This window comes from Festucalex cinctus, chromosome 15 (genome assembly GCF_051991245.1).
Source record: "Festucalex cinctus isolate MCC-2025b chromosome 15, RoL_Fcin_1.0, whole genome shotgun sequence".
Classification (NCBI taxonomy): Eukaryota; Metazoa; Chordata; class Actinopteri; order Syngnathiformes; family Syngnathidae; genus Festucalex; species Festucalex cinctus.
In genome coordinates this window covers 24383216-24444163 of record NC_135425.1, presented here as the reverse complement: position 1 = coordinate 24444163, position 60948 = coordinate 24383216, and the positions used below count along the sequence as shown (strand labels likewise).

At 39.5% G+C, this 60948-nt stretch overlaps 4 protein-coding genes across 7 annotated transcripts in view; all 4 read right to left on the bottom strand.

The window, feature by feature from the left end:
- Positions 1 to 2747: 2747 nt before the first annotated feature.
- LOC144002487 (secretory carrier-associated membrane protein 1-like) lies at positions 2748 to 13763 on the bottom strand. 2 transcript variants are annotated; one of them, XM_077497776.1, is made up of 9 exons: positions 13368 to 13763; positions 10747 to 10830; positions 9952 to 10053; positions 9761 to 9872; positions 8529 to 8657; positions 7476 to 7635; positions 7302 to 7403; positions 4568 to 4685; positions 2748 to 4475 (listed from the first exon to the last, which is right to left on the bottom strand). In XM_077497776.1, exons 1-9 carry the CDS (start codon positions 13422 to 13424, stop codon positions 4326 to 4328), a joined length of 1014 nt encoding a protein of 337 aa, XP_077353902.1. In that variant the 5' UTR covers positions 13425 to 13763; the 3' UTR covers positions 2748 to 4325. The 2 variants fall into 2 exon arrangements, with proteins under 2 accessions (XP_077353902.1, XP_077353903.1); XM_077497777.1 differs by lacking the exon at positions 13368 to 13763 and adding an exon at positions 11317 to 11428.
- An 802-nt stretch (positions 13764 to 14565) lies between these two features.
- On the bottom strand, positions 14566 to 25483 carry prkaa1 (protein kinase, AMP-activated, alpha 1 catalytic subunit). The gene is made up of 9 exons (XM_077497607.1): positions 24666 to 25483; positions 23287 to 23428; positions 22622 to 22715; positions 21932 to 22076; positions 20972 to 21059; positions 20635 to 20859; positions 18940 to 19468; positions 17604 to 17730; positions 14566 to 17480 (listed from the first exon to the last, which is right to left on the bottom strand). Exons 1-9 carry the CDS (start codon positions 24760 to 24762, stop codon positions 17182 to 17184), a joined length of 1746 nt encoding a protein of 581 aa, XP_077353733.1. The 5' UTR covers positions 24763 to 25483; the 3' UTR covers positions 14566 to 17181.
- Positions 25484 to 25703: 220 nt separating this feature from the next.
- aif1l (allograft inflammatory factor 1-like) lies at positions 25704 to 38479 on the bottom strand. 3 transcript variants are annotated; one of them, XM_077496744.1, is made up of 8 exons: positions 38237 to 38479; positions 37759 to 38108; positions 35679 to 35866; positions 35491 to 35552; positions 32549 to 32615; positions 29597 to 29638; positions 29323 to 29488; positions 25704 to 27368 (listed from the first exon to the last, which is right to left on the bottom strand). In XM_077496744.1, exons 3-8 carry the CDS (start codon positions 35701 to 35703, stop codon positions 27278 to 27280), a joined length of 453 nt encoding a protein of 150 aa, XP_077352870.1. In that variant the 5' UTR covers positions 35704 to 35866; positions 37759 to 38108; positions 38237 to 38479; the 3' UTR covers positions 25704 to 27277. The 3 variants fall into 3 exon arrangements, with proteins under 3 accessions (XP_077352870.1, XP_077352871.1, XP_077352869.1); XM_077496745.1 differs by having other exon boundaries at positions 37759 to 37844; positions 38373 to 38474; XM_077496743.1 differs by having other exon boundaries at positions 37759 to 38479.
- A 5037-nt stretch (positions 38480 to 43516) lies between these two features.
- lamc3 (laminin, gamma 3) overlaps positions 43517 to 60948 on the bottom strand; it is a 91569-nt gene continuing 74137 nt past the window's right edge. The window contains exons 14-29 of the mRNA XM_077496737.1: positions 59235 to 59423; positions 58916 to 59161; positions 58693 to 58846; positions 58468 to 58610; positions 56433 to 56611; positions 53936 to 54113; positions 52261 to 52517; positions 49264 to 49340; positions 48956 to 49090; positions 47539 to 47704; positions 47305 to 47451; positions 47128 to 47230; positions 45655 to 45857; positions 45444 to 45584; positions 45277 to 45376; positions 43517 to 44290 (exon numbers count right to left, since the gene is read on the bottom strand). Of these exons, the coding sequence (XP_077352863.1) occupies positions 44028 to 44290; positions 45277 to 45376; positions 45444 to 45584; positions 45655 to 45857; positions 47128 to 47230; positions 47305 to 47451; positions 47539 to 47704; positions 48956 to 49090; positions 49264 to 49340; positions 52261 to 52517; positions 53936 to 54113; positions 56433 to 56611; positions 58468 to 58610; positions 58693 to 58846; positions 58916 to 59161; positions 59235 to 59423 (2681 nt within the window). The 3' untranslated portion in view covers positions 43517 to 44027. The remainder of the gene's footprint in view (positions 44291 to 45276; positions 45377 to 45443; positions 45585 to 45654; positions 45858 to 47127; positions 47231 to 47304; positions 47452 to 47538; positions 47705 to 48955; positions 49091 to 49263; positions 49341 to 52260; positions 52518 to 53935; positions 54114 to 56432; positions 56612 to 58467; positions 58611 to 58692; positions 58847 to 58915; positions 59162 to 59234; positions 59424 to 60948) is intronic.

Here is a 60948-nt window from a genome sequence, read left to right as displayed (position 1 = left end):
TTAAAAAAACGACCATGTATAGTAAGGCGTTTTTTATTTTGTTAAAAAAACGACCATGTATAGTAAGGCGTTTTTTATGTGATTAAAAAAACGAGCATGTATAGTAAGGCGTTTTTTATTTGATTAAAAAAACGACCATGTATAGTAAGGCGTTTTTTATTTTGTTAAAAAAAAACGACCATGTATAGTAAGGCGTTTTTTATTTGATTAAAAAATCGACCATGTATTGTAAGGCCTTTTTTATTTTGTTAAAAAAACGAGCATGTATAGTAAGGCGTTTTTTATTTTGTTAAAAAAAACGAGCATGTATAGTAAGGCGTTTTTTATTTTGTTAAAAAAACGACCATGTATAGTAAGGCGTTTTTTATGTGATTAAAAAAACGACCATGTATAGTAAGGCGTTTTTTATTTTGTTAAAAAAAAACGACCATGTATAGTAAGGCGTTTTTTATTTGATTAAAAAATCGACCATGTATTGTAAGGCCTTTTTTATTTTGTTAAAAAAACGACCATGTATAGTAAGGCGTTTTTTTTTTTGTTAAAAAAACGACCATGTATAGTAAGGCGTTTTTTATTTTGTTAAAAAAACGACCATGTATAGTAAGGCGTTTTTTATTTGATTAAAAAAACGAGCATGTATAGTAAGGCGTTTTTTATGTGATTAAAAAAACGAGCATGTATAGTAAGGCGTTTTTTATTTGATTAAAAAAACGACCATGTATAGTAAGGCGTTTTTTATTTTGTTAAAAAAACGACCATGTATAGTAAGGCGTTTTTTATTTGATTAAAAAAACGAGCATGTATAGTAAGGCGTTTTTTATGTGATTAAAAAAACGAGCATGTATAGTAAGGCGTTTTTTATTTGATTAAAAAAACGACCATGTATAGTAAGGCGTTTTTTATTTTGTTAAAAAAAAACGACCATGTATAGTAAGGCGTTTTTTATTTGATTAAAAAATCGACCATGTATTGTAAGGCCTTTTTTATTTTGTTAAAAAAACGAGCATGTATAGTAAGGCGTTTTTTATTTTGTTAAAAAAACGACCATGTATAGTAAGGCGTTTTTTATTTTGTTAAAAAAACGACCATGTATAGTAAGGCGTTTTTTATTTTGTTAAAAAAACGACCATGTATAGTGAGGCGTTTTTTATTTGATTAAAAAAACGACCATGTATAGTAAGGCGTTTTTTATGTGATTAAAAAAACGACCATGTATAGTAAGGCGTTTTTTATTTTGTTAAAAAAAAACGACCATGTATAGTAAGGCGTTTTTTATTTGATTAAAAAATCGACCATGTATTGTAAGGCCTTTTTTATTTTGTTAAAAAAACGAGCATGTATAGTAAGGCGTTTTTTATTTTGTTAAAAAAAACGACCATGTATAGTAAGGCGTTTTTTATGTGATTAAAAAAACGACCATGTATAGTAAGGCGTTTTTTATTTTGTTAAAAAAACGACCATGTATAGTAAGGCGTTTTTTATTTTGTTAAAAAAAAACGACCATGTATAGTAAGGCGTTTTTTATTTGATTAAAAAATCGACCATGTATTGTAAGGCCTTTTTTATTTTGTTAAAAAAACGAGCATGTATAGTAAGGCGTTTTTTATTTTGTTAAAAAAAACGACCATGTATAGTAAGGCGTTTTTTATGTGATTAAAAAAACGACCATGTATAGTAAGGCGTTTTTTATGTGATTAAAAAAACGAGCATGTATAGTAAGGCGTTTTTTATTTTGTTAAAAAAACGACCATGTATAGTAAGGCGTTTTTTATTTGATTAAAAAAACGACCATGTATAGTAAGGTGTTTTTTATTTGATTAAAAAAACGACCATGTATAGTAAGGCGTTTTTTATTTTGTTAAAAAAACGACCATGTATAGTGAGGCGTTTTTTATTTGATTAAAAAAACGACCATGTATAGTAAGGCGTTTTTTATTTGATTAAAAAAACGACCATGTATAGTAAGGCATTTTTTATTTTGTTAAAAAAACGACCATGTATAGTAAGGCGTTTTTTATTTTGTTAAAAAAACGACCATGTATATTTAGGCGTTTTTTATGTGATTAAAAAAACGACCATGTATAGTAAGGCGTTTTTTATGTGATTAAAAAAACGAGCATGTATAGTAAGGCGTTTTTTATTTTGTTAAAAAAACGACCATGTATAGTAAGGCGTTTTTTATTTGATTAAAAAAACGAGCATGTATAGTAAGGCGTTTTTTATTTGATTAAAAAAACGACCATGTATAGTAAGGCGTTTTTTTTTTTGTTAAAAAAACGACCATGTATAGTAAGGCGTTTTTTATTTGATTAAAAAAACGAGCATGTATAGTAAGGCGTTTTTTATTTGATTAAAAAAACGACCATGTATTGTAAGGCCTTTTTTATTTTGTTAAAAAAACGAGCATGTATAGTAAGGCGTTTTTTATGTGATTAAAAAAACGACCATGTATAGTAAGGCGTTTTTTTTTTGTTAAAAAAACGACCATGTATAGTAAGGCGTTTTTTTTTTTGTTAAAAAAACGACCATGTATAGTAAGGCGGGTTTTTTTTGTTAAAAAAACGACCATGTATAGTAAGGCGTTTTTTATTTGATTAAAAAAACGACCATGTATCGTAAGGCTTTTTTTATTTGATTAAAAAAACGACCATGTATACTAAGGCGTTTTTTTTTGTGTTAAAAAAACGACGGCTTGCACCAAATTAGGTACACTTTCAACAGTTTCACCGAGTAGAAAAACCACAAGATTCTTTCAAAGAATTTTATTTCACCTGGAAACAATAAATATACAAACGTCACCATTTTGTCACCATGCAAACCCAAAGTCCGAACCGGCACGATAATCTTCACAAGCCGGTAAATTTTTCTCAATCATAACCTCATTTTGATTGTCAGTGTTACGACCATTTTTTTTTTTTTAAGTGTTTCAGAAAGACAACTTGAAATGAACAAAATTTAAAACAAACACACAAAAAAAATGAAACTGAAAATTTTCAGACCTAATGGCTTTTTCGTGATTGTGTATAAGGCAAGTGCGATCACGTTAAAAAAAAAAAAAGAAAAGAAAAAAAAATCCTTCACAATTATAGCACTTGGATTGCTTGAATTCCTTGTCATGTTAACGTCTGTCACTGTAGTAAGTCATGTCAATAATAATAATAATAATAATAATAGTAATAATAATGAGTGGCTGTACGTCATCCTGAGTGAAGGTGAGGTAAACGTGCAAGCTGGCGTGGAAACGCTAATGAGGAAATACAGGACCAAAAAAACAAAAAAACAAAAATAATAAAAAAAAACTTAAAACTATTCTGTAACTAAATGTAGTTCTTGAAATTGTTGTTAGTCAAAGTGTGGATGATCTATTTTAAAATCGTACGATTTTGGTTTCTTTTGAAATGAAAGCAGACGTGATGGTGTTAAGATGCAAATGGGATGTAATTCACAGGCATGCCACTGGAGGGAGCAGTAGAGTAGCGCTTCACTTTGCATTCATAGCATTATTAAGATGAGAGCGATTTGTCAATTGAAAAGTCTTTAGGGTCACACTGACAAGAAAACAAAAACAAAACAAAACACGATTCTACTAACTTGAGTACTTTCAAAGAACTTACAGACTTCATCCTAAGACTGCATCTTTTTTTTTTTTATCTTGAAAAAAACTTCTTTTTTTTTTTAGATAAAAAATGATTTTCAAGGACTCTTCAATTTATATTTCTTTAAAAAATCCTAATCATAATATGTGCCTTTTTTTTAAATTGTAAAAATAATTTGTCATATTTACTTGTAATTATTTTTAATGCCAACATTTTGTAAAACTAGGTATTTCCCCTTAAGTTTTTTTTGTAATTTTGTATTTAAAAAAAAAAATTCAAATGTGTTCTTGTAATTTTTACATTTTTTTCTTTAACATGCTTTTTCTCCCCTAAAAATTCTAACTTTTTTTCTCAGTATTCTTGTAGCGATGTCTTTTTTTATGTCTTTATTCTTGCAACAAGACTTTATTTTTTATTTTTTATAACATTATCATAAAATTACAGTATGCCCTTTTTTTTCTTTGACTTTGTTTACATCCATTTTTTTTTTTTAAATATGAACCTCTTTTTCCCAGAAAAAAATACTAATTTATTTTTGTAATATTATTCCTTTTTTACGATCCTAAAATGTATTTGTCTGTAAAACCCAACTTCATTTTTGGCATGATGATGTTTTTCTTTCCAGTGTGGCCCTCATCCTCTCCTAAATGTATAAAACTAAAACGCTGGCAAAACCAAAGCGCGGCCGGCGACGACGAGCACGCCCGTTCGATTCCATTCCGCCGCTCCTCAGATGCGCTCCTTGAACTGTCCCTGCGCCGCCCTGGAGGTGGCGCTGGCGGCGGCCGCCTGCACCGTCTTGTTGGACATGACGCCGGTGGCCAACTCCTGCTGGGCCTTCTGGAAGCTGGCGCCGGTGGTGCGGTACATGCTGTGCACCTGACCAAGCAAAAAAACAAAAACAAACAAAAAAGAAAAAAAAAAAAGATGGCTTGTGCACGTTCAAACGCGGCGAGCGTCTCCCAACCGACCTTCTTGAACATGACGAGCGACATGACGGCCAGCGCGGTGAACAGCGCCGCCACCAGGACCATCAACACGCCGGTGGCCACGTTGGTGTTGAGGCACATCAGGGCGGAGATCCAACCGCTGAGGACGGAAAAAAACGACTTCTTCAGTCGTCATCTTTTATTTCGTTATCTTTTCAAACGCGTCTTTTATTCTTTGGCTTTTGACGCAGCATGAGACTTAACATTGTTTTTGGTGTTTTGTGTGATGAATCTGACGTTTATTCTATTTATTTATCTAAAGTTTTTTTTATTTATTGACTCACCTACTTCTGATTAATTACTGATGTAAACTATGTACTTGTATACAAAAAAAATACTTGAATACTCACTTAATATTAGGGGTGGGACAAAAAACCGATTCGACCGAACCATCGGTCGTCAAGGGGAGCTAAACGACCGTATCGGTAGCAGACTTGTCAACCGATACAAAATCCGCCGGGAATCCTTAGATACATCGCTTGTAAAGCTGTGGACCGGATATCGCGTGGCTGTGAATCGGTTTCGAGTGAGGCTTTATGGTTTTCATAACAATAGCAAGAGTTCTGCGCCGTGCTCTACTTGTTTTGTTTACATTTCAGTAGCATCACTATTCAAGCTACTTCCCTGTTTACAGAGAGCTAGCAAAGTAGCGCTCAGAGACGCTTCATTCCCCGGATGTTGTAAACATAATGCAAAGACGTTACGCACCTTGGGGAGGAGCCTACCGTCAACGCCGTGCTCGCGACACGGCGCGCGCGCGCACAACGAGTGACAACATGCAACAGTGGAGACAGTTAGCAGAAGCTAACCCATGGCTATCGAGTCCTCTCGGCGCACTTGTATGTCCCGGGCCGGCGTTGGTACTGCGCGCGAGCCAAAAAGAATAACTCCCGTGACGATCCAATGCATGGATTCAAACGACACAGGTATGTCCCACAGCCAACACACCAGCTAAGCTAAAAGCACACTGCAAGTATCTCATTTCTCAGTTTGTGGCTCCCTGTCAATGTCTACAACTAGCATGATCAGCAGATAGGAGAACTGAGACGTGCCCGTGATTACGTCATCAAACGCAAAATGAACGACAGCCCAAAAAAACAAAACATAAACAGTAGTGATTCTGTGGTCATCATCTTGTCTCAGATTAAAAAAAACAAAAAGATGTCATACATTAACCAAAAATGAATGTGATGGCAAAGAAAAACAAAAATTGTTAATAAAAAGGGAAATGCACTTTTGGAAATATTTTTGTTTAAGTGGTTAAAATGTGTTTGATAGATTTATTGTTCCATAAGGTGGCTTCCTATTTCTTTTGGCTGGACGGTAGGTTTATTTCATGTCTTAAATTTATGTTTCTGAAATACTTAACAATGTGCACATATTCTGTTTAATTGTGTTGGTGTCTTTTTAAAGGTTAAATATTTATATTTCAAATTGAATTATCAGCCTTTTTTTTTTTTTTTCCTGATCCTTATTTTGAATAAAAAAAATAAAAAACAATTATAACTCTCAATAACGACTAATAAATATTTAACCTGATACATTTTTCAGTCATATCGCCCAGCCCTTTGTTGCGGTCCATTTAAATAATTGATTCAATATATAAAAATATAGAAGACATTTTTGTTTTTTTTGGTTTTTTTTTAAACACATTTGTAGATACTGTAAAAATTTGTGGTGTTTTAAGATTAATGTTTACAAGCAACAAATGTCACTATAAGTTTTGAATATTGAAATGAATCGTATCGAATCGAAAATCGTATCGTTCCCAAACTTAATCGAACCGCATCGAACCGTTCTGTTCTGAAAGATAATCGTTTTTCAATCGAATCGCAACCTGTGTATCGAGATACATATCGAATCGGCCTCATGTCAGAGATTCCCACCCCTACTTAATATCACTTTATATTTTCTTTGTTTTTCTTCTCTTATTCTTTACTGCACGGCCAATTTCTGTTTCATGTACAGCAATTTTGTATACATCAATGCTTGTTTTTAAAGCACTCTATAAATAAAGTTGAAAGTAATGAGCTTTATATGACTTTTTATACTGTACATACAAATGCAGCTATCAATCATAAAAAAGAAAACTCATCGAGGAGTGTGACAATATATCACGATAAATCGTGACACTTTTGTCTCCCGATAGATCATCGATGCGCCTACGCAAGTATCGCGACATTTAGCAGTTTCTATACCGCCAAGCGAACGGCTCGATTGTTCATTGATTATTGAGCAATTACTTGGCGGGCCACTAGGGGGAGCGCCTCATAAGAATGGCGGGGAAATGGACGGAAGTCTTCAGGCAAAGAAGACTCATGAGCTTAGTTTTTTTATTTATTTATTTTTTTATTACATATATATATATATATATATATATATATTATTTTTTGCATTTATTATTATATTTATATTTTAATATACATTATATATATATATTTATATATTATGTTTTATATTATATTTATATTATTTTTATTACATTAATGATTTTTTAAAAATTATTTCTTATTGATATTTGGCCTAAGAAGGTTTTTATTTACACAACTATAGAGTGTACCATGCAGTTATTAGGGGTAAGGTTTTTTAAAATAAAAAAAAAAATAAAAAATCATAATCACATTGGTAATCATGCAGTTGGGTTGGCCTGAGAGTGTTTTTATTTACTAAAGTGCAGACTTTGTATATTGGGGGTAAGGCGTCGAGTGTTCCTTACCAAGCTCCCCATCCCGGGATGCCGACGCTCTGCAGCACGTACACGCCCAGCTGGCACACGTACACGAAGAAGAACAGGAAGAAGCGGAACGAGCTGTCGCTCCTGCGAAATGACGATGATGACGATGATGATGACGACGACGACGAAGGGGAGGCGGCGCGGCCGCCAACTCACTTGAAGGCCCCGTAGACGGGCCGGTACCAGCAGACGAAGGAGCACGGCGTGAAGAGCAGGAACCACAGGACGGCCAGACCGAAGTCGGCGCCGCGGGACGGGTCCACGCCGAACCACGCCACCGAGCCCACCAGGTTGGCCAGCAGCGTCCCCGTGTGGACTGGAGGTGAAGTGCACACATTACGCGAGTTATTTTAAGAAAAATCACCACCAGTTGGACGGGAAATATTTGATTTTGCAAACACTTTTCAAGCTAGCAAATATAGCTAGCCTAAAAAAAAAAAAAAAAAAAAAAAGTGGTTTTATTATAATGTGTCATATTTTAAAGGGATACTTGACTCATTGAGCCATTTTCAGCAATAAAAAAGTACTATTTTTGTCTATAATTATTGTGGTAACTTCATTATTTTTCATGTGCAATTAATACCTTTAAAAAGTCATTTTTTCTACTTGCTGTCGACTGATGATGACATCACCTGTGCTGAGGAAGCAGATAACGACCAGTCGTGGTTCACCTGTTTTCTGGGTTTGGTCAGCAAACTGAGCCATGATTGGTCGTTATCTACTTCCTCAGCACAGGTGATGTCATCATTAGTCGCCAGCAAGTAGAAAAATGACTTTAGATGTATTAATTGTACATGAAAAAAATGATGAAATTATAACCAAAATATAAACGTTTTGCTGCTGAAAATGTCTCAATGAGTCGAGTATCCCTTTAATCCATCTGAGGCAATCTTGACATGTTAGGCAACTTTTATTTGAATCCATAAAGCTATAAATATCTAATGGTTTGATTGATGAAAGCAGGCCTGTAATTTGTTGGTACGTAATTACAAGTATTCATCATGATGTCACTTCTACTATTTTAGTAGCTGGGGAAAAAAAAAAAAAATCAATGAGGTCACTTTGTCACTTTGCTCGTTAGCACATGACACGGGCTTCGCTCTTCGGCCTCCGCGCGTGTGGTTTGAAGAGCGTCGTCACGCGACGGCGTCATGTGACCGCACCACGTGACCGAGCGAGCGAGCGAGTCAAAGAAGGGCGAAAACGCACACATCCACAAGTAGTACATGATCTTGACCGTCTTCTGGTACTCCACGGGGATGTCCACCGTGATGTCGTGGTAGAAGCACGGCCCCACCGGGAACTTCTCCGGCAGCGGGGGCCAGTTGTTTCTCCGGCCTGGTTGGGGGGGGGGGGGGGGGGGGGAAGATCAAGAGGGGGAAAAGGAGATGCGACAGAGAGAGATTAAACGCATGCATGTTGCTTGTTGAAGGTTTTCCACAAGAAAATTCTTCATTCTTAAAATTAAAAAAAAAAAGATTTTGTATTTAATTTATGCATTACATATTTTAGTGAAAAATGTTTTTCTAATAAAACCTAGGACCTATAAATTATTTTTTGTTTTGTTTTTTTAGAAAATGCTGACTTTTTTTCTCTAAAAAAAATAACAGAGCAATAATAATGCAATAGAACAGGGATGGGCAACTTGCAGCCAATTAATTAATTAAAAATAAATAAATATTTTGTTCAGATTTTTTTTAAGCCAAAAAAAATCTACAATAAATGTGAAATAAATCCAATTTATGAAAAAAATATTGAAAAAAAAAAAGACAAAAAAAAAATAATTAAATAAATTTGCAAATATGCTTAGTTGTAATATCACAAATCACCACGAGATGGCAGACATCTGTTAGTAGCAATTACAATGGGTCTTATGCCGCCCCAATACTTCAATGTGAGTTGGCCTAATAATTGTTGGTGAATTTGGAATGAGATGAAGGACAAATATATTAACTCAAACATATAGAAAAAAAAAATGGAGTGAGTTGATTTTTGTTCAACAGTTTCGTGCTGTCCTTTGTCATTTCCATGAACATGAAAATTACATTACATGTTTATTTTATTGAATTAATTAAATAAATATTTTGTTCAGATTTTTTAAAAGCAATAAAAAAAAAAAACTTCAATAAATGCAAAATAAATCCAAATTGTATTTAATGTTGAGTTCTTGTTCAACAGTTTTATTGTCATTTTCATGAACTTTGCACTGAAAAAAATAAAATAAAAATAAAAAATACATTACGTGGCGATTTTACTGTTTGCTTGAAAATAGAAGAGAGGATCTTTTATCCATGCATTGAAAAACGTATTATAAAAAATGACATCTATTTAAAGAATGTATTTTTTAGATATGCAAGTATTTTTTTGTCCATATTTAAAATGGCATTTTGTCATACACGTGGTCAGGAAGTATAATTGTGAAAAATTGTGAAAAGTGGCACCTCCAGAAGCGCTGAGCGAGCGCATCTCCCTCTCTCGCCGGTCCAGCTCGGCCGCCTTCCTTTCCAGCTCTTCCTGCCTCCTCAGCAGCTCGCCGGCGCCCCCTGTCGACTCCTGAGTGTCAGAGCCTGCGTCAGCTTGGCCATCTTTTAACAAGTCGTGAAAAAAAAAAAAAAGGCGGGAAGAGGCTTACCTGCGCCCGAGGCTGCGAGTAGACGGGCGGTTCCTCCGTGGGCTTCATGATGGCCGGCTGCGTCGGGACGCCCGGCGCCGCCGCGGGGGGCTTGCTCGCCATCTAGACGGGAAACGCGGCCATTTAATCGAATCGATCGATAATGTCGCTGTTCATCATCGCATTTTTTTTTTCCAAGGGATTGTTTTTAAACTCATTTGCTCCCAAAAACGTATGAATACGTTCTATTTTAAATGTTTTAAGTGTCCCAAAGACGTATTTATACGTTTATCATGTTTTTCATGCTAGAGCTTACAGAAGGCTTTGATACAGCCTCTGAACTGAAGAGAACGGTTGAAACAATGGTAGTTATTACAAAAACGGCCAGCAGATGGCAGCAGAGTATAAGAGATCAACCAGGGCCATGTTGCAACAAGCTGTTTTCCCCACAGTTTTAAACAGATTGGTGAATAATGATGGAACTTAGATATATGCTAATGCTAATTGCTGCAAAACAGAAACAGATACAAGCACTCATTTTTTTTCTGATGAAAGAAGAGACACTAATCTTTCTTTTAGTAGGTTCCATGTTTTTATAGCAATAGAACACAATATTCTGTGGGCCTTGTAAAATCAGTCAAAATCCAGTAAAACGGCCGGGAGCGACTGTGAAAATGGCTGAGAGGGAATAAGTTAAAGGCACCAGGCTAGGCTAACATTAACGTGTTTTGTTTTGTCTTCGTCGTCAACCGGCTGCGTCTTCCCGATTGTTGCCACGACGACCAGTCGGAGCGACTCGAACGGTAGAATACTCACCAGTTTGGAGTCTGTGAAGGGATTGAACTCTTCTAACCCTGTTGCCATCGCCGGCGTCTGTCTTTCTTGTGTCACGGAAGATTCCTGAAATCACACGGCAAGAATTCAATACTCACCTTTGGAATAAGCCATCCATTTTCTAGAGTGTTGTCCTCACTTTGGATCATGAGTGAGCTGGAGCATTCTCCACTTGATAGTGTATTTTTCTAAAAATGCAAACCCAACTAAAGTCTGGACAAAAAGGAAACTTCACAAGTGCAAAAGACATGAAAAGACTAACCTTAATTTTTCTTGTGAAAATAAGTCTGCTCTAAGAATGCCATGGTTGCATATTAAATGAAGCTAAACTGTAGTTGTATCAAATGGTACAAATTACTTAGTGTAAAAGTAGCAAAGTAAATGAGCCAAAGATTAGTTTTTTTTTTTTTTTTTTTTTTTTTTTAAGGAACAAATTTTACAAAATTCTTGTGAGAAAATACGATTAGACTGAAGTGAAAATCAAGTCAATGAAAAGTGACATGCAACACAACAAATGAAATGGATTACGGACCCAATCTGGCCAACAAGTACCTTGCTTGCTATCCTTAATCTCAACGCGCACCACAACGTCCTGCCCGCCTGCTAGCTTAGCATCAGCCTCGCGCGCTCCTTCGATCCACAATGAGGCGAGCGTCCCCGTTCTCCTGACCATATCCCGAGTTTTGCCCTCACACACAAACGAACGAACGAACGAACGAACGAACGAACGAACGAACGCAGATGCCACCAGACCGGCATCCTAAATAATTCACACGGAGGTCTGTCGTGAAACATTAATAATACGGCACAACATGCGGAACAGTTCTGAAATTGATTTATTTACCCTATATTGGGCTTTATGTTTCGCAAAGGAGGGAGCTCGTGGACAGACTATGTGTTCACACCTTCTGACAGGTTTCAGCTCACCTGCGACCCTAACAAGGAAAAGTGGTCAAGAAAACGGATACATTGGAAATATTCAACTTCCTTCGAGAAAATATACAACTTTTTTTGGGAAGGAATATACAACATCTTCTAGAAAATTGAAAATTATTTTGTGGAAGTATACTTTTTTTTGGAGAAAATATGTAGCTTTTTCTAGAAATACACAACTATTTAACTGTTCTTAACTAACTGTTCTTAAAATTGTTAAACATTTTCTAAAAGACTTTCAAAAATCCATTATTTCTTTTAAAACTATTTTCTTTTTTAAGAAAATAGTGATTTATTTTTCTCTAAAATTCATAAATTTTCTCAAAAATGCTCAACTTTTTATTTTATTTATTTATTGATTGATTGATTTATTTATTTATTTATTTTTTTTGGGGGGGGGGGGGTATATATACCAATGTTTTTTCAAAAATCTAACTTTCCTTTCTCAAAAACACAGTCAACAATTTTCCTAAAAGAAATATACAACTTTTTTTTCTTGAAAACATAAAACTTTTTTTATTGACAATATCCAACTATTTTGCGGAAATGTAGATCTTTTCTATTTTTTATGTTAAAAACAATATATATTTCAAAAATCTATAACCTTTCCTTAACAATTTACAACAACAAGCCCGTATGTATGCGACTTTTTTTTTTTTTTGGGGTGAAATATACAATTTATTTATTTTTTGTGTGGATAACTTATTTTCGCTTTTTCTCTCTGTAAAATGCTTTATTTTTTATTTTATTTTTATTTTTGGGCGGACAGTATTGACTTTATTTTTTAATGTGTACAAGAATATATAAGACATTTCTAGAAACGGGGTCCAAAAAGTCTCACCAGAGTCAAAAATTTCGAGAAGAATTGCCCCGTTTAGCAGAGAAAGTGGGCCGAGTGAGGGTCCGCCTTGCATAGCCTGCAGGTGGATGCTGTCACGTTAACATATGCTTCGTTCCGCTTGCCCTCGAGCACAAACGGAAACTCCCAAAACATGGTGGCCCTGCAGGATTCTGTGTGAATAATTCACGGCGTGCGGAAAATACACATTCGCAATGTTGTTCAATAGCAGTTCATTGACTCGCAAGTAGCATTCTGCAGGGCTGACCGATTAATCGATTAAAGAGGATTAATTCTTACATTGTAGACAAGACGGTAATTTGTTTGTGCATCTCCAGTTCTGTACTGTAGAGTTAAGCCAATATGCTGCGCCTGCTAGATTAGTAATGTTTGGTGGGGAAAAGATGCAAATTGCCTTTGCATTAGATTTTCCTCCTTAATACAAACAGAAGTTGACCTATTGATACACTTGAACGTTTAAACTGGAAGGTTGTGAATGTGAAGGCGACTGAATGTTTGGGCGAGGCAGGTGGTTGAAATGTGAATGTATTACGATACGACAGTAAACTACAGTATAAAATGTACCACAAGAAAGCATCGAAATGAAACAGGCAGTCAAAGAAATTCAATGTTTTCAGGCTTCAGTCTATCTATTTTGTTGATTTCATTTGTCCTAAAAATGTTGTCAGCATAGTGAAGATGTAATTTAACATTTAATTGTCGTTATATTACGGTTAAAACCGGATACGCGTATCAAAATGTAAATAGTTGATGTGCTAATGAGAGCGATGAAAATGTAGCTAAGCTACAGTAGCTAGCTAGCTAGCCTTACCTGAAAAGGGTTGCTAAGCTCCGGCTCCGTGAACAGGTTACTGTCGTGTTCAGACATGATTGTACCGCCTTCACGGACGCGACTCTTATTGAAATGTCAGGTTTTATGTTTTTAAAATATGAAAAATATTCGTGAAAACGTGACGAAAAGCTGGCAATCACGTCTAATGTTGCCCGTAGGTGTCTTCAGAGATTTTCCATTGAGAAGAGATGAACCCTCGCAAATGCGGAAGTAGTGAACCTTACATCAAAATTTCGAAGTTAAAGTACACTTTTACGATGTTAAATAAATTTTACAAAATAGCATGTCAAACAGTTGTTGTAAAAATACATTTGAATAGACGGTATTATACATCAAATTCATTTTATATACACGGCTCAATTTGTGTCACGTGTGCCTCAGCGCCCTCAGAGATGCTCTTTCTGGGAAGAGATAAAACCTCAGTTTTAACCAATGCGGAAGTGCAAAACTTTTTTTGTTTTTTTGCTTTATTGAACAACGTGCTCAAACAGCAATATACATACAAATCAAATTAAAAGTAGTGCAAGTTTAAACAACAACAATAACAATTATACAACAAAAAGGCAACTTAATAACAGCATACTATTATCGAGGTACAGGGCACCCAAAAAACGAAAGAGAAAAGAAAGAAAAAAGAAAAAGAAAGAGAGAGAAAAAAAACAACCCTATTTTAACGAGGCTAGAGGTCTGCAAAGACATTAAACTGAATACGCACTCAGCAAAGCTTTGGCACCTTTCATTTTCATCAACTTCAAGGATTTGACATGATTGTCTGTTAGATCTTTAAAAAATACAGAAAACAGGGGCTTCCGGAAGTGCAAAACTACTTTATTTTAAGATGAAGTGTATTTTAAAGACGTTAATTGCCATTAAAGTGCTCTTTTATTGAATCTAATGGCGTCAACTAATGATGTTGTGTTTGCCTTCGTGTTCCTGACTATATTAGATGTGTTTGTGAATGGGTGAAAGCTAGTTATTAACTTTGTGCGCTTTGTATGGTGTCATTTGCAGTTTACGAGGCATATTTGACACATTCAATATGGCGGATACGCACTGCAGCAGCCGACAAACCGGCTTACGTTGCTCTAATTTAAAATGTACTGTTTTTAAATTTTGTTCGACTTTACGAAATGACGTTAGTTACGTTTTTAAAATAAATAGTCATGCCTTGAAGATGTATGTGCAATTTAGCAGTTTATTTAGGCAGTTGTGTATACAAACGATTCCGACACTGTTCATTCAGATATACAGCACGATCAAATCACTCAAGTCGGGTCCCTTTACACAAAACAGTTGAAACAAATTCCACTCCAAACAGTCATTTCCCCAAACATTCGTCATTTCTACATACAAATAACCAAAAACACACCCAAAATTGTAAGCCCAAAGTACACCCTTCCCTCATCTCTATGATTCTATGTTCCATAAACTTTATTAAAAAAAAAGAAAAAAAAAGAGAAAAGCTTCAATTTAAGGTGTTCAGTCGGAATGAAATGTAACAAGCAACATATTTTCAAACATTTTTTTTTTTAAAGCTTTTCAGCAACCACTGATACCGCTTCATAAAAACACAATGTTTTGTGTCTTAACAGTGGAAAGAATAATACAATTAAAAAAAAAAAAAAAAAACACCGACCTGGATCACAGGTCCGCAGTAGTTTGGCAAAAATGATTAAAAACAATGCAAGTTGCATTTTTTTTCTTTCCTTCTTATGTGTGACAACACTGGGAATGAAATTGGGCCAATAATTCAAAACAGTACTGGTAAGGCGGCAGCAGGGAACCTTTGCTCCTATTTTAGTTTAAATTAAAATACATTTTTTGAAAAAAAATATCACCCAAAATATGCTTAGGAATTAAAAGCATTTGTGTGTTCAATGTTTTTGGGGCCATATCAAGCGCTTGTAAGGTTCCCCGCTGCTGCCAAATAAGGCAACCTGACAGCAAACGATCAAAGATTTCCATCACGGATGACACATTCATAAGCTCGTCCGTCTGAGAAATACTTGCATGTGATGCTTTTCTAGAAATTATTCATTGTAATGAAGTACACACATGGGGGTGAGAAATATTTGCTCGTGACATTTTTTTTTTTTTTAGTAAACTGAAGAGACAAAAAAAAAGGCAAATCTTAATCAGTACAATTCCAAATGATTAACACAAGAATAAAACAAGCAAAGCAAAACAACAATTTCCATTTTAATAGTTGACAATGAAACAGAACATGACGAAATCTCAGAGTTTTGACGAGCGAACAGCATTCAATAGTTCCACGGTTCTCCATAAACTGAAGGGGGGGGGGATGTTAATTTAAGATTGTCAAGTCAAAAATACTGCAAGATATATTTCATTTAAATTGATCATCAAGTAGGCACACGACTTCATGGCAAAACTGTCGTCAATTCCCCCCACTATGTGTTGGTTAAATTAACACGAGTTGACACACGGGAATTGAATGAATTGTGAAATCATGCTCGATTACGATTGACAAGTGATGCAGATTATAAAAAGCAGGAAAAAATAATAAAAAAATAATCCAGCAATAGATCTCAGGGACTAAACGTATTTCCACTTGGGCTGGATTTACACTGCGTAGTTGAAGTGACACCATTTGCACGTTTTTTTTTTTGTCCAGTGGAGCTTTTACTGCTATCAGACGTTTGCAACAGACTTAACGAGAGACTGGAGGAGTCACAGAAAGGCGCAAAAACATCCGTCCTTGGACATTTTCACTGATTAAACACCTATTGTGAACTTTGCTGTTCAGCTACTTGCTACATCAGAGAAAATAACGGCGTGTCCCATCCTGTTTTCGTTTTTTTAATTTTTAAGATTTGTATTGACGTATTACTGTTTACTTGCAGTTATTTGTGGAATTTGGTCCCGTCTGGATGCAAGTGAAGAACATGTTTTATTTGAAATGTACTTGGAGATATGAACTAGTGCCACTTGGACTTGTAGTGTAAATCCACCCTTAAAGAATTGATATAGCTATGTCAAAAAAAAAAAAAAAAAAGTACAGTGTTCCCCTGATATTTTCTGGGAGAGGGCCAGAGCCCTGCCATAAATAAATCCTCAAAAAAAAAAAAAAAAAAAAAAATTATAATGGCCACAAAGATGGCGTCAAAGCACTGTTTTAACGATGGCCTGCGTAGATGAAGCACTCTAAATTTCTTATGACCAACATGGCACCAAAGCACTACTTTTACACAAACCTCTGAACCCTGGTTCAACATAGGTCCCCAAAAAGATGGCGTCAAATTAAGCAACACTTTTATATTACGGGCCTAACACGGTCATTACAAACTTGGAACATAAAACTGATGATGATAGAGGAGGAGGAGGAGGAGGAGGGGCTTATCGGGGTTAGGGGGTCATTGCACTTCCTGACAGCCCCGATGAGCGCGCCGCCATTTGAGGAAACCGAAACGAGAGCGGCAGGAATGAAAGGAAAGGTGTGCAAAAAAAGTGCTGCTTCTTCCTTCTCCCGCATAGGAAAAAAAACAACAACAACAAAAAAAAGTTGATCTTATTGATTATATATTTTTTTTTTGCACTGGAAGCTGGCTGGCTCGACAGTACAGCGAATTCAGTGTAATCACTCCACAAGGTGTTAACGTATTGATCCAAAATATGCTCTCCCCTACGTCTCGGCTCATCCCCGGCGTCGTGGGCCGTCCCCAAACTGCATGCTTATTGCTTTAAAAAAAAAAAAAAGAAAAGACACTCGGAGAGCAAAACAAGGCTATATAAGCGATCGCCGCGTGTAAGTTAGCGCGTTTGGCGTGGCGAGCTATCGCGCGAGCAGTTTGATGAGGTTGGCGCACATCTCGAAGAACTCGATGGTGTGGCTGCCCGGGCGCGGCGCGGCCGGCGGGGGGGCGTCGGCGGCGCCCCCCGTCGAGTCGACGGACGAGGTGAGCGAGGACGCCAGCGAGCCCTCGGCCATCTTGGGCGGAGGGCCTGCGCCGGCGGAGGAGGCGGGCGAGTCGGCGCCGTCCGCCGCCTCGCTCTTGATGGTGGTGCGGTAGTTGCCGACCGAGCCGGAGCGCAGCGGCGTGGCCGTGCCCGATTTGGTTTCCAACATGTCGTCTGGAGGGGGGAAAAAAAAAAAAAAAAAAAAAAAAAAAAAAAGTCAAAATCTTGTGTGCCATTTTTACTTCCCGTTTTTGCAGGTGTTTGACCGACACGGACGAGGTTGAGCTTGGGACGTACCGTCGATACTTCGGAAATCGAGGAGGTAGGTTCGGCTGTCCACTTGGTAGAGTTGAAGGCTCATCTTGGTCTGCATGCCCGTCACGGGGTTTTTCCTTTTCACGCGCAAGTAATAAGGATTCACAACCTGAAAGAACAGAAACAAAACAAAAAAAAAACTCACGGGACATTGAATCAGAGAACAACGTGTTTGGCTACTTGCTGAGTTGGGTAAACGAACCCCCTCTTTGAATTGCCTCCAATTAACTTTTTGTCCTCCCTACCTAGACAAAAGACGCTGCAAACACTGATCCATTTTGCTCTGATAAATGTGCATTGTCCAAGACAAATGAAATAAATGCTGCCAGCAGGTACTAGTTAGCCCCAATGAAAACATGAGTAGCCAATGGGTCAATTCTAAAAATAGCTCTCCAGTGATGGGACACTGTAAATTAATAAGAAGAATTAAAACAGAAGAAGAATCCTGACATTTATTTATGGAAACTTAACATGGTAAACATTTCCTTCCGTGCCAAACATTCTAAAATTTGTTTAAAGATAAAACGGCGGCCATCTTGGGCGGCGGTGCTCAATAGGAAAAAAGTTCATTTTTTAGTGACCCAAAAATTTCCAGGGCTCCAGACTGTTCCAAAATGGCATTTTGACCTTACAATTTGAGAACATTTTTCAATTACCAATAATTTTACAAATTGCATTTATTTATTTTTAATTATGACTTATTCTTGAAAAATGTTGCTGCTATCGTACTCTGCTCCAAACTTCAGCCAATTTATCAGTCATGTTGTGAACATTTAAAAAAAAGTTCAGCTTTTATTGACCCAATTTTGCCCCTATAATTTGAGACAATTTTGAATCCACTCGGATTAAACTCCGAGTTTTTAGTATTAGTTTTAAATTAAAAATGACTTATATTTTGTTGCTATCGTACATCTACTGAAAATTTGAAAAAGTTCAGTTTTTATTGCCCCAAATATTTCCAGGGCTCCAGACTGCCCCCAAATGGTGGCATTTTGTCCCTAAAATTTGAGGGGGGAAAAAAAAAAAATTCATCGACTCGCACCAGTGCAATCAGTTATTTTGTAGTTTTTTTGATAATTATTATTCTTATAATGACTATTGTTATTTAATTAATTAATTAATTAGTTAATTAATAAATTATTATAATGAATAAAAAAAAATAAAATAATTTGGAGCCTTAATTTAAAAAAAGGGTCAATTAGAGCTGTAATTTTAATACCATGATATTGCGATTTTGGTTCTCAAACCGCCGCAATCTAATCACCAGCGCCCAATGCCGAGTGAAAACTGACTAGAAATGGTTGCGTATCCATCTCACCTTCCACTCATAGTCCAGCTGCTTCATGGCTCGGCACACTTCGGTCATGATGTCGTTGGGTCTGCTCTGGCTGCGGATGCCCAGGTGCCACTTGGCCCGCCGCACGCCCTGGTGCTTGGACTTCTGCGGATTGAGCTCGTCCAGCGTGTGGCGCGGCCGCGGCGGCGTCTCCGCCACCAGGAAGGGCACGCGCTCCGGGTGGGGCTTGACCACGGCGGCCGATGCCGCCGCCGCCGAGGAGGAGGAGGTGAGGTGCTGGTCGTCCAGGAAGGAGTCGGGCGGGCTGGACGCCAGGTAGAAGTCCTTGGCCTCGTTCATGATGCGGCGGTTGTCGATGATGAGGTGGTAGGCCACGGCCAGCGGGTCCTGGTGGTTGCGGCTGTAGATGCACGCCAGCACCTCCTCCTCGGTGCACTCAAACTTGTCGCACACTTCCTTCAGGGCCTCGTCGTCGATCATGTTGTTGCTGTACGACGGGTCCTCGGGGAACAAGTACTTGGGAAGGTCCTGCTTGAACCAGTCATCTTCTCTGCGTGAGGGAAACAAAAAAAAACAACCCGCAAGGCCAGTTAAGATGCTACTATCACCGACGGATGCCTTAAATCTGAGTAACCTGTTCAGGGAAAAAAATAAATGCCTCAACGTTTCACTCACCAGACCTCGTTTCACACAGCATTAAAGCGATACTTGACTCATTCAGCCATTTTCAGCAGTAAAAAGTTAATATTTTATCTATAATTCATGTGAAAATTTCAGCATTTTTCATGTAGAATTAAAACATTTAAAAAGTAATTTTTCTACTCGCTGGCAACGAATGATGACATCACCGGTGCTGAGGAAGTAGGTGACGACCAATCATGACTCAGTTTACCGACCAGACCCAGAAAACAGGTGATGTTTCCTCAGCACAGGTGACGTCATCTTCAGTCAACAGCAAGTGGAAAAATGTGTTTTCAAAACTATTACTTGCATATGAAAAAATAATGAAGTTATCAAATTCATTCTGGACAAAATATAAACTTTTTATAAATGGCTCAATGAGTCAAGTATCCCTTTAAAGGATTAACTGTACTGATATTATATTAGTAGGGCTATCACATAATCTAAAAATTTTAATTGCAACTCCCGCTTCACTTACCAAAAAGGTATTTTGTTCCAGTTTTTTTTTTTGTACCCATAATCAACTTACATAAATATTTATTTATTTATTTTTAAACCCAGGAGTGACTCCCACATTTTGTCCCTTAACACACTGCATTTTTAATGTAATGATATTTTAATATGATATATTTTTTTAATTAATTTATTTGTTTTTGTATGTACAACACTTTGGTGTCAATTTCTGTTGGCTTTTAAACATGCTAGATGAATAAAGTGGTTTGGTATAAATATATTTTATTTTTCCGTCACACTTCTTCTTTTCATACTTTGGCTCTGACTTGTACAAATTAAAATTTGATCTTGGACAGACACCCAAAATGTCTGTCCCCCAACGGTGTTGACTTTCTTTCGGTGTTTGCCAAATACTTTTGTTGCATCACTGCCAGGAGCCTGAAGGTGGCGGTAATGTACCAAAAGCAGCCACCAAAAGAAAGTACAAGAAATGGAAGCAGAATCAAAAGTAGCAGTAGTAGGAGTCACGCATTAGCAACGGCGGCCACCATCTTGAGAGAATGTTCATGACGTCCTCCTCACCTGATCTCCTTGATGGTGGCCCTCTTCATAGGGTCCACCTGCAGCATGTGCTTCAGGAGGCTGGTGACGGCCGGGTTCAGGTACGGCGGCGTGAAGAAGATGCCGTCGCAGATCTTCTTGAAGAGCGTGGGCACGTGGTCGTCGTCGAACGGCAGCGTGCCGCACAGCAGGGCGTAGAGGATCACCCCGCTGCTCCAGATGTCCACCTCGGGGCCGGCGTATAACCTGACGACAAAAAAAGAAGAAGAAGAAAAAAAAAAAAAAAAAGAATCAGATGATCCAATAATATTTCACGACGCAAGAGCGTTAAACGGTGGTGCTCGTGAACGTTCCGAACCTCCCCGAGATGACTTCAGGGGCCGCATAGTTGGGAGAGCCGCAACTCGTCCGCAGGAATTCGCCATCGGACATCATGTTTGATAAACCTGCACACAAAACAAAAGGGCTCATTAGGGGAACAATTTGGGGCCGATACGCCGATATCAGCATACAAGAAATTGAAATATGCATAAATAAATGGATTGAAGTGATTCAAATGTGAAATCTAAATCTGACATTTTTTATACTGAGTATTTATTTTAGGATTTGAATGTAATCATTTCATGACACTTTACTTTGAATTCATGACTTTATGAAAAAAAAATTGCTAAGGTGAAATGTGAGCTGCATGAACAAAACATTTATGCAACGTATATATATTTCAAAATCTATTTACGTCATTAAAAAGTCACAAATCTAAAATGTAAGATGGATTCATAGTTGCAAATATTTATTTGATTGACGACTTATGTATGCATTTCCTACATTTTTTCATTTAGCTTAAAAATACAAGTCAATTTTTATCCAAGTGTGAAACAATTTATTACATTGCTTAATTGAAATGAAATTAATGAATGTATCAAATGTACTTATTTCCTGCAATACTCCACAATTTACATATATAAAAATACAACGAATTGTATAATTCATCAAAAACTGAATTAATGAACTAAAATTATTAAAGTTATTTTATTACTGTTAATTAAAATGTGAAGTAAGATAAAAATCATGATTAAATAAAATTACAATACGCATGAAGTGATTGCAGTATTCATTAAGATGTCAAATATAAGATGAAATGAACGTTTTGAAAATATTTAACTATTTTGTTGATATTTATTCAAAGAAATGTAGCTATACATTTATGGTATGACAGTTTATTCTTCATAATGATAATTATATGTATCGATTGAACTTGTCAAAATGGGACGAGCTGCGCTGGATTTGACGACGTCAATGTTAACCAATCAGATCTCACCAAAATCGGCGATCTTGGCATTCATGTGCGCGTCGAGCAGGACATTCTCCGGCTTGAGGTCCCGGTGCACCACCATGTGCCGGTGGCAATAATCCACCGCCGAGATGATCTGCTGGAACAGTCGACGGCTCTCCTTCTCGTCCAACTGCCGGAAGGGGGAAAAAAAAAAAAAAAAAAAGTTGCAAATTGAGTGCGAGGAAGTGAGAAGCACAATGCGACGCCTTGCGTCATTTTCTGACATCTTGGGGGAGGAAAAAAAAAAAAGTGCAAGGCAGACAGCATCGGCAAGTTCTTCTCGTATGGCTGCTCAAAATTGATCTTTATAAAATACTTCAGTAATAACGTAAATATTAGACATTGTGCGCTTTCTGGTGTGTGCAACTTCGCCACTAGGGGGCAGGATGAAACAAACATAATAGATGAGTTTCACAACTAAGTGACTCAATAAGCTTCAGTAATATTGTGGACACAGAATATTGTGAGTATTTTTATAGAGTATGTTTACGTATGTTGCTTTGTCAGTTGCTTAAAGGGTAACAACCGCCACAACAGTGACGCTAATTATGCTAGCTTGGCAGTTCATAAGTTATGTGGTTTGATCAATACACTTGATGGAATTCTGAGTTGTTTTTTTTGGCCCACACGAAACGGCGACCCCAGATAAGGAAACTCCAAGAAAAAGAAGATTACCTTTCCATTCTTGAGGATGTAGTCAAAGAGCTCCCCTCCCGAGACGTACTCCATCACCATGAAGATATCCGTCGGGGTGCTGATAACCTGATACCTGTCGTGTGATTGGTTGGTTACAAACGCGTGCACACAAGGTGACACATTTTTGCACAATCGGCTATGCAAAAATGTCGACTACAAAATATGAACTCAATCATCATCCAATAGCATAAACATTTAAAGCGGTGGAATTAGTCAAATACGAGTACGCTGCAGAGCTGCGAACCAGCCGCCACATTGCTCACATAGCACCTCCATGTCATCCACGCGCAGGAATGTAAACTCCCTTTGTGTGCGTCTGAGATGCCATCTTTGCCAACAGTGGGCCAGGGAGCGCAGCATAAACAAAGCCCGACTCCGTTTCACATCAGCCAGCCACCGCTTCCCTTTCAATTTTTTCAACTGTTCCACCCAATTTGTGCGTTAATTCACGTTAAATTTAGCAACATACACCCAATTGCGAGGGGATAAACGAGTCTCAGACGGGTATCATCCCAAATGGACGACCTCTGGAAGCCACCATTAAAAAGGCCGCAAATAGCTCAGTGGATGGCAATAATGTGGCGGCAGGTGGGGGGGTGGTCGGAATTAGAGGAGGTGCATGCGGGTCATAATCTCGGACTTACAGTTTAATTATGTGAGGGTGTCTAAAAAGCTTGAGGTTCTGGATCTCCCGGCGGATCTTGCCCACCACATCTAAACTGCGGATCTTCTGCCGGTTGAGAATCTTCACGGCCACTTGGTGCTTGGTCAGCTCGTGTTGGCCCACTGCGAGAAGACGACGCAATGAAAACAATTAAATGAGCACGCGCGACGGCCGTTTTGTTTTTCAAAAACAAAACATTTTGTTCATTGTATGAGAATCGGCAGCTTTTTGTGTGTAGTCAAGAGCATTTTTAACAGACTTAAAAAGTGGACCAGTAGCAAACAAAGCTTTTGCACTCGACAGTGTTTACCAACCTTTATTGATCCATATTTGACGACACAAAAATTTTAACGCCGCGCCACCAAACAAACATGTCACAAAAAATATCAATTCTGGATTTGTGTCTAATATATTAGCAAGTAGACCACGGATTTGAAGCAAAAATAAATGTTTTTTTTTTCCACAAATAAGTGTATTTGTGCAGACTGTGTGGATATTGATTTTTTTTGTGCCTCTCCTTTCCCTTTCTCTAGCACACAGATCAGAAACGTTAGTGCTTAGGCAGTCCACAACAAATGTACTGTACCGTCAGATTGTTATTTGCATTCCGAGTGAAGCAATCTCAAAATCGTTCAGCTGATATGGTAAAACTCCTTGACCACCTCGATTTATGACCACCTGTCCAGATTGATACATCCCTAGTTTTTATTGTTTAATTAAATCTGCATTTCATTGTAATTAATTTTTATTTTTGTTTCATTTTCAAGGCACCACTGTGTCATCATGTAAAGACAATTTGCAGTACTTTACGTCTGCACCACGTAGAAACAAAGACATCAAAATAATAATGACAAGAGAATTTAATTAAACTCAGGTCACGTCACTTGTGCCCCCCTCCCCCATTACAAAACTTCAGTGCACCCCCCACTGAAAATAACTTAATAAATTTGAATACTCAGCCTGACAGTCAATTAAGTTGCCTCTAAACATCATGCCTGGCGGCGTTAAGTGAACAGCGGCATGTTTTTTTCTTTTTCTTTTATCATTAGCTCGCGATATCGTTAATTAGATGAGCTTCACTTCCCGGTGGCTACCTTGACAAGCGACTTGTGGCTCTCGCCGGCTAACCGACAACTACGCCGCCCTGAGCAGAACCAACCGGTGCTAACCAGCGGTATGCTGCGTCGACAAGTCGCCGCAAACAAGTTAGAGCAAAACAGGCCGGAGGAAGAGACAAGTGCGACGCCTTTCCCGGGTTGACAAGTTAGCTAGGCGAATTAGCCGCGATGCTAAAAAGCTTCGCCGGCCACCATCTTTCACTTGAAGTATGAAGTGAGGGGAGGTCTCGCCGCTTCTTACCTTTCACCTTCCCGAACGTGCCCACTCCGAGCGTGTCGCCGAGGATGTAGTGGCCGATTTTGACTCTGCCCTCGTGTTTCGTTTTCTCCGTCGCCATCTTCCCGCAGTGGCCTCGCTAGCCAAGCAGCAAGCGGCGGGTACAGATGGACTGAGTTGAGAGCTGCCGACTCCGAGCGAGCCTCCGCGCCGAACGTAGTGGGAGGGGCCGACGCAAACGACGCTTACAGCAGCCTTGCCTGACGTAGTCGAACGTAAATGACGTAGCGTGGTGCTTTCAAGTCACCCTCGGAAATTTACAAGCCCATTAAACACCCGTTGATTATTTTACAAATCAACTTACTTGCGTTGTACTTTACAAACATGTAGGACTTATTAGACACGTCACAAAGCACAAATCAACCGACTGCTTGTAAACACAATCACGGTGACCGATCGAGACTGTTCAAAAAGCTGGCAAAAAATTGTAAGGGTGAGGGGACACCCTCGCGTCCTTATCTTCTGTTTGCACCCAGTGCGCACTTCCCGCTAACCTAAACAAAACAAGCTCCTTTCTGTTTAACGCAATCGGCCACCAGAGTAAACAAGAAAAGGCGTTGGCCGAAATATTATACAGTACTCATATTTGTGACGAATAAAGGGGTGGATTCATTATATAACCGAAATAATTTATAAGTTGTTGGCTTCAAAGTGCACCTTCGCCATATCAACTCAATTTTAGGCATTAATTTATTATTTCTCCTTTTAAGTTGCCTTCAATTTTAGTGCACGCCTTGGCTGAGCGCAAGCACGTAGTTGTCAGTAGAGGGCAGCAGACTGCTGCACAACGGTATAAAAAAAAACAAAAAAAGCACTCAATAGCCGTGAATCAAAGCTATTGATATAATCGAGTGTTATAAAGACACTAGCTTGTTTTGACAGGTTAAGTGAGCTGGAAAATGGAAACCAAATCAAACTGTTCTACTTAAGTGCTTGCTGGGCCCCTGATTTAGTCTTTATATTTAAAAGCACCACATTATAAACATCCCACGGTAAACAAAGTGTCAGAAGAATGTTTTAATTCCTTTGGTGCCTGCACAAAAAAAAAAAAAATAAATAAATAAAAAAATGCTTGCGCGCTGTAAACCAAACAGCAGCTCAAGGTAGAACGAACACGCATTGAATGGGCATTAAAACAATAACGTTCACAGTCAGACAGTGCGACTGGAAAGTCAGAGGCATAAAATGACAGCAGTGCACACACACACACAACTAAAATGAAATTGAGTGGTACATCCAAGGTCCTTACATTTGTACAATTTTTTAAAAATAAGCCTTTAAATCACTCATCAAATATCAACTGCATACCCTGGACCTCATTTCGAGAAGATGCTCTGGAAGCGACCATGAATTAGACCAATGCAAACAAATTCTATTGGACTCGAGTCAAGATGTAGAGTTAGCTTCTTATGCTAGCCGCCGACTGGTTAGCTGCCATATGCTTGTCCCTACTGACTATTGGAATGGTAAACTGTTAATACAAAACAGTTCAGTGTGCTTTTTAGTTAACAGAAAATTGTACTGGAATATTCAATAGGGGGATCTGCAGTCAAAAGTTTAAGAGGCCAAATCAAGATACCTGTCAAAATAAAACAAGATTAGAGTGCATTTTATCCTGAAGTCCCACCACAAAGTTCAACATCCCTCGAATTTTGTGAGTACTGTATAACTGATTATTTTCAAGTTGGACCAAACATAGGAGGTACCACTGTAAGAAGTTATGACATTGTGCGAGACTTGCAATGCCAAAATGAACCGAATTGTTGAGCAAACAACTGACAAAAAGGTGTTAAAAGAAGGTAAGTGGGTCAGAGGAGGATCAAATCACTTGTGAACACTCAAAAGAATGTTGTACAACAAAAATTCAACATCAAAGAACACAGATTTCACGCATTGGTGGAGTTCTCACTTTTTTTTTTTTTACTGCTTGGACCGCGCATTCGCACGCACTCCCTGTTGTTTCCGCATTGAGGCACTTGGAAAGAACATGATTGTACTGTTGTTATTGTTGCGCGTTACATTTGTGCCCGTAAAAATCACAGTCCTCCTACACGTGCGCGCCTTTGACCTTCGAACCGCGACGCAAGCGCGGGCCAAAGTCCAAAACGCGGACTTGACAAACCAGTCACTGATTCCAGATCAGTGTTCCGGCTCCGCAGGAAGTGGGGGGGCCCCGGGGCCCCCGTAATCTCTCAAACGCGGACCGAGGTCGGCACGGCGGGAATCCCTGCGAGGCTGCTGCGGAAATGGGATGAGGAAAAGCTGCTTGTGCTCGTCTAAAAAATAAAAGCATCTTCCCTTAATACACAACACTCGACTATTTATATTTAAAAAAAATAATAATAAAAATTGGAGATTACACAAACACGACGGATGCTACAATTTAACAAACGAATAACATTCACAGTCAAAAAATGTTTAGCGAGGAGTTCCATCAAATGCAAAACAGACACCGTACGTCACAAAAATACCCTCCTCCGTCCATCAGTGGTCCACCAGGGTAAGAACGTTGGAAAGCAGGGGCAGGAAAGGGCGGTTGCGGGGGGGGTCGGGTGCGGGAGGGGGAGGCAGGCTTATTAAGGCAGGCTGGCAATGTCCCGCTTGGGAGGCGGGCCGTCCGGCTTGCAGGGTGCCGCCCCGTTGGCTTTGTCTTCGAAGATCAAGACTCTGCGGAAGGAGGAAGAAGAAGAAAAAGAGTCAAAAATAAAATGGTTGCAGTGAAAGAACCGTTTCATTCTCCAAAGTTAACAGATGAGGCATGATAAGCCCTGACCAAATGTGTTGCTGATCCATGTAACGGCTACGCTAAGCTACATTATTAGCCTGTCAATAGTGTTCCATAACAGAAGTTTCCATTTAGATATCAAGATTTAAGTAATACGTTTTGGTTGAAGATTGTGGAGTTGAAATATACAATGTTTAATATGCTTTTGTTTAATGTGTCAGTTGTATAGGAAAAGTAACAAAATAATAAACTAAAATTGAACATAAACATTTTTATAAATGGAAAAAAGAAAAAAGAAAATGTTTTTAAAAAACAAAAACTAAATACATCTTACATTTATAATAAACTAGACTCTAAAAACAGTTGGGTCAAAAGTAACCCAAATCAAAAATGGAACAATCCATTTTATGGGTCAATTTACCCAAAATTTACCCACGGGACAGGCAAGCAGTTACGACAGGGTCAGACAACGATGTGTCTGAGCACCAGGGGGACGCGTCAAAGGAATGATTGTACGCACTGAAAAGATTTGGCGGCAGCTATTTAGAGCCATTTAATTTCCTTTTTTGGAGAACTGGCTCCAGTAAGTCCCAGAGAGAGAAGTCATCCAGATGTTGAACAAGCCGCCGCCGCCGCCGCCGTCGCCGTCATTTCCTGACCACAGACACTTTGAATACATTTTCAGTGTTCTCCGTTTTTCACGCCGAGTCTACCTGAATACGAAGCAGGAGCTGAATGGACGTTAATTCTCTGTTAAGCGTTTCGTCTTCTGCCAAATGCCTGGAAAAAACATTTAAGCTCCTATCACACTTTACAGAAAAGCTCAGCAGAGCTGCATTTTTCACCTTCATAGCTGCTGGCGCTTGATTAAGAATTCTGTCAATTGTGTGGAATGTTATCAATTCAAAGCTGTTTTGCTTGAGGGCTCCTGCAAGTTTTTTTTTTTTCCCCCCCTCCCTCCTCCAGTCGCTGGACTGAGTCATGGTTACATTCCTTGATAAGAACCACTAAAGCTCTATTATTACGATAGGCACTACATTTTGGCATAGTAGAACATATTGTATCATTGTTTGTCAGGGGCAGTCTTGATATAGACGGATGGATGTTGATATCGCTTTGTTTTGTCAACAATGCATATCTGAACAAAAATGTGCTGAATCACTTTATGACCGCATTGTAAAGATTCAGCTGGGTAGTTTATGTTTAATTTGGGTGGGTAAAGTCTTGAAAGATGTGAAAGCTTTGTGGGAAAATTGAAGGGGAGTAATGAATAAAATCAGGTCAGGTCGGGCTTGACGGAAAATGGCAGGGGACATTTGTCGCACCTTTTGTGACAAGAGACAAAAAGATGGCACTGGTTTCTTCACACATGACAGTTGTGTGGGTGACGTATTTTTGTTGGCGTGCAAAGGAGGAAAAGTTGTGCATTTTTTTTTCTGCGCTTGCTGCATTTAAGGATAAGGAGATTTGCCAACTAAACAGTGCAGCCGGCTTAGTCCCGCAGAGCTGACATGCATCTCGCCCCAGAGGCCGGCTGCTTTAAAAAGGGATCATCTGCGTTAACCCGATTCAAAATGGCGGCAAACATCACCGTGCCTTTCAAATGATTATTTTTTTTTGTTTCCCCTTAGTCACGGAACGCCGATGACTTTTAGATGCAAAACTTTTTGTGCGGTCGTCGATGACTCACGAATAATCACTTGCCTAATCACATGATCCCGCAGCTAAGAATAACGACGGCCGGCTTTTGTTGCCATGGAGATTAACGGCCGAGGCGGCCCGCGGGCCAGTGACATCAGCGTTCATCCCACGAGGACGGATGACACAATTGGCTGATGCGGCGCGGCGAGCAGATGGTTACAAGACGCTACGCACGCACGCACGCTTCGCACTCACAGCTTGAGCACGGCCGAGCGTTTGCCCAGCATCATCTTGACGAAGTCCCTGTAGTCGATGGTGTTGCTGCTGCCGCCGCCCGTCACCTCCATGATCATCTTCTTCAGCTCCAAGTGGGTCTTGGGAACACCCAATTTCTCCATCATCCGCTTGAGGCCCATCAAATCTGAGAGCAGACAAAAAAATAAAAATAAATCAGACAGCTGCGTCATTTTGTGGAGTTCATAAGTCAACGTTTGGTTGTTGTCTTTTGTTTCACATCCCGGTTACTCACCGATCTCGCCTTGGTCATTCAGATCAAATTCAGCATATTTATCTGTGAAACAAGCAGAATAGGCGATAAGAAAAAAAATAACAAAAAAAAAACAAGCATGGCAGCATGAAGAAAGAACAGCTGATCATGACAGGCGGCTTCTTTCTCAGCTGACCCGTAAAAACTAGGGGTGTCAAAATTATTGAGTTCATTTTGAGTTATTTTAAAGTTCTTTTAATGCCACCATTTTTTTTTTTTTTTTTTAAACACGCAATTAATGACCGCGCCTTACTTGGAAAGCCTGTACCGGGGGAATTCCAGTCGCAACGCAGCAGACACGTCCGCACCAAAATTTCAGCAGTAATAAATGGAATAATCATGCATATATTTGTGGAGACTGGGGTCAAGTTGTATTTTACAATTTTAAAAATGTGTAGAATTTCACAAGTTATCTCACATTAAAAATGAGATAGTTCTCAATATGAAAAGAAAAATGCACTGAGCTGTCACCGTCTTACAAATGTAATTATGCCATCTAGTGGCAGAAAAATGACCAACACAAATCAATCACACTCATTTATTTTTTTTTAACAGTTGATTACATCTTCTGAATTATGAAAATACTGTATCAATGACTAGATGCATCCATCCATCCATTTTCTTGACCGCTTATTGCTCACAAGGGTCGCTGGAGCCTACCTCAGCTGGCTTTGGGCAGTAGGAGGGGTACACCCTGGACTGGTTGCCAGCCAATCGCAGTGACTAGATGCAGTCATATTTATTTAAATGTTTTTTTTCCCCCACTTTTATGTTAACAAGTATGAAACTTTGAAAAAAAAATTATTGTACATTTAGAACAGATATAAAATTAGCGATTAATGGTGAGTTAACTATTATAGTTCACACCCTCCCTCGTTTCATAGTAGAAACACGCATCAGTCAGATATAACACATAAGTGACACAAACAAGAGTGTTTCAACATCTGCTGTTTGGAAAATCCGGCTTCTCTTCCCCTCAAATATCGCCGGTTTCTCTCCTCTAGTCAGATGACACCTTCTGTGGCACAATGGCAGCTGTGTGCGCGTGTGTTGGGAGGCTGAGCGAGAGAGACGGAACTGCGTTAACTGTGTGAACCCGAGGGGAGCAGGACAGCACAATGATCCGCCTGTTCCCCAACTTGGGGGAGTGGGCCTCCTTGCATGCACACATCACTGTCTCACACACGTTAACACAGCTGAGTGGGACACAGCCTGTTGATCATCTGCAACCACGGAAGAACAAGCCGACCCAAGTCCGCGGCCTCTTTAGAGTGCAACACGGGGGTCCTTTTTCCTCTCTCAGACAGAGAGCTCATGCGGTGCCTTCAGTGGCATCCGGAATTTTGAACCACACAACATTGCAAACGGACGGACATAAAATGACAACTCTGAATCGATCCGAGTGATTACATTACACTTCAAACACTATAATGTGTGAATGTGGCAATGCAGCTCTGCTTACCTTGTGGAATTTTAACCTAAATTCTTAATAGTCTGATGAAGAAAAAGATAAAATAATGATTTGTTGACTCTTTGTTCATCTATCCGTTGCTTTAGTCCCCTCTTGGTGCCAAGGAACTATGTGAAAGTGAGTTGAGGAGCATCATTCAGTCAAAAGCAGTTGTTGTCCTCTTTGGCATCTATTTGCATTTTTTTTTTGGGTGGGAGATGGACAGATTTTCCCAGTTCACTATTGTTTTGGAGACATGTTTTGCTTGATTGTGTTTTCCAATGTAAAATATGTGCCTTGGCTCGACAGAAAGTGGGAAAAACTGGTTGAGGCTATTTGATATTTCAAATTCTCAGCACGACTCATTTTGTATGCCACACAACGACAAGAGAAAAGAAATATGGCGTTTTTGGTCTTCCCAGTGAGTCTTTAGGGAGCGAGGGAGTCTTTTGTTGTGGTTTCTCTAAGCAGCTTGACGTCATGCTAAAATGTGCAGCCGCAGTTCAAAACAACATGAGTAGTACCCTGACAAACTACAAGAAATATTCACCCAGTTTGTGCATTTGAACTCAGTTTATACAGTCCCCTCCAAAAGTATTGGAACGGCAAAATCAATTCCTTTGTTTTTGCTGCATTCTGAAGATAGTCCTGACTTATTTAAACACATCTCAATGTAAAATACCAGGAAATAAAAGCTGGAATTCAGAATTTTAGTCTTCAGTATAGAAGAAAAGCAACTGACCTTGCTGTTCCAATACTTTTGGAGGGGACTGCATGTCACAATGAGGTCGTTGTAAGGGTGTTTTTTGTTTCTGCCGGCGGGCGGGAGCAAAGTTCTGCAGTGCATGATAACAGCGGGTGGCAATAAAAAAAATAAAAAATAAAAAACAATTCCTGCCGCATTCCATCGCGGGCCCGACTTAGCCTCGCAAACCTCAGCGCAGCCGTTTCCCACACGGGGAAGTGTGTTTGTGAAGACATTTATACAACTATTGAGGCTGATACACTTGCCAGTAAAGCAGGAGTACAACTTCATTCCGACCGCTGCCGCCCGAGCTCAACCGTCTTCAAGCTCGTCAAAATCGGCCTTCAATGTGGTCAAATGGTTTGGACGCTCGACCTCGTTTTGCACTAAGAATACAGCAGACTCATTTTAACCAGCATAAAGCAGTTAACAAGCTCATTTGAACTCAGCTGAAGTGTTACTTTCCTATTTGGTCCTTCCATTTCAGTAGATTTCTACTTCCTGTTCTTGTTAGAACCTTTTATATACAAACGACTGATTTTGTTTTGACGCCGACTGAAGATGTAGACCGCTACGTTAGCATCTCCATGGTTAGCTGCTAAAACGTGTTTCATGTGTTTTTTTCCCCCCCCTAAAAACCTGTCGATTTGTGATGTTTATCACCACTCCTTAATTGTCATTAACAATAAGAGCGTGTTTAACGAAGTTGATAATGTTCAAACGACATTGCTCTGCTTACTTTTGAAACCCTCCAGTTTCTCTGCGAGGTCATCTTCATCCCTGTACTTCTGATCCTCCAGGAATTCCTGATCAGAGGTAGGAAAAAAAACAAACAGATTAAGTCAATTCTTACTGTCAAAAAGGTTTTAAAACAAAACATGGTGACTCACACAACAGGGGCGCTTGTCCAAGTTGATTCGTCGCGACTGAGTGAGTTTCGAAAAGTAGGACACCTCGCCAGGGCGTTAAGGAAAAAAAAAAAAAAAATGCCAGGAGGGCTCCGCGCTAATGAAATGATAATGAAGCAATCCGCCATGTGGAGTCACATTCTCGTCTGACCTCCATAAGTCTGCTGCGTTTCTAATGAAGCGCGACGAGGATCAAGGCCAGACTACTTCCAGCGTTAACATTTTCATACGCTTAGACACGTTTGATCGGTATTAAAATTACAATGAGCATTCAAAAAAAAACAAAAAAAACAACAACAACATGGCTAATGTGAATATCTGCTGCGAGTCCCCACACGTATGAGCGTCATAACGGGCGAATGACAATGTTTATAATATCGTATCACTGTTGATATTGTGCATCTATACAGTACCCCGATGCTACATATGATAAATGGTGTACATTTATTTAGCGCTTTATCTACACAAATGGTACCCAAAGAGGCACTGCCAGGCCCACTGGGAGCAAATTAAGGTTCAGCATCTTTAGCGAGACACTTGGACCGCAAATAGTCGAAGCTGGGATTCAAACTGGCAACCTTTGGGGGTCACTGGTTGACTTGGTCTATCAACGGAGCCGTTTTTGCCCCACAACAACGATCCCGCCTATACGCCTGAAATGAGAAATGTCAGTTATGTGGAGATACTTTAAGGTAAATTAAACATGGACAACAATACTGCTAATTATGCTCAAGCCATGTGAATTCTGACTAGAGATGCAAATGGCAGCGCAAACGTGAAGGAAAAGTCTTTGGCAAGATGACAAGCTTGTTTTAGTTGTAATGTAGTTTTAACATTTATTGCTATTTCTCATCTTTGGAGTTTAGTTGAAACAAACAAAAAAAGTATAAAATGCCTTCCTTTAATATTCGGCGGAGAGATTAAAGTGACTATTATTAGAGCAGGCCGCATAGGACTTATGGTTTTATTGCCCACCACTGACATACGGTATGAAATTGAACATGAAATTGCAAGCTTATAGAAAAACATTTTAGGATTTGTTCTATCTCGTCCCCAACTTAAGGTCAACTTACTAGTAGTATGCTTCATCCTCACCAGAAAGACATTTCAGGCAGCACAATAGTCAAGTGACTCGGGCACATTTGCAGATAAAACTGTGCACTAGCTATAACATTTGCGTGCTACCAGTACTAGTGACCTGAACTAGTGACCTGATACATGTTAACTAGAAGTTGATAATTCTGGATATTAATGCTGCTTGAGGATTTTTTTTAACCTCCTTGATAACCATCTTAAGGTTGTAATACAAGTAGGAGGGCAAAAGTAGCACTTGTAGAATAAGAACGTTACTAGTGCACCAAGTTGTCCTACTAATGTTGAATAAGATTGTACTAATACTACTACTAATACTTAAACCTGATAAAGTAGGGCAGAGCAATTTAAAAAAATATTGTAATTGCAATTTTTTTGCCTCCTCAATTTTGTGATTGCAATTTAATACTCAATGTTTTTTGAAACCCTTTTCCATTCTATTTTTTTTTTTTAACAAGAAGAAATTCATCGGTATTATAATAAACAATATAATATTTATTATACATAAATGTTGGGTCTTATAGGTTAGGCATACAATATTTCAACATGTGGACTACACTCCTTAACTGTATTTATCTTGGATTAATAAAACATCGCTGGTGTCAGGCCGGAAACTCAGAAGTCACAATTTGGTACATTTTATATATTTTTTTTCAAAATCTGTAGTTCTGTACTATTGGTCAGGTGTGGGTGGGTGTGGCTCTCTTTGATGATGTAATGTTAAGTAGTTGGGGGGAGGGAAAAAAAAAAAAAAAAAAGCCATTCTTTTGTGTCTCCTGAAGTGATTATTTTGAATAATTTGGAAGATTTCGGCTCAATATACAAAAGCCCACCAACCCACCAGACGTTGCAATTTGAATTTTTGCATTCTTCTAGATTGCAATGTCGATTTGAACTTCATTACTTGTTCAGCTCTAACACCAAGGTCATCGAATAAAAGCTCCACTGGCTTGTGAGCCACTTTGGGCATGTATTCAATATAAAAAAAGATATTTACGTATTTATTCGATATCATAAATATCCAGTTTATGACAGTACTAGTAGGCCAAGAGTGGCGTGGGAGGGAAAAAATGTTCTATTAATTAATGATGGCTTTCCATTTGCGCCTGCTGGATGAACAATACAACCCAAAACAGACATTTGGCTCACAACCGAACCCTCATCTTGTGGGGAACCCCCACTTCCCCCCTCCCCCAGCTCCGAGCACATGACATGAAAAAAAAAAAAAAAGGATGCAGTGATGCACAGGAATGTCCCGCAGGCCTCATCTACTCTTGTGTTCATGTTCTCACAAAGGGGGAAGCTGATAACAGGGTAACATGATAGTGGGGGGTGATCGTGTAATAATACATGCAAAAGATGATTTTAAAACGTGGGAAATAGTACTGGTAGACAAAGGAACCCATTGGTACGCTATCCAAAAGGCACACGCACGCGCACACCTGTTCCCCGGGTCAAAGCAGCGAGGAGACAGGTGTAATGTTGGGAAATCCAAAGCGTACATTCAAAACACACCAACAATGGGGGGAAATAAAAAAAAAAAAACGCAATGAGGTCAGACATTTTGAGGTGACGTCCCCAAGATTCGTCACACTCTCAAGTGCACGCGCATACTTCCATAGTCGACATGTTTACCATAAAAAAAAATAAAAAATAAAATACACCATTTAACACAATTTACCTGGTTTACCTCCTCCAGTTTTTGCCTTTGTTGCTCCTTTAACAGCCCGAAGGCTTTCCCTCCTAAATGGGAAGAAAAAACGTCAAAATGGACGTGACCTAGCTTAAAACAATCCATTGTAATTACTTGAATTGAAGCTTACCACCGATGGGGGCAGGCGAATGAAGAAAAAAAAAATGTTACCCTACCTTGCACGTTTTTACTCGCGGGCATCCCAGCGGTTTGTGTGCGTTTTAATCCAGTTTACGGGTTAAAGTTCGAGAGCCGAGAAGGCCACCGCAAGCGTGCGGGTGATGCTCCAACCTCGCTCGGTCAAAGGCTGCGTGTGCTTTCCACCCACTTCAGTCTGTGGCCACCGGTCCGGTAACCACTGCCTCTAAAAAAACAAACGAGGTAATGCATATCCGGTGACGTCTATCCACAATAAATCACATTATTACTGAAGGCTTCACTTTCACGAAGTAAGAAGTCGCAAACGAGACCATCGTTCCTTTATGACGTAAAACACATACACTAAACCTTCTTCTGGAACTTGTCTGAAAGCAACAAGTGCGACCAAGCGCAATTTGCAGCTTTTATTTTGAAACATGCACTTTGTATTCCGCTCTAAATGTTGCTCACGTTCGCCATCGTGTGGTGAAACTACCGCTTGATTGTGATTCAAAAGATTATGCTCCAAACTGAAATGTAACCGAAAACCATTCATAATTAAAAAAAATATATAGAAATCATTTATCGATTCGCCCTCTTGCCTGTATTTTGCTTTTAACTTGAAAGTTACGTTTTTATTCATTATTACTTTTTAATTTGGGCATTTTTGGTCCTCCATAGGTTTGTATTTGGTTTGTGTATTTGCTTTGTTCATGAATAGTGGTATACTTCTTAAGTATCTAAATCTCTACACTAAAACAAATCTACACTCAAACAAATAGTTTACAGAAAATATGATTATAGAGGTGGAGCAATACATTTGTGAATGAACCAGAAAAAAGCAAATTACTTCTCCCCCACAAGGTGGCGCTTATAGACAAGGTAAAAGCCATTGTGCTGATAGTTCAGTAACTGCACTAGAGTACACACATCAGAGTATGCATACTAACAAATTGTTTAAAGTAAAAACAAACAAAGTTGTCATTGGGGTGAAAACACCATAAGACATGAGAAATTCTGCCTAGCAACAAGTGATAAAGCAAACTGGTAAAGCAAACATTGGTGAAAGGATCATGCAATCACTGCTAGGTAACCACAATTTAATTGTATTTATATTCCATTGAATGTAGCTACTGAAATCAAAATCTTGAAAAAAGGTTGCGTTTAATTGTTTTCCTGATATTTTATCAATAGCGTAAAAAAAAAGTTTGAAAGAAAGTAGCAACCCGAAACGCTCGACAAACTTGGGAATGATTGGGGGAATAGCTGAACTCTGAAGCTATGAATTCTGCCTAACAACAAGTGACCTCATCAATGTGACCAGGAAACGCAATGGGAGAAATCTATCATTAGGCCTCTTAGCTGGTTAAAAAAAAAAAATCATTCCAGTTGTGAAGTTTTCCAATGAATTGTGAAAGAAAGTACGAATTTATCTAAGTGTAACGTTACGTAATCAAGAAAAGTAATGGAAGAAGTTGCATATTTGTCTATAAAGTCATTGTGCCTTGTAGCGGGCAGTTTTCACAAATTCGCATAGGCCTAATTGCCCCCCAACTCTACCATGTTATTCACTGAAAAAGTCACTGTTTTGTGTAAAGCTATGTCAAATATAGAAACATTGTTTTTGTCACAATCTTGTAGAACCTGTAGACGTCAATTACTCGCAAACTTACGCTATTCGCACCTTGGCTCACTGTAGTTCAAGTTCTCCAATGAAAGTTTTCCTTTTTAGTGAGGTTTTTTTTTTTTTTTTAATGTCACCCAGTTTGAAAAAGTTTGAAGTAAAGTTTTTAATGTCATACAGACGGCGAACGAGCCGACTGTTTGCACCGTTTAATGCAGCCGGTGCAAATGAGTTCCTGGCTCGCACGGCGCTGTGGGTGATAATTCAGAACCGCGCACGGAGGGGGGGGGGGGAGAGAGACTGGAGGTGAACCAGGTCAGGGGTTAAGGGGTAATTGCATCCTCCGAGGCTTTTGGGGAAAAAAAAATCCTCAATCCGTGCAAAGAGAGGAAGGATGAATAGCTGCAGGGAACAGAGGCGGGAAGAGTAAGACTGCAGAATGAGGCTGATGAAACCGAGTCGTGAGCAGAAAGTACGATTTAGATAAGACGTACCTTACACACTCACCGCAGCTGCAATGTGAGTCCATGTGATTTGGGCCAGCAAAGTGGAACAGCCATTTTGTTTTTCCAATAACAACCTTGAAGATGAATGAAAATGTACAAAAGCTTTACTTAAAATAAACTATATATTTTTTGTTCACTCTGTTCTTCATCACTACTAGGCCTACTACCATTTAAAAAATAAATAAAACTCAACTCTGTGAGAAACGGATTATTTGCGCCTCATAAAATGGCTCTGGTGGAATCGCTCTCAGCAACCACATGAGGGCAGCATCGAGTCATGGTAGAGTTGCTTTTCCCCAGACTGAGAGGTCACGCTCGCTGCATGAATGCTCGAAATCCTGGTACACATATAAGGATTTTTCCAATCTGATCTTTGTCAAGATGCCACAAATAAAGATTAAAAAAAAATCGGGCATTTAACAGCTTTGGTCGTATTGTGTGAAAGGTGCACAGATAACCTCATCACCTCAACACTGGTCAACATTTCAGTCCTCCGTGAGAGACCTCGCGTGATTATACGTGTTCTAATCAAAACCGGAAGAGGAAAAAAACAACAACTGAAATGACGAGACACAACAAGGAAGACAACAAACGCGACGAACTGGAAGTAATGATGGTGGTTTGCGGACTACTTCTCCCACGAGCTGGTCCTGGTCCTCCATGGTAGCGTTCCACCGGACTGTGTGCTTCTGGTCGGACATGCTTTCTGATAATGCTTGTTGTTTTTGTATATGCGCACTTCCGTCTTTTTCAGTAAGGGCGCCTCTTGATTGGCTACATTCCGGTTGACGTCACAGTTGGTGGCGCAGGCGCACCTCGGCGTTAAGATTTTTTGTTGTAAATATTGAACATGTTCATTATTTAAGATTGTCGGCCCCGACTGGTTTTGGACCCAATTATCGGGGCAAATCCACTCTTAACACATCTCACATATAAAAATAATCTTATGACAAAAGATTGTCGGGCGTTTGACGTCCTTGGTCGGGAGAGAAGATGGTTAAAAAAAAAAAAAAAAAAAAAAAAAAAGACCGTAAAATGTCCACTTTGAATCACCCCCTCTGTGTTTTCAGGCGTTGCTTCTTGAGATTTTTTTTGTGGGTGTATTCATAACAGAGCCAATTATGAAATTTCACGTTGCTAAGTGAAAATGGCTTCGGGGTCTTGAGTTATTCTTCAAAAACTGGGCGGCCCCAGGAATGGTCAAAACGACCCTAAAAATGTCCACTTTGAACCAAGATGGCCGACTCTGTATGCTTTCACTCATTGCTTCTTGAGACATTTTTTTTCTGGGTTTACTCATGATAGACACATAAATACAAATACCAAATTTCATATTGCTGAGTGAAAATGTCTTTGGGGGGCTTAATTTCCGCCCCAAATCTGGGCGGCTCTGGACATGGCATAATGAGCCTAAAAATGTCTGCTTTGAACCAAAATGGCCGACTCCCTGTGTGTTTTCTTGAGACATTTTTGCGTGTCCGCTTATAGACATGATGATCACATTTCATGTTGCTAAGTCAAACTGACTTTGGGGGATGAATTTCTAACACAACACGGGAGGAGGGCTAACCGCTGCGTTATTAGAGATTCCTGTTTTACGGCGAGCCATTAAATTTCACTGCCATGCTGCGCCCACACGCAGTGATGAAAACTTGTGGTTCAAATTTAGAAGCAATTGGACAAAAAATCTCTAGGATGACTTTGCATTTGAAGGACACCTGGAAATGGACAAAAAAAAATAGTGCTTTAAAGTAAATGGCAGACTTTTTTTTTGTGATGGTAGCCTACTTTCATGTTGCTCATGTGGGACAAATTTGGCAGGATTATTTGTCTTAGAAGTATTTGTTACTAGTGAGGTCAAACTGTGCACTAATAGATAGATAGATAGATAGATAGATAGAAAGAACATAGAAAGATAGATAGAAAATAGAAATAGCTAGCTAGCTACATAACTAGCTAGGCAGCTAGCTAGACATAGCTACATAGCTAGCTAGCTACATAGCTAGTTGACACTGGTGTGATAGTAGCAGGCTAGCTAGCGCTAAATGTAAACAAATACTTTGAACCAAAATGGCTGACTTGCTGTATCTTGTTTGAGACTTTTTTTTTTTTTGTGAGTCTACTAAATATGTTAGAAAGTGTAACTGTCTTTGGGGGCTGAATTTTCAAAACACTTATCAGAGATGGGGGCGCTAAATTGCTAATTGGCCAATTTATGGCACGGCGAGGGGGCTCCCTGCAAAAGTTTGCTGCGCCCGCTCACGTCTCACTTGGAAAGTAGACAAAACAAATTGGCACGCAAAGTGTGAAAGTGAACCTGCTGATTGATGAAAGGCCCACGCTTCCCTTCCTTTTAATCGAATCAAATTAAACGCTGAAAAGGAGGAAAAAAAAGAAAAAAAGATGCCGCCTGGTGTCACACTTTGCGCTTACGTAGGCCATTTTGTCTCGGAAGAATTGAGGGCGTCGCGCGGCTGACTTGAGCGGCTCGCTCGCCTCGTGCAAAACAGAGGAGCGGTCTAATTGACTTGACTAATTGGCTCAATATGTTTTAATTAGATGATGTGACGAGCTGCAAAAAACAACAGCAGATGCACTCCGACCGCGATAATAATGAAGCAGCGTTATCAATATTGATCTGCTTAATTCAATCACTTATTTTGCAAAGGGATGAAAAAAAAATGTTGTAATAGGGGAAATTTGGTGCGACACGAGAGGAGGCCCGGAAGGAAATCCAATTACCGGGCATCGCAAATGTATAGTGGGACATGTGACCCGACTTAGATGCTTTTCAAGACCAAAGCTGTTGCTCAGCCACTTTTTTTTTTTTTTTTTTTGTCTTGAGTTGCGAGTGCTACTGGCATGGCAGCGAACTTCACACCAACTCAATTTTATTTATACAGCACTTTAATAACCACAAGAGCTTTACATAAACTCAAACAGAAAACAAAATCACAATGAATAAAAAAAAAAAAAAAAGATGATAGATAGATAGATAGATAGATAGATAGATAGATAGACATAGCTAGGCACCTAGCTACATAGCTAGCTAGCCACATAGATATCTCGGCAGCTAGATAGATAGATAGAAAATAGAAATAGCTAGCTAGCTACATAGCTAGCTAGCCACATACATAGCTAGGCAGCTAGCTAGACATAGCTACATAGCTCGCTACATAGCTAGCTAGGCAGCTACCTAGACATAGCTACATAGCTAGCTAGCTACGTAGCTAGCTAGGCAGCTAGCTACGTAGCTAGCTCGACACATAGATAGCTAGGCAGCTAGCTAGCCACACAGCTAGCTATCCAGTGAGACTCAGATCATTTTGTTGCCATCTTCTTACACTTGCCTGTAAGTGTGTGTATATATATTTATAAAATTAAAAATAATGTAAAAAAAAAACTGTTTGTGTATCAATATTTAATGCTCTAATCCAATTTGTTGTGCTGCTCCTTTTGATATGCCCACTCTGGCCACTGGGTGGCAGTATAATACTGTACATTCATGCAGACACAAATAAGAATAGACTACTGTTTCTCCTGTCAGCGAGATGCTGGAATAGTTATTTTTTCATAGAGGATAAAGAATATATGCCTGTGAGTAATGTTACACTATATCTGTCTTATCCCAAATAACGCACATTTCCGTCTCTGTTTGATATTTTCTCTTTTTAAATGTCGACACCACCATGAGCTTGTTTGCCGTATTATGCTAGCTCCCATTAGCATTTTCGGTCCATTTTCATCATGGCCGCGCGTCTCGTTAGCTGTTGTGGTGATTGAGGGGTCCGCCGATGACTCAGTCGCATTCGTTACTGCTCTGACTCAGCACATCACTTGTGTTTAATGGCCTGCTGATGCCGCTGATTTTTATTTTTTATTTTTTGCGAGGTGTCGCCATTAATTGCGTTTCGGGCGTTTAGGGAAATCGTTCACAAGGCAAGGCGATGACGAAGCCGCTTAGTCACCGTACAGCTCATGTTATTACCTTTATAGATCACATTTTAATGTATTTATGAGCTGTACGGGCCAATGTTTAAATCACTTTTTTAACATTCCTACAATACTATGAGAGAACAACATGGATATTTGCAAGTATTATTATATTTCTAAGAAAAGATGAGGTTGTTTGGAGAAAGTATAATAATCTGATGGGGTTTTCAACAAAATGTAGCGCATGCTAAGTTTAACGTAGCATGTTTTGATTACAAATAATAAAAAATTGCTTTGCTTTACGGCGCCTCATCGCTCATATTTTTGTGTTCTGAGCCAAAAGCAAACCAAAGGACGTGAGCAGCTTTTTTTTGTGTTGTGGAGAAAACGTTTCCTATTTGAAAAGATTGCTGCTATTTAGCCAGACGATTGGCGCAGCGGGGAAGGCGGCGCTAAATGGTTTTTACCCGGCGCATTCACAGAGAGAACATTTTTATTTTTATTTTTTATAAAAATCCAGTCAACAACAAGCAAGAAAGAAAGAAATCTCAACTGTGCTGTCAGCGGCGGTAACGGTAATAAAGCGGTTGATTTTGGATGACTCATGTCATGATCCTGTCTTCTTTCTGTAGCTGGTTTTCTGTACTTTTTTTTTTTTCCAGTCCCCAATCCATATTTTTCAAGGTAAAACATTATCTAACCACAATGACATTGAAGAACCATAACTTTTTATTGAACACGTATGACGACCCCTCGAAATAAAAGCTTTGATTTTAAAAATGTTTTTTTTTTGTTTTTTTTATTAATAACTTTTTTTTGAGGGGGAGAATATCCAACTACTCTCATAATGTTTCAACTTTTCTTGAAAATAAACTACTTTCAAGACATAGTGTGCTTTCAAGAATGAAAAATACATTTTTGAGAACAAGTAAATGAAACATTCATTTTTTTGCGAGTCAAAAGAAGTTCACATCTCATGATAATAGTCATCCATTTTCAAGAAAAATTGCTGTATAGAGTAATTTCAAAGTAAGAAGTTGTGAAATTACACTTTTTTTTTTTTGAAAGGGGTACTTGTGAAAAGTTAATATTTTTGTCCAGACTGAATTTGATAACTTCATTATTTTTCATGTACAATTAATAATAATAATAACAATAATAATAATAATAATAATAATAATAATAAAATAATTTTTCCACTTGCTGTCGACTGATGATGTCGTCACGTGCGCTGAGGAAGTAGGTAACAACAAATCATGGCTCACCTGTTTTCTGGGTTTGGTCAGTAAACTGAGCCACGATTGGTCGTGACCGACTTCCTCAGCGCACGTGATGTCATCATCAGTCGACAGACACAAAGTAGAAAAATTACTTTTTTAAAGGCACTCATTGTACATGAAAAATAATGAAGTTACCACATTAATTCTAGACAAAAATTTTCACTTTTTATTGCTGAAAATGGCTCGATGAGTCAAGTATCCCTTTTAAGATTAATCAATTTTCCCCAATAAAATGATTTAAAATACAAATAATCTATTCCAGCCCCCCCAGAAAACACAACCTTTTTGTTATGTTTTTAATAAAGAAAAATAGCACTGTATTGTATATATATATATATATATATATATATATATATATATATATATATATATATATATATATATATATATATATATATATATATATATATAAAAAACAATACAAGAGAATAGAAAGAAAGCTATTAAGTGTAGATGTGTGCCTTCGAAGGGGCGTGGCCAAGTGTGTGACATCAGTAGCTGTAGTCAACTTAGCTGTTTTTTTGGGGGGGGGGTTTCCAGTGTGAGCGTCTGGGTGTGAGTTGTGGCCTACAGCAGCAGCTCCTTGTGAGTGTTCTCATTATTTACATTACTTTTTTTTTTTTTTCATTCAATAAACGGCTGAAAGTGCATCGGCAACTGTGGCTCTCCTTGCCCACATCCGAGGACATCAAAGATCAGTGGTAGCTCAACTGGCTATAGTGACCCGACATGGGGTTTTCCAAGATAGGATCCGACACTCGGGACAATTTATTTATTTTTTTTCCTTGAGTTGAGAGCAAAACTTCAGCTGTGTTAGTATTTTAATGTTAGTCGGTTTTGGTGTTAAAGGCTTGAGAACAATGAACTAAAACTAATACGATTTTTCGACTAAAATGGCTGCCAAAAACAACACTGCGCAACACAAAAAAACAAAAATGCATGGAGCGACGATTATCTGAAAAAAAAAAAACGCTCCCGAGTCGGGCCACTCTTACGTCAAGGTACCAGCGTGTCCTTTTGTCCCGGCCGAAGACGTTCCAGTGGTTAGCCACGCCCCTTTCCGCCGGCCTCGGCGCAGGACGGCGGCAAGTGTAGGGCGATGTCCCTGAGACTGTCCCTCTCCTCCAGCATCTCCCGCACGTCCTGATCCATGAGCTCCAGGCGGCTCCGCTGGCCCCTGGCCGCCGAGCGCAGGGTTTCGATCTTGGCGCCCAGCAGGGGGCCCTCCACGCTGCCGCGCAGCGCGCTCAGGCGAGTCGCCGTCTCGTTCAGGACGCGGTGGAAACGCGCCAGGGGCACGCTGGCGTCTGGTGCGGACAGGACAGATTGGCCGGGGGAAAAAATGGCAAAACCGCAAAAACGGAATATTGAATTCGGTATAGTTGTATATTTTTGAGAAATAAAGATGTATATTTTTTAGAATAAAATTGTATTTTTTCACCCCAAAAAAATTAAATATTATGTGAACAAAAATATTCTATATTTTGTAGAGGTGTCAAAATGTTTTTTTTTTAACCGTAATTAATCGCTTGACTTCAATAGTTAACTCATGATTAATCGCAAATTTTAGATTTGTTTTCATACTTTTATTAATATAAAAGTGGAACAAAAATGTTAAACAAATGGAAATATGGAGACATCTTTTAGTCATTGATACAGTCATTTCATAATAATTCATAAAATTGAGTTAAAATAAAAAAATATATACTGTACTGTAAAAAATGAGTGTTATTGTTTTGTGTTGGTCATTTTTCTGCCACTACATGGTAGAATTGCATTTGTAAGACATTGGTGACGGCTCAGCGCATTTTTATTTCCATATTAACTCATTCAAACCCAAAAACGTGTAAATACGTTTTTAATACTTTGTCCTTCACTCCCAAAAGCGTATTTATACATTTTTTTGTGTGTTTTTTTATGCAAGAACATACAGAAGGCTTTGATGCATGAAGGCTTTTGATATGAAGAGGTGGCTTAAAGCAATGGTAGTTATTACAAACAAATAGTTATTACATTTATTACTGCTAGATTTTGACGTGGACGTGTCTGCGTTGCGACTGGAATTCCCCTGGTAAAGGCTTTCCAAATAATCGCATGTTAAAAAAAAAAAAAAAAAAAAAATAGTGGCATAAATTAAATTAACTCAAAATTACGCCCAAATTTTGACACCCCTGATATTTTTAAATGAAAAAGCCAAACTCTGTCGATAAAGTAAAAATGCCATAATTGTGAGAAATCAGTTATAAGTACAACTAATTTGGCCTTGGCGGAGGTATTAAAGCGAGAACGTTACCAATTTTGCCGGTGAGCTCCGTTAGCGTGAGCGAGTAAGCCTCCAACTGCAGCTTGGCCGCCTCCACGTCCTTCTTCACGTCGGCCAGAGGGGGCGCCGGCTATGATGGTGAGACCCCGGGATGAGCACGCGTATTGAAAGCGTGAAGGTGAAGTACGACACGATACCTCGGAGGGCACGCGCGATGTCGCGCGCTCAGCCCGCGACGTGTGCGAGTCCAGAGTCTGCAGTGCGGAATCCACGTGCGATCGGAGGTGAGCGAAGGCGGTCCTCGCGTGCTTGGCCTGCGTCAGGACGCCTTTCGATTCCTAGTGGATATGAAAATGAACTAGTCATCAAATAAAAAAATAGAAATAAAAAAAAAAAAAATCTTTTCACCTCAGCTACGGCGTCGGCGGTACGTTCCGCCTCCCGCGAGGCGTTTTGGGCAAGGTGGGAGTTTTCCCGCGCAGGCTGAAGTATCTCTCGGATCTCCGCGGCCAGATTGGTGACACCGGCCAGAACTTTTTCCTCCAGGGGCTTCTTCTTCTTCACGGCAGCCCTGGTGTGCGTCTGCAGACGGGGCCATTCGCGCACCATGTCTGGGTGGAAAAATTGAACCTTATAAACCTTATAAAGGGTGTCAAAAGTAGAGCGTTCATGTTAATAAAACGCCACTAATTTTTTTTAAAGGCGCTATTAACTCATTCACTCGCAGCCATTTTCACTGAAGCAACCCCCTTCGCTTGTTGCAACGTGACCCTGGTTGATCTCTTATACTCTGCTGCCACCTGCTGGCCGTTTTTGTAATGACTACCATTGCTTCACCCGTTCTCTGCAGTTCAGATGCTCTAGCATAAAATCAAATAAACAAAAAAAAACACACAAAAAAAACGTATAAATACGTCTTTGGGACACAATAAATAAAAATAGAGCGTATTTATACGTTTTTGGGAGCAAATGAGTTAAAGACCGCCCCTTTCTTAGAAAGCCTGTATTGAGCGAATTCCAATCGCAACGCAACAGACACATCTGCGTCAAAATTTTGCAGTAATAAAATGTAATAATAATGCATATATTTGTGGAGACTGGAGTCGAGTTGTATTTTACATTTTTAAAAAAAAAATGTGCAGTTACTTACAGTTACAAGTTACTTTATGTTAAAGATTAGACAGCTCTTTTAATATCAAAAGAAAAATGCACTGAGCTGTCGCCAACATCTTACAAATGCACTTATGCCATCTAGTGGCAGGAAAATTACATTAACACAAACCAATATCATACTTTTTTAATTTTAACTTAATTTTATGAATTATTATTAAATTACTGTATCAATGACTAAAATATGCAGCCATAATTCTATGAGTTCAACATTTTTTTTCCACTTTTATGTTAACAAGATTATAAAAACTAATATTTTATTGTAGATTTGTGGGTAACGATATAACGTGTGAATAACATAGGCCTACTAATTTGTGGCCAGCAAATATGCATAAGATGCACATGAAATACTAATGTGTGCTCACAAAATAGGTTTAATATGTGCGCTAGTTATTAATTTGTGGCCATGAATTACGTATGTGAGCATAAAATAATAATTTGTGACCATGAATTACTATTTTGTGCACACTTCATACCTAATTTGTGGCCATGGAATATTACTTTGTGGGCATCAAATCGTACAATGTGCTCAGAAAAACGCATTTTTAGCCACAAAATATAATTTTTTTTGTACGAAACAGTTATGAAGTGGGCACGAAATCCGTATTTGTGGGTAACGTGCGTAAAAGGATCAATTGTGGCCACAAAATAGATAATATCAGATTTACTTTTTCTGCCCGATTTTTTATTTTTTTCTCATCACATGCTCACTTTTAAGATCCCGGTGCAGGCTGATTCCTTCCGACTCCGCCCCTTTTCCCGCCACCACCGAAGCCAAGGCGACCAGTTTGGCCCATTGAGCGCGAGCTTGCAGCTGGAGAAACGAAAACGACAATCAGCACGCTAACGACGGCAGGCGATGACATCAAACCGTGGCGGTTTGAGCACCTCCGCCGCGTCGGTCACGATTTCCCGCCTGTGGCCGACGGCCTCCGCCAGGGCGCGGGTGTCGTTTGCTATCGTGCCGATGAGGTCGTCTTTGGACCGGATGCTTGCATCCAGTTCTTGAGATTTTTGCAAGAGTGAGCCGCCCCGCTAAACAAGGAAGTACAACCTCGGTTAAGCATGAAAAAACGATCGTACGAAACCGCTGGTGACGATTCGGATTGTCGACGGACTCACCTCAGCAAGCGCACGGCTGGCGTTGTTGGTGCCACCGAGCTGCGACGTGATGTTGTTGAGGGCGAGCTGCAGCCCGACGGCGTCCTGCTGAAGAGCCTCGTCATCGGCAACACTTCGGCTCGCCCAGGCGGTCAGATTTTGCCGCTGCTGCCGCATCTGTTTCATTCTGAAACACGCCAGTGGGAAGAATTTTTCATATTTCAGAATTATGAATTATATTTTTTTTGTTTTTGTTTTTTTTGTTCTAGGCTGCATTGTCAAATTTAAGATTTGTTCTTTTTTTATAGCAGGAAACTAGATTTGGGGGTTTAACAGAAATTTAAGAGTAGGAAAATGCCTAAAATGGCTGCTTCAAAACAAAATGGCGCACCTTATTCAGTTTTGTCTTTTAGAGCCTTTTTCGTGGATCTACTCATGAAAGACGAATTCATTTACCAAATGTCATCCTGACCCGATGAAACTGGATTTGAGGCTGATTTTTTTTCAGATACAAGTTAATTGGTTCCATAACCACGCTCAACATTCGAATCTCAAATCATGCTCCCCCATTGGAATGAATGAAAATGCCATTAATCCGTTTCAGTCTTCTTCTTTTTTTTTCTTTTTAAAAATATTAACCTAGTATTTTATTAATAATGAAATGTCTAAATATACAATGTAAAAGGGGTAGGACTAGTTAAGTTTTTAACAAATTCATACTCCCTTTTAAACATGTAAACTGTGATTAATTGATGATCGTGTAAGGGTTTTCTTTTCTTTTTCAATTTTATTTAATTTTTCTGCAACTTGTTTATATGTTCAATCAAATCAAATCAAAATCAAAGTCTCTTCAAAAAAAAATAATTTTTTTTGGTCATGTTTTTTTTTTTTTTTTTAATTAAAAAAGTACCACTTTATAATATTGTACTTTATAAAAACAGACTATTAACTAGGGGTGTCAGGAAATTAGAATTTTTAATCGTAATTAATCGCATGACTTCAACTGATTTTATATCTGTTCTAAATGGCCAATAATTTTTTTTCCCCCCTAGGTTTTCATACTTAACATAAGTAGAAAACAAATGTTAACCTAATAGAAATAGGGTTGCACCTTTCAGCAATTTCATAATTCATCAAAGTGAGTTCAAATTAAAAATATGCACTGTGCTGTACAAAACGAGTGTGATATTGATTTGTGCGGAGGTAATTTTTCTGCCACTAGATGGCATTGCATTTGCAAGACATTGGTGACAGCACAGTGGATTTTGCTTTTCATATTATACATGAAGTAACTTGTGAAATTCTGCACATTTTTAAAATTGTAAAATAAATTGAAAAAAAAATAGTGGCATTAATACACAATGCCTAATTCTCTTGATTAGATTTTTCTGGTTTGACAGCAAACACCAGCGGAGCGCTCGCACTCTCCTTTGCTTACCGTTGCGTCAGTGCCGCAATGTACTCGTCGGTGGAGTTGTCCTGCAGGAGCTCCAGCAGCAAGCTGAAGGCTCGCTTTGAAGCGGTGAGCGCCCTGCCGGCCACGACCTCCATGCGCTCCGCCGCATCTCCGTGGCTACAAAAGGCAAGACGGGGTGCGTATAATGACAGAATCCCCCATGACAAGCGGGTAAGCATTTTTAAGCCAAGGCGGCTTTTTTTCCCGAGAAAGTTCTTCCACTCAATGTGAAGTATTGAGTGAGTGTGGAGCTGTGATGTTTGTATTGTAACGCGCACCGACCCACTCACCTTTTCGTGAGCACGTGAGACTCGTTGACCGCTATTTTCCATTCATTTGGTCCTGAATCAACCTCAAAAGGGATGACCTAAAAACAAACAAAAAAAACAAAACAAAATGGAGCACTTTCTGAGATTTTTTTGTGGGTCTCCTTGTCACAGATAAGTCTGCCCAATTTGATCTTAAAAAGTTAAAATAGTGGAATTTTCTAAATTTTTAGAGAATACTACTGTCATGACTGGGTCATGACAGGGTTATGTTTGGGTCAGGGTACTGTCATGACTGGGTCATGACAGGGTTATGTTTGGGTCATGCAAGGATTATGTTTGGGTCAGGGTACTGTCATGACTGGGTCATGCCAGTGTTATGTTTGGGTCATGCAAGGGTTATGTTTGGGTCAGGGTACTGTCATGACTGGGTCATGCCAGGGTTATGTTTGGGTCATGCAAGGGTTATGTTTGGGTCAGGGTACTGTCATGACTGGGTCATGCCAGGGTTATGTTTTGGGTCATGCAAGGGTTATGTTTGGGTCAGGGTACTGTCATGACTGGGTCATGCCAGGGTTATGTTTGGGTCAGGGTACTGTCATGACTGGGTCATGCCAGGGTTATGTTTGGGTCATGCAAGGGTTATGTTTGGGTCAGGGTACTGTCATGACTGGGTCATGACAGGGTTATGTTTGGGTCATGCAAGGGTTATGTTTGGGTCAGGGTACTGTCATGACTGGGTCATGCCAGTGTTATGTTTGGGTCATGCAAGGGTTATGTTTGGGTCAGGGTACTGTCATGACTGGGTCATGCCAGGGTTATGTTTGGGTCATGCAAGGGTTATGTTTGGGTCAGGGTACTGTCATGACTGGGTCATGCCAGGGTTATGTTTGTGTCATGCAAGGGTTATGTTTGGGTCAGGGTACTGTCATGACTGGGTAATGACAGGGTTATGTTTGGGTCATGCAAGGGTTATGTTTGGGTCAAGGTACTGTCATGACTGGGTCATGCCAGGGTTATGTTTTGGGTCATGCAAGGGTTATGTTTGGGTCAGGGTACTGTCATGACTGGGTCATGCAAGGGTTATGTTTGGGTCAGGGTACTGTCATGACTGGGTCATGACAGGGTTATGTTTGGGTCATGCAAGGGTTATGTTTGGGTCAGGGTACTGTCATGACTGGGTCATGCCAGTGTTATGTTTGGGTCATGCAAGGGTTATGTTTGGGTCAGGGTACTGTCATGACTGGGTCAAAAAACGGGTTAAAAAACACACACACACACACACACAGCTAGCTTTTAGGCTAATATAATTTTGCTAAATTAAATTGGCTTCTTTGAGAGATTAGCACTTATTAAATACACATTGCTGATTTTCAAGTTCAACACATGCAAAAACTTTCATGACACTTTTTTTTAATCTTTTTTTTTTATACACATGCCTACCAAAAAGTACAAATGAGTTCAGGGGCTGAATTAAAAATAGTAAAAAAAAAAAAAAAAAAAAAAGAAAACTTTGAAAGTCTGGCACTATTCAGAGAAGCAGTCACAGCTCAGCGGGAAAATGTGGCCTGCCATGTAGTGAGGCTCACCTTGTGAACTTTTTAATATCCCGCACGGTTCAAAGCGGGGGCAAAAAAAAAAAAAAAAAAAATATATATATATATATATATATATATATATATATATATAAAAAATCTCCCTGGTGTCTCAATTTTTTTTTTTGGGGGGGGATCATGCAAATTAAACAAATATGTGGAAAATAAATCAACAATGGATGCCCTCTTTCCCCGCCTGCACATCCTGCTCATTCCCCCCCCCCCCCGCTGACTTTGCCTCTCAAAGGGTGGAGAAGGATGAAGAGGAGGAGGTTGGATGAGGAATGAAAAGATTTGCTTTGAAGGTTTGCTTTGGTGGGGATTTTGTGGCTCTATAAAAAGGTGGCTGCGCTCCATAAGGTTGGAAGCAATCTTGTTACAACAGCCGCCTTAAAAAGCACATCGCATGACTGAAAACTCGAACGGCGACTCCGGAAAAATATCGTTTGAAAACATGTCACTGGACAAATAATTGACACAGAGACGATATTTGGGTGCGTAGTACGCGTTGCTGCTCCCCGTGTGTGTTAAAGTATCACTTGATTGCAGGTTTATAATGACTAATTATCTCTGCTAATTCCCATTAGCCTGTCAATGGCGTTTCACTTTTTATGTTAGCATTAAGCTAGCAGGCTGCTTTACAATAGTAGTGATTTTCGCAAGGCCCACAGAATATTGTGTTCTATTGCTATAAAAACATGGAACCTATCAAAAAGAAAGATTAAAGTCTCTTCTTTCATCAGGAAAAAAAGTATATATCTATCTGTTTCCGTTTTGCAACAATTAGCATTAGAATTTATATAAATATCATTATTTTTCACAAATCTATTTAGAATTGTGAGTAAATAGTTGATCTCCTTTGGTCTGCTGCCACCTGCTGGCCGTTTGTGTAATAACTAACATTTCTTCAGCCGTTCTTTGCAGTTGAGAGGCTGCATCAAAGCCTTCTGTATGCTCTAGCACTAAAATAAATAAATAAATAAAAAAACGTATAAATACGTCTTTGGCACACTTAAGACATAGAACGTATTTATACGTGTTTGGGAGCAAATTAGTTTTAATTTATTTTTTATTTTTTTTAATGTCAACCATTTGAGCTAACTAACATAAAACCTAACCTGATCAGGTAGGCTGGGCAAGATCCAGAGCCACTTTCAAGCATGTGACGCCCTTATCAATCGATCCATTAAACAAAGAGCTGCATTGAATTTTGTTGGATGCACAGATTAGCGTTTGCTAATAGCATTAGCGTCGGATAAGCTGCACATCCTCGATTTGAAGTGGCGATTTGTGCAATTTGTGTTTGTCGATGTAGCCACATAATGATGTAGTGTATGAAGCGCTGCCTCCACAAGTGAAATTTTTTTGATTTGATGTTCCTTGGATCAATAAAAGTCAACCAATGACTATTGTAGAAGTCACCCACCATGTTATCCAGGTCCTTTGTAGCCTGCTCCAGTTGCGTCTGAGACTCGCCGACGACCAGCGCGATCCCGGCTACAGCCCGACACACGCCTCCTCGCTCCTCCTCCTCCTCATCCTCCTCCTCCTCTTCTTCTTCTTCTTCTTCTTTGGCGCCCACGCTGCAGTTCAAAGCGGCCGCCAGGTCGCGCAGCCGGCCCGCCAGGGCGCCCGTGGACGCCTGCAGTGATGCGAATTGTTGCACGAAGGCCTCCTGAGCCTCTGCAAGCGCGGTTGCAAAATACGAGAGCGTGTCGGTGACATGGCCGCGTTTTGCGGTGAAATATTCAAAAGGCAGCGACGGTTTGCCATATATCGCACATGAAATATTAACCGCGTACATTTGCAATCGTGTTTGCAATGATGCGTGCGCTCCACACGAGCGGGAAGTAGCGCATTTGCCACTTTGCAGGATCTTAAATCAGGCTTATGAACGCAAATTAATTTGGGATTACATTTGATCGCAGCAATCAAAACAAGGTATCTCCTAAACTCACTTGAACTTAATTCCTTGGCACCAAATGACTACTTTTGTCTGGATGAGGCACCTCAACTCACTTCAACAAACTTGCTTCGTACCAAGATACCACAAGGTGGCGGCAAAGCACTACTTTTGTATGAATGGGGCGCCTAAATTCACTCCAACATAGTTCCATGGCACGACGATGCTACAATAAAGCACTACTTTTGTCTAGATGAGGCTCCTCAACTCACTTCAGCACCCAGATGCCAGCAAAGCACTACTTTTGTCTAACTTTAGCTGCTCAACTCACCTCAGCATAGTTCTTTAGCACCAAAATGCCATAAGAGGGTGTCAAAGCACTACTTTTGACTACAGGAAGCTCTTCAACTCACTTCAACAAAATTCTCAGCACGAAAATGCCAAAGTAATGATTTTCATTTATTGCCAAATTAGTTTATTATTTTTAAGGAAAGCATCTGTAAGAGGGTAGAAAAGCACTAGTTTTGTCTAAATGAAGCTACTCAACCCACTTCAACATAGTGCTTTAGCACCAAAATGCCACAAGATGGGAGCAAAGCACTACTTTTGACCAAATGAAGCTCCTCCACTCACTTCAACATAATTCCTTGGCGCCAAGAGGGTGTCAAAGCACTACTTTTGACGACAGGAAGCTCTTCAACTCAGCACGAAAATGTCAAAGTAATGATTATTTTCATTTATTGCCAAATTAGTTTGACTGTTAATTTTAAGGAAATGATCTGTAAGAGGGCAGAAAAGCACTAGTTTTGTCTAAATGAAGCTACTCAACTCACTTCAACATAGTGCTTTAGCACCAAAATGCCAATAGTGTTGGGGGCAAAGCACTACTTTTGACCAAATGAAGCTCCTCTACTCACTTCAACATAATTCCTTGGCGCCAAGAGGGTGTCAAAGCACTACTTTTGACGACAGGAAGCTCTTCAACTCACTTCAACATAGTGCTTTAGCACCAAAGTGCCACAAGATGGGAGCAAAGCACTACTTTTGACCAAATGAAGCTCCTCTACTCACTTTAACATAATAAAGTTTATTTGAGTTCAGTTGAAGAGTACTGTTAGATTGGAAAATAGTTTGCAGTTAAAATATTAAAAAAATAAAATAAAATAAAAAAAAAATAAGGCAAATGAGTGGCCGTTACCTTGGAAGGCGAAAAATTCCTCCAGCGCGTTGGGCAACGCCTCGAAGTCCCGCTGGTTGCCGTGACTCCCGTCGGCGGGATAACCCGGCGGGGGTCGCCCCTTGGCCGATCGGCTTCGGCAATCGAAGCGAGCCAGGAGCTTTTCGGCCTCCCGCAGGCGCGTCCTCAGCTTCTCCGCCTGGAAGAAGGCGAGACCGTTGAGCAAAAAAAAAAAAAAAAAAAAAACGCATCAAAGGCAACAACACCAAAAGTAAGACGGGAATCTGGACTTATTTATTCCGAAGGTGGGGGAGTTGTAGTGTTCCGACAAAAGCAATGAATAAATGAATTACAACGGCGGAATGAACACATGTTTTGCATTGATCTATGTTTAGCCCCTTTCACAATGTTGGTAGACGTTTGAATTTTTTTTTTTTTCCTTTTTGTCATGTCATAACTGGGACTGACAACGTCGCTTTTGGAAATTTTCCACTCTAGTATCAGACACATTTATCCGTCCTTGCTTTTTATCCCATTTTGCACTGGCTGAAAAAAAAAAGCTTGAACTTCTCCGCCTGTAACTACACCTCGATTTATAACTCAGTGTAAAAAAAAAACAAAAAACGGAACAACAAAAAAAGCACGACGGGAATCTGTTCTTACTCATCCCGAGGCGGGAAAATGAAGCATTCCGACAGAAGCAATGAATAAATGAATAACAACGGCGAGATAAGTGCGGAATGAAAGGCCGCTTCATATCTAACAAAGCGGGACGGGAATTTCCGAAGATATGAAAGACTTCGACGGGGGAAAAAAAAAAAGTGAGTGAAAGTGCGGGACATTTGTCCACCGCTGACTCGCGTGTTGTTTTTCTTCTCCACAAACGCTGGAACACTCGTCACCGCTGACGTTGTTGTTGTTTTTTTAACTGGGTTAATGGGTTTTTCCCTCGCACCTGTTCCCGCCCGTTTGCTTTCAAGCTCCTCCTCCGTCTCCGTCCTAGTCAGCCGACATGCTCGTTAGTCTTTTTTGCCGGCAGCGGCATGGAAGTTGCGAGAAGGGAATGTCAGATAGCAACCAGGAGTCGAAGTTTTGGGGCAGTTACTTCTTACTGATTATTCCAGCAACTAAATGTTTGTTTGTTTTTTCGAGTAGCTTTAATTCTTATTAACAATAATCAGACACCTACACGAAATAGTCAAGGCTTTAATTGTGGGAATGCTGAAGCATTCCCACATATGTTATTGGGATTTTTATTCTCCACACTTTTTTTGCCGCGTAACAACTCAATTTCAACTAGCTTAAAAAATTCACGCCTCACCGGGGTATATATATATGTCGTCCGATTCCACATTACTTTACAGTATTTGCACAATTTCACATTTAATATCGATCAACTTTTTCCCATTCATTTTCAATGGGACAGACATTGAACTTTTTCCAAGTATCACTTTCCACGCCCACTTCCATACATCTAACATATTATCATTACCAGGTGTCTGATACTGCTCTTTATAATTTCATAATTTATCCTTGAAAATGGATGGATGGATTGATCTGTAAATTTACTTGATAAGCATTCCACATTCATTCAAATCTTCGCATTCAGCTTTCCCACACAATTTCTCCGGAATTTGCACTTAAGTCTTGTTTCTTCTTCTACTCCTTCTCCTCCTCTCCCTTCAGAGTTTTTTTTAATCCTTATTATTTCATCAGCTGAATTCTTCCTCTTATTAATGCAGCAAAGAATTGGCCTTTTTGTGGACTTGACTTCTTATTGTTTATTACAGCGACTAAATGATCGTTTTGGTGGCTTGAATTCTTATTAATATTACTCAAATACCCAAATTTACTCTTTGGGGGCTTTAATGCTCACAATTATTTGAGCAATTAAATGGCCTTTTTGGTTTTTTTTTTATTTCCAGTTATCCTTTGTAGAGCTTTAATTCTTATTATCATTCCAGCAACAATGTGACCTTTCTGAGGGGTATATTTATTATTATCATTCCGGGAACCAAATTGCCTTTTCGGAGGCTTCAATTCTTCCTTTTATTCAACCAGCAACTAATCGGTCTTGTTGGGTTTTTACTTTATTCTGGCAACTCAATCGAGGGGGATTTAAAAGACATAATTTTTATTGAGGGGGGGGGGGGGGGGGGGTGGGGGGTGTCAAGGGCTTTAATTATCATTATTATTCCGACAGCTAAATTGCCTTTCTGCAGCCTTTAATTCTTAATTCTATTATTAATACAACAACTAATTGGGCTTTTTGGGGGACTTCAATATTTGACAATGAAATCGACTTTGTGGGGTTCATTTTGACAAATATATATTTTTTTGTTGTAGAGCTTTAATTATTATTATCATCATTTGGACAGCTTAATGGCTGAATGGATATTCATTGTTGTGGCTTTCCTGCTTACTGTTTAGTCTGGCAACTAAATTGTCTCTTGGGGTGCAAGGCTTTAATTATGATTATTAGTCTCACAACAAGTGCGCACTGTTATGAACCACCCACCTGTTGCTGCACCAATCCGTAGCAGGCGGGACACTCCTCGCACTGGTGCGTGCCTCTGTGGTGGAAGTGGTTGGGCTGGCATTTGTCACACTTGGAGCCGGTGAAGCCGGGCCGACACGCACACGTGCCGTTAGCGTGACACTGCATGGAGGTGGCGCCCATTGGGTCGCAGTCACAGGCTGCCGGGAGTAGAGGAAGAAGAAAGCTTTCATTCTTATCAATATTCCGGCAATTATATCTGCTTTAAAAAAAAAAAGAAAAAGTTTATTATTATTATTTGTTATCATTATTAATCCAGCAACTACCTGGTGATTTTAGAGGGGACTTCTTATTTGTATTGTGGTAAATGAATCACCTTATCGTGGGCTTTAATTCTTATTAATCTGGCGATGTAATGGACTTTGAAAGAGTTTACATTCAGGTAAGTAAATACTGTTGTTATTTTGGGGTGCTTGACCTGTAATGAATATTGTGAAAACGAAATTATCTTGGGCTTTTAATTATTATTACTCATTTACTCCCAAAGACGTATTTATACGTTTTTTTTTTTTTTTTTTTTTTTTTTTAATGCTAGAGCATACAGAAGGCTTTGATGCATCCTCTGAACTGAAGAGAACGCTTGAATCCAAGGTAGTTATTACAAAAACGGCCAGTAGGTGGCAGCAGAGTATAAGAGATCAACTGGGGCCATGTTGCAAAAAGCTCTTTTCCCCACAGTTTTAAACAGATTTGTGAATAATGATTAAACTTAGCTATATTCCAATGCTAATTGCTGCAAAACGGAAACATTAAAAATATACTTTTTTTTCTAATGAAAGAAGAGATGCTAAACCTTCTTTTGGTAGGTTCCATGTTTTTATAACAAATAGAACACAATATTCGGTGGGCCTTGAAAAATCAGTCAAAATCCAGTAAAACAGCTGGGAGTGAATGAGTTAATGTGGCAAGTAATCGGCCTTTTGGGGTGCTTTAATTCTTATTATTTTTCATGACTCGGGTCATGCAGGGGTGATGTTTGGGTCTTGACTCATGTTGGGGTCACGCCAGGCTTAAGTGATCTGTCAAGTTTGGGTTAATGACTGTGAGGTCAAGTGTCTGTTTTGAACTGATGTAACCATCATCGAGTTTCAACTAGTTTTGGCTATGTGATGTTATGTGACGTCGGGACCTATGTGATGTCCATCTTTAATCCTTTAATTAGTCACAACCAATCAGATCGATTCACTGTCTGTAGTAGCGTTCTGAGAGGTGTTTGTGTTTGTCGGATTATAACCACTGTACCTCTGTGCAACTCTCTTTGTTTCTCGTCTAGTCAAGTTTGTTCCATGCCCCTCTAACATTATTGTTCCAGCAAATTTGCCCATTTTGGGTGGGGCTTTACCTCTAATTATCATGGGCTTTTTTTTTTGTGTGGACTTGAATTCTGTTCATTAATTTGACAACAAAACTGTCTTTTGTAGGACTTTAGTTTTTATTATTCAAGGGTACTGAGTGCACTTTTTGTGGCCTTCACTCTTTTTCATATTCCAGAAATGAAATGGCCTTTTTGAGGACGTTATTTAATGCTTCGATTCTGGCAAGTGCATTCATTTTAATGGGGCTTTAATTCTTGTTACGAATCCAGCAACTTTATGACCTTTTTTGGGGGGGGGGCTTTAATTCTTGTAGTTTTGTCAGCAATTAAATAGCCTTTTGTTGGACTTTACTTCTTCTTATTATTATTATTCCTATAACTGAATCGCTTCTTTGGAGGCTTTACTTCCGCGTCTCATTGTGGTAAACAAATCTTCTTCAAAAGGCTTTAATTCTTATTATTACGCCAGAAACTAAAGAGTCTTTGGGGGAAAATCTTCTCCTTCTTATTATATTCTTTCAAATATATTCAAATAAATCTTCTTTTAAGGGCTTTAATTCTTATTATATTCAATCTGGCAACTAAATGGGTTATCTTCTTCATAGTTAGCCAAAAGATATGGCCTTTTTGGGGGCTTTAATTCTTATGATCATACCTGAAAGTAAAACAGAAAACGCGTACCTCTGCATCCACGTGACGAGAATCCAAAGAAACCCATTCGACAAGCGTCACACAAACGACCCTCCACGCCGCCCCTGCACAAGCACTGTCCCGTGATTGGGTGGCAGGCGGGCGACGACGAGCCAATGGGATGACACGTGCACCTGGAGCGGGCAGGAGAACAACTGATGCTCCCCAAAGTGCTCATCGGCTGCGCTCCAAAAGTACTCTTGGGCATCGCTTTACCTTTCGCAACCCGCGCCGTGCTGGAGGTTAAAAAAGCCGTCGTGGCAGTGGCTGCAGTCCCGCCCGGTCACGTGATCCAGGCACTTGCAACTTCCTGTCTCGGGGTGACACTCCGCAGCGTGGCCGGAGGTTCCTGCCGGGTTGCAGCTGCACGCTGGAGATGAAATCAAAAAGACATTTTAAGTACGAATCATTTGATTTCCTACTCGATTTTACGACTCACGCTTGCACTTGAGTCCGGGGGCGTGGCCGCGAGCGTCGCCGTAGTAACCTCGGCGGCAGCCCTGGCAGCGGTCGCCCTCGGTGTTCCCCGTGCACTTGAGGCAGCGGCCGGTCAGGCGGTCGCACACGCCCACCGCGTTGGGGTCCACGTTGCCGCTGCAGTCGCATCGGGCGCAGGCCCGCGCCGCCCCCGAACGCCCCAGCGGGTCGCCGTGGTAGCCGTCGTCGCACATCTGGCAGCGGGTGCCTGCCAACGGGGAGGAGTCAGAATCAGACCACAACAGGAGGTACGGCGCTTGCGCCGGAGCGGTCCGCCTCACCCGTTTGTCCGGCGGGGCAGTCGGTGCAGACCACCTGATCGGCCTCCAGCACGTGAACGCAGCCGCTTCCGCCGGGGCAAGGGCAGGGTTGGCAGTCGCTCGGCGTGCCAATCAAAGGGTTGCCGTAGTAACCGTCCAGGCAGCGCTCGCAGGTCAGCCCGCCGCTGAAGTCTGAGCACTCGCACTCACCTGAAACAGAAATTTACTAGGGGTGTCACAATGAGTGCGGTAATTTTTTGTTAATTTAAAGTTCCTTTAATGCCACCATTTTTTTTTTTTACGTGCGATTAATGACCACGCCTTACTTGAAAAGCCTGTACTGGGGGAATTCCAGTTGCAACGCAGCAGACGTCCACGTCAAAATTTAGCAGTGGAATAATAACGCATATATTTGTGGAGACTGGGGTCAAGTTGTATTTTACAATTAAAAAAAAAAAGTTACTTCATGTTAAAGGTGAGATAGATCTTAATATGAAAAGAAAAATGCACCGAGCTGTCACCGTCTTACAAATGCAATTATGCCATCTAGTGGCAGAAAAATGACCTCAGCACAAATTAATATCACACTCTTTTTACGAATAAATGTGTAAATATAAATATATATAAAACAATATAAAAATAAAAAAATAATAAAGAAAATGGACTGAGCTTTAACTGTCTTACAAATGCAATTATGCCATCTAGTGGCAGAAAAATGACCTCAACACAAATTAATATCACACTTTTTATGAATGTGTAAATATAAATATATATAAAAATATAAAATAAAAAATATATATTATATGTAATAATAATAACAATAATAATATAATAATAATAAAAATTAAAAATAAATAAATAAAAATATATATGAAATATAAATAAATAAAAATAAATAAGATTTATTAATGCATTTTATGAATTATTATGAAATTACTGTATCATTGAAGATGCAGCCGTATTTCTATTAGCGTAACATTTGTTTCCACTTTTATGTTAACATGAGTATGAAAATTATTTTATTGTAGATTTTAATTGTACATTTAGAACAGATGTAAAATTTGTGATTAATTGTGAGTTAACTATTGACGTCATGCGATCGATTAGGATTAAAAAAATTTAATCGCCTGACACCCCTAAAATGAACAATTAATTTTCTGAAACTTCTAAATGATTGTCGACACCGTGCTCTGCCCGGATTAGACAGAATAGGCATTAAAGCTTAGCAATTTAGCCATATGGCTACTATAGCTGCTTCCAAATGGTTGCCCAAGTATGCTAATTTCTGAGCATGGATCCTTGAGATGTATTCATGCCTCCAAGTTTGATAGACAAGTTGTTTATCACTTTTGAGACATATTGAGCCCCCCCCCCCCCCACAAGAACGACCCCCAGGACACCGAAAGACGCAGTTCCGGCCATTCACCAGCCGGGGACGCTGCGTCCTTGACCCACATCTCAACGTGGCTGGAAAGCAGTCGCACTCAGCCAGGCCATAATTGCTTGTGGGAAAAATACAGAAACGGCGGGAAAAAAAAAAAAAAAAAAAAAAAAAAACCTTCAATGGAGGGAGGCAATTCCCTCAAGCAAGCGGCAAGGAGATTTGCATTCCTATGAAGTAGTCCGGGGGAAAGAGCTAACAAAAACATATTTAAATCCTGGACTTGTTTGTGTCCATAAACATTATTTTAAAAAAAAATCCCAAGATTAATTATGTTTTTTTTTTTTCATGAGC

What these genes read in the sequence shown, in the direction of transcription:
- LOC144002487 (XM_077497776.1), bottom strand. Translation starts at nt 13,424, where the DNA reads ATGTCTGAACACGACAGTAACCTGTTCACGGAGCCGGAGCTTAGCAAC. An exon ending in ATCCCGGGATGGGGAGCTTG is followed by an intron (nt 4,686 to 7,301) that starts GTAAGGAACACT and finishes TTCCGTCCTCAG; the next exon opens with CGGTTGGATCTCCGCCCTGA. An exon ending in CGCTCGTCATGTTCAAGAAG is followed by an intron (nt 4,476 to 4,567) that starts GTCGGTTGGGAG and finishes TTGCTTGGTCAG; the next exon opens with GTGCACAGCATGTACCGCAC.
- prkaa1 (XM_077497607.1), bottom strand. Translation starts at nt 24,762, where the DNA reads ATGGCGACGGAGAAAACGAAACACGAGGGCAGAGTCAAAATCGGCCAC. An exon ending in CACCCTCACATAATTAAACT is followed by an intron (nt 22,716 to 23,286) that starts GTAAGTCCGAGA and finishes ATCACACGACAG; the next exon opens with GTATCAGGTTATCAGCACCC. An exon ending in GCCACCATCAAGGAGATCAG is followed by an intron (nt 19,469 to 20,634) that starts GTGAGGAGGACG and finishes TCCCTCACGCAG; the next exon opens with AGAAGATGACTGGTTCAAGC.
- aif1l (XM_077496743.1), bottom strand. Translation starts at nt 35,703, where the DNA reads ATGCCCGCGAGTAAAAACGTGCAAG. An exon ending in AACTGGAGGAGGTAAACCAG is followed by an intron (nt 32,616 to 35,490) that starts GTAAATTGTGTT and finishes ACCTCTGATCAG; the next exon opens with GAATTCCTGGAGGATCAGAA. An exon ending in CGCTCGGCCGTGCTCAAGCT is followed by an intron (nt 27,369 to 29,322) that starts GTGAGTGCGAAG and finishes CTCCTTCCGCAG; the next exon opens with AGTCTTGATCTTCGAAGACA.